At 39.0% G+C, this 72,089-nt stretch overlaps 2 protein-coding genes and 1 pseudogene across 3 annotated transcripts in view; all 3 read right to left on the bottom strand.

The window, feature by feature from the left end:
• The window catches only part of LOC114026050 (kinesin-like protein KIF27), a 107,548-nt gene extending 104,769 nt beyond the window's left edge, over positions 1–2,779 (bottom strand). For both annotated transcript variants that reach the window (XM_027839659.1, XM_027839660.1), the window contains exon 1: positions 2,679–2,779. The gene's annotated coding sequence lies outside the window, so the exon portion shown is untranslated. The remainder of the gene's footprint in view (positions 1–2,678) is intronic.
• A 10,176-nt stretch (positions 2,780–12,955) lies between these two features.
• LOC114025806 (queuosine salvage protein-like) lies at positions 12,956–50,450 on the bottom strand. Its single transcript, XM_027839335.1, has 4 exons — positions 49,952–50,450; positions 47,330–47,589; positions 25,861–26,056; positions 12,956–13,843 (listed from the first exon to the last, which is right to left on the bottom strand). Exons 1-4 carry the CDS (start codon positions 50,286–50,288, stop codon positions 13,611–13,613), a joined length of 1,026 nt encoding a protein of 341 aa, XP_027695136.1. The 5' UTR covers positions 50,289–50,450; the 3' UTR covers positions 12,956–13,610.
• Positions 33,969–34,858, bottom strand: LOC114025668 (annotated as a pseudogene).
• Positions 50,451–72,089: the final 21,639 nt, after the last annotated feature.

The following is a 72,089-nucleotide window of genomic DNA, read 5'->3' as shown; positions in this document are numbered from 1 at the left end:
CCTTGCAGTTAGGAGGACCCCAGTTCAAATTTGGCCTCAGACACTTGACGGTTATCAGCTATGTGACCATGGTCAAGTCACTTCCCTGACTGCCTCACCAAAAAAAATAAAAGTGCACTGTGCTCAAAAGAGGTAAACAGGGTAACTAGGAAGATTCATTATTTATTTTTTTAAATCTATGAATACCCATAATACCTGAGGTAATAACTATACATATTCATTTAAAAAATTATACAATTCATTAAAAATTCACTACCATAAATACTAGTACATTAGTATACTATGTACATTATACTAGTACATTATGTATTATAAATACATGACAGATAAGTGGTGCAGTGAATAGAGTGCCGGACCTGGAATCAGGAAGATTCACCTTCCTGAGTTCAAATCTGGCCTCTGACACGGATGGCTATGTGACCCCTGGGCAAGTCACTTAACCCTGTTTGCCTCAGTTTCCTCATCTGTAAAATAAGCTGGAGAAGGGAATGGCAAACCACTCCAGTACTTTTGCCAAGAATACCCCAAATAGGGTTACGAAGAGTCAGAGTGGACTAAAACAACTGAGCAACAACTTCAAATACACAAAGGCAAGGGTTGTGACCTATGTTAGTTGAATTAAACCCTTCTTCATTGTACTTCAGCTGGTGAAACTGCTATAATAAAATGTAATAGTAAAATATTGTTTGAATGATGCTTTTGTTTAAAAAAAAAAAAGTAGGGATGATTATCTCAGCAAGAATTTGACCATAAAAGTTCACCTAACCTAGCCATATAAAATTAACAAGGCCACACAAAAGAAGGGGTATAAATGAAATCAGTATAAAAGAATTTGAATAAAATAATACTGATCCACAGCTTACTCAAACACTGTAGTTAGATGCTTTTTTGTGGTATGGAAATGACTCTGGATTCTGGAAAGCTGTATCAGAATGGTCATTCAAGGACCAATCCAGTTCAGAGTGGCTCACTACCAGGGTGGAGTCTGTAATCTCAGATGTCCTGTGAACTAACCAGGTTTGCGTGATAATCTCTAAATCTTCTCTACTTTCTGTGTCCTTGGGTTTTCAAAATGTAATCATTTTGTCTAAAAATTGCAGCTTACAAAAAACTGCTTTCTGAAAATGTTTTCTTATAGGAGTGATAAAATTTAAAGTATTAAATGCATATAATTGTAAAAGATTTTAGGTCTAGAAAGGACCTTAGCAGTTATTATTCTCAGCCCTTTCATTTTACAAGATAAGGAAAGAAAGGTTCCGAGAGAATTGACTCAGTCACGTTCTTATGAATGAACTGTGTATTTTAACTCCCAAGTCCAGTCAGTGCTCTTTCCTCTGCACCTCCTTGTCCATGTAACTTAATCACAGAAGTATATCTGCCTCCCATGTCTGAACGAAGTTGGTTATTTAGAAGAGAATAACCAATTTTTTTTTTTTTTTTACCAGGAGGGAATGATATGAACATGGAGTTCTCTTTTCTCTTCCCCTTTTGCACTAATCACTAAGGCCAGAAGCCCTATTATTTTACTGAGGAGAAAATGCAACCTGCAGAAGTTTACACATACCCCTTAAGTGAGAGAATCAGAATATAAACACCAAGTCTTCTGATTCTGCTGCTAGTGACCTGTTCACTGCACCACACTGTTCACTTTCTGGATTGGGCATGGTTCCCAATGAGTCTATCTTAAACAGTAATTAGAAAAGACTGTTCACGCTATACTACAGATCCGTAACTACATAAGCACCTAAAACACACGACTGAAAACTCAAGGACTGTGTCAAAGTCATTAATCTCCTGGACTTACAGGAACAAAGACAAACTTGCAGTGACCACTTTAAACATGAACTGGTCACCATGCCACTAATATCCCCGTAGTCAGCCAACATCCCTCCCTGTCCCTTAACTGGGAATAGCACAATTTATTTCCATTTGGATAAAGTGCTCTGCCCCTAAAGAGGCGAAATTGAGAGGTGTTTCTATGTCCAAAGTCTTTTTAGCTTTCTAGGTATCATGGACCCTTTTAGCAGTCTAATGAAGTCTAGGGACCCTTCTCAGGATGTTGTTTTTAAATGTACAAAACGAAATACACAGGATTACAAAGGAAGCCAATTATATTGAAAAATAAAGTTGAGGGGGGATAAATTCACGAGCCCCACGAACTCCTGCTCTACATCAAAGGAGGGTGGTAGAAGGACACCTTGTCACAAGGAGCCCCATGGATGCCCTCAGAACCCCCAAAACACTAGGAGACCCCACCCCAATCTTCCTCTCAAAAAGGCACACTCTCCCTCCCCCAACTGCCAAACAGGCTCCCAGGCCGGCAAAGACCAGATTTCCAGGGGGATGGTTGGGGTGAGGTGGGTGGGGTTGGTAGTAGGCGGGATGGGAGGGTGGACTACATTAACCTTGGTTTCCCAACCCCAGGGCGGACTTTCGGACACCCCGCCCGTCGGAGAAAAGCCTCCCTCGCTTTCACTAACGGCGCGGGCCAGACCGGGCTGAGGTGGGCCGGAGGGAAGCGCTGGGCCTCGCAAGGCCTGGCCTCCACAGCCGGGAGAGGGCAGGGAGGCCAAGCGGCGATCACAGGGAACCAGGAGGAAGGAGGAGGAGGAGGGAGAAGGGAGGGGGAAGTGATGGGGAAGGTCCAGTCGCCGCCGCCACAGCCGCCGGACACTGACCGGGCTCGGGAGAAAGCCACCCTGCAGCCGAGGGGAGCAGCAGCAGGAACACGAGCGCAGGCTCGCTCAGGCTTCCGAGCCTCTTCCTCTTCCTCCTCCTGCTCCCCTTTTGTTGCCAGTCGTTGCCCCGGCAACGGCGGGCCGCCCCGCGCCCTCTCCCGGGCAACGGCGCCAGCCAGCCAGAGAGTGAACTGGGCCCAGGTACACCCCGGGCAGAGCGTCGCTGTCCGGTCTTCAGGTCTCTCACCCTCCGCGGACAGCGACCCCTGCTGCAACTTCGGAGGGAAGCCACCTAGAACCACTAACAATCCTCGCCAAGCCACAAAAGGTGAGCAGCTCACAGGGAGGCAAGGGTGTGCTGGTCAAATATTTGACAACTGGCTCTCCAGGAAAACAAACAAACACATAAAAACAGTATGCAGGACACACTTTTAAGTTTAATCAGCATTATTAACACTTTATTAAGTCTAGACAATCAACAAAACAATAAATCATGCTCTTTTTTATAGTGTTTGCCTATTTCTGTTGAAAATTTAACAATTGGCTCTTCAGTTAGAGCTGGCTCCAGTACACCTCTATACGGAGGCTTTTGTTCAGGAAGCCTATATTTTCCCTCATCGGGCCTACCAATAAAACTAAGGAAAAAGGAAGAAACTCATTTATATTCATCCCTACCCCTGTAAAGGGGTCTATGCGTCCAGGCCAATGTCTACAAGGAAGCATTGGGCTAGGAGAGCACTAAGCACATAAAGAGTTACCTTTCAAGAGAAATTAAAAAACAAAAAAGATCAATCACTTAAACTTTCCCCTCGTGCTGTCCTCAATAAGAACAATAACACATTAAGATTGAGAATAGGATCTGATGAGGAGAAAGCCCAACAAAGGACCACTCCTAGGGAGAAGCAGAAAAAGTCTCCTTGGCCTGTTGGTAAATCCCAGCTTTTTCCTATCTCATAGTATGCACAACCAACTGTTGTTTCCAATAAATCTTTTTCCAATCCAATTCAACAAACATTTAAGTGCTTAGGGTGTGCAAGAAAAACATTTAATGCTTACTAGTCATAACAGCCTTAAAAATAAAGGTAATTGTGAATACCACACAATAAGCTTTGGCTGCTATTAAAATCATAAATGCCTTCCCTTTTGGGATTGGGATTCTCTTTGCTATAATCTTTGAAGTAAATATCCTTAAAGAAAAGGTAAAGAAAAGCGTAACTTAGGTAAACTTCCTACCAATTTTCTTTTAGCTGGTTCCCATACTTAGTCAGGGCATCTTGTTATGGAGGCTAAGTTTATGGATTCTATCTCACTATAGTCGGGTAGCCAAAAATTGTCTAGCCTAAGTCCCATAAAGGAAAACTTGTCAGAGAATGTGAATAGGCTAGCAACTTAAAAATTACAACTTAAAAAAGCAACTCTTAAGAAAGAAGGTGAATTCTACTGAAATTAAAGTGTCAGTCTCAACTATGAAAGATAGGGATAACATCATTTCCTTAATAGATATTATATATATATCCTACATACTTAGTATATTTTGCATATAAAATGTATGTAATGGGGTCCAGTGCATGCCCAGATCATTTGAGAGGGCATCTCTCTATGTGGATGATGATGCTAGGTTGCTACTTCAGGGAGAATTATGATGACATGTAAGGGAAGTGTTGTGCAGAGACCATTGCACGTATGACCATTGAGTAACTGGCTGGTGAAGAGAAGGCTTTCTGATTAGCTTTGGAGGTATTCAAAAAGGTACATCAGCTGCAACTTCCTCTTCTGATTGATGTAGTTCAATCATTCAACTAGAATTATCAATTTTTTGTTCAGGCAGCTAGATAGTAACACGAATAGAGAACTTGGCCTGAGGTGAGGAAGACCTGAGTTCAGATTTGACTTCAGACACTTACTAGCTTGTATGACCCGGGGCAAGATACTTAGTCTCTTTTTGTCTCAGTTTCCTTATCTGTAAAATGGGGAAAATAATAGCACCTACCTCACAGAGTTGTAAGGATCAAATGAGATAATAATTGTAAAGCATTTAACATAGGGCCTGGCACATAGTAGGTACTATGTAAATATTAGCTATTATTATTATTGTTCTTTGGATAAAGATTTCTATTAGTTTATTAGTAATGTTTATAGACAGTCTACAAACTGTTACAATTCCTCCCCTTCCCTTCCCCTTTTCTGCCACTCCATCACTATCACTGTGAATGCAGAAAGGAGATATCTGATAGATTTTGGAGGCATTTAAAAAGGCATGTCTGCTTTGGCTTCTTCCTCTTTGACACATTTGACCTCATCGTCTTCATCAGTGGTGTGATGGTGTCTGGTAGGAGACTGCTATAACGGAAAAGGTAGTGAGGCCCTCTTCCCCCCTATTTTTGTTTTGTTTTGTTTTTTAGTTCTTCCCCCCATTAAGACCATATGTTGCCTCTACCCCCACCCCCCTGCCAACAGGACTCCTTGGCTTTTTCATTTGTTCTTTCCCGTTCTAGGTAAAAGGAGTAGAGTCTCCAAACTCAATCAGGAGCAAAAGTCACAGGAATCTGGGAGTCAGAATCCAAGCTGAGTTCAGCAGCCAGAGCATCATTAATGCCCCAAGAAGCAAGGCATCATTTCTGATCTTAGGGAATTGCCTTCAGGATTCCAGTCCAATGGAAGGTTTCACCTGGCATTTGTGCCACGTCTGGACATTGCTTTTCTTTGTATCCTCAGTGCTTAGCACAGTGTCTCAAACATAGTAGGCACTTAATAAATGCTTATCAACTGACTGATTGACCCATGGTTTGAACCCATGTTTGTATCAAGCTGCTGACCAAAGAGGAGGGCAACCCAAGTCCCAGTTATTATTCAGTCATTTCAGTTGTGCCCAGACTCTTCATGACCTCATTTGGGGTTTTCGTGGCAAAGATACTGGAGTGGTTTGCCATTTTCTTCTTCAGCTCAACTGAGGCAAACAGGGCTAAGTGACTTGCTCCGGGGTCACACATCTAGTAAGTATCTGAGGCCAGATTTGAACTCAGGTCTTCCTGACTCTGGGCTTGGAGCTCTATCCACTGCACCACCTAGCTGCCCAGTAGTCCCATCAAATACCCAGTAGTCCCATCAAATATTCCATTGTCTATCCATCCTTCTCTATGAGGAACACCATCTTGTTTAGTAAATCTTTTCCAAGAAGAGAGGATTTAGTAGCTAGTCTCCAAACAACTCTGTCTCTGGAGATCTCTTTAGTGAACTAGGAAAATTCTGTAATTTCAATAGGCTTACACAAGGCTGCCTTCCCTCTTTCTGAACACCTTCCTCAGTATTTTATATCTGTCTCAAATGGTCCGTGGCCATCGACAAAGTCTCTTCATTCATACCCTCATTGCTATTCATAAACACCTCCAAAATCAACTGTCCTTTGTAAGTTTACATACCCATCTCCAAGGGTAGCTAGGTAGCACGCTGCACCTAGAGTCAGGATGACTCATCTTTTTGAGTTCAAATCTGCCTTACTTACTAGCTATGTGATCCTGGGCCAGTCACTTAAACCTGTTTGCCTCAGTTTTATCATCTATAAAATGGTAAACCACTCCAATATCTTTGCAAGGAAACAATTGAATACCCATCTCTGTGCACCAGCCCTCTAATAATTGACTTATTCTCCCCTCCAGTCTCTTCTCCCAACCCAAGAAAAAACACACAATAAAGTGAGATTGTACAATGTTTCCTAGGCTAGCAATGACCATGCTGCTTGCAAGGATGCTAAAATAACCCGTTAGTGTCCAAAGCCTAAGTTAAAAAAAAAAAAAAAAGAAATACTAGCTCACTGTTATCTGACTCACTGACAGATATAAAGGGCCTAAGTCACTTTAGGGATCTGTCACTTTTCTGGCTCATTTACTAGATGGTATCTAAGAATGTCAATATAAAAGACAATCCTTCCAAGTTCAGCCATTCACGTCCCTTATAAGCACAAGTACTTGGCAGTTTACTCTTTCTGACCTTGCATGCTAGGTCTATCCTATAAACAAAGGGCCTATTCAGGCACTCTGCTCTTCTCTAATCCTTCTAGCTGGAAATCCCCAAGTCCTACTCCTTTTTAAGTTTGGATCAGTGTATTCTATTTATCTCTTCTCATCCCCAATACCTGGGGGATGGTCATGCCTCCTACTGAGCCCTTTTGGGGCTTCTCTGAACCTCAAGAAAACAATGGCAATAAGGTGGTAAAAGCGTAGAGCTGGCTATTCCACAACAACAGTTAGCTGAGACACACAAGGAAGAGAGGTAACCCTGAAGCAGTAGTAGAAATTTTATTTCTGCTAAATAGTCAAAGAAGTTTAGAGATAATTTGTTCAGCAGCAAGAATCCATTACAATTCCTTAAGTAGGGGTAGAAAAAAGGGAGTTAGTAAAAATTAATTTGACAGCAGCACAATTATTCAATTCAACAAGCATTTATTAAGCACTTACTACTAGGCATGTCTCATGTAAGAAACAGCATGACATAATGGATAGAAAACTAAGCCTAGAAGCTTAGGGAGATGGAATCGAATGAACACTTATTTAGTACCTACTATATGTGAGGCTTTTTTTTTTTAAACAAATATTATCTCATTTGATCCTTATAACAACTCTGTAAAGTGCTATTATCTCTGTTTTTACAGCTGAGGAAAACTGAAGCAAATGGAAGGTTGTGACCCAGGGTCACACAGCTCAGTATCTGAGACTAGATTTAAACTCAGGTCTTCCTGACTCCAGTCCCAGTGCTCTATCTATCCAATGTGCAGCCTCATACCTGGGTTCAAGTGTTATCTCTGATGTATTCTGGCTATGTGACACTGAGGCAAGTCATTTAACTGCCTTCTTGCCTCAGTTTCTCCATCTGTAAAATGGGAATTATAAAAGAATCTACTTCTTGGGCTTACTGAAAGGATCAAATGGGATTATAAGTAAAGGATTTTGTAAGCCATAAGGTGCTATGTAAATATTGTCATATGTACAGAGAAGGTACTTATATGCCTTTCCAAACAACATTCCTCACCTGGGAGATTCTTTCACTGAAGCAATCACAGGTCTAGTAAAAATAAATGTGCAAGCTACTATGGTAGATACTAAAGAGATGGTGGAAAGATGGTACCTGCCCTCAAGGAGCATATATTCCATCATAAATTACTATAAAGATACAATATTGAATAAATAAATACAACATATTTGGGGGCAGGAAAAAGCATTAATAACTAGGAAATCAGGAAAACTTTCCCATAGGAGGAGGCATATGAGTTGAGGAAGTTAAGGATTCTAAGAATACAGGTGAAGAGGGAGTGCATTCTAGGAATTCAAAACAGCACACGCAAAGGCAAAATGGCAGGAGATGAAATACTGACTTTAGGCAGCAGCAAATTGCCCTCTTCAGTTGACATGGAAAGTGTGTGAATATATAGAATAGATTGTAGTAAGGAAAATCAGCAAGGCTAAAACTGCGGTAATCCAGATGCAAGGTGATGAGGGGTCTAGATTAAAGGGGATAATAGGAGGAATGAAAAGGAAGGGTCAAATATGAGATATGGTATAGGAAGAATCATGAGTCTTGGTGACTGGATGAAAGGAGGAAAAAGAAAGAGGAATTTTAAAAGGCTACATGATTTAAGACAAGTATTGTGAGAGATGATCTCTGAGAATCTCTCGGCGAATGAAGCCTCCTCAGGGATTTAATAGCTTCTTGTTCTGTTGAAACACTTGTAGCCGGTTGACCTTGTAAAGAAACAGGCTTTTCAACACATCTTGTACTTTATCAGACCTCCTCCTCCCTTTCCAAAACTATTTGCTCTAAAAAGAAAAAAAAACCTCCCACCTTTCCCTGTCTCCAGGCAAGTTGTAAAAGTGTCTTTTGTTCTTTGTTGCTGGGGTAGATTGCCACGAATAGATTGTACCCTCAGAGTTTGCATTAATGAGCCCTGAGGAGGGGGCTGGGGAGGGCATTGAGGCCAGGACCTTTATAACCTGTTGAACTGAACACACCTCCACTCTCTTCTGGTCAGTGCCATTTTTTTTTTTTTGGTGCCCTGAGGGAGCCCTTTCTTGAGAAAGCCAATAAATGAATTATTCTTTTTGCTAATATCTCTGATTCTCCGATTCATTGATAAGGCTTTCTGTACCCCACACAGGTACAACTGTACTATTGTTTAGTCATTATTCAGTCATGTCCAAATCTTCATAACCCCATTATGGGATTTTCTTTGCAAAGATATTGGAGTGGTTTGCCATTTCCTTCTCCAGCTAGTAAATGTCTGAGGTCACATTTGAACTCAGGACTTCCTTACTCCAGGCCCAACATTCTACACTGGGGCCACCTAGCTGCTTTGATAACACAACTGTGTTAACAAGAAAATGTTCATAACAAGACATCTGCGAGGAGGGGAAAGGGTGAATTCAGTTTCAGACATTTCTGATTTTGAGATGCCAGTGAGACTTACTTCAATATTTCAAGGACCCATCTATACCCCTTGGCTCATGAATGAGATATATAACCTCTGTGAAGACTTCTCAGGGTGGTGATGAAAAGACTGTCTCAAAACTAGAGATAGGTTCTGAGAGAACGGAACAGACCATAAATTTAAATTACCTAAACCTATAGGAATTCAGCCCTAAACCCCCTCCTGATTGCCACACCACTGTCACGTCAGCATTAGGTTTACTAAATAAGGACATGTATGTTTGGACTGGCTATACCCTGTTTCCTTGTTCTTTGTCCCAGCGAATGGGAATGGGAAAGATTTTCGGGCCTAGAATGTAAACCCGCCCCCCAGCCAATGGGAGTGAGGGATAGTGGTGGGTGGAGGTTTGCGTTAGGGTATATAATCTCATTTTGCTGTCTGTGCCTCGCCTCTCTCCTCCTGGTAGTGGAGGAGTAGAAGCCCCTTCTCCAGATTGTTATAAAGAGTAATTTTTGCTTCCTTGAAAAGTCTCTGAGTTTAATTGTGTTAGAGTCGCTGTACCACACACTCAGAACTGCACACCCACACAGGAAGAACTTAGGCAAATCAGACATCAAACATTGTACAGGTTTTATTTAAACTGACAGAGAATGCAGAGGTCTTAAACCTTAGCCCATACATATTCAAGACAACTCTTCTCTCCAGTGTGCCTCAACTCCCCAGGGACCTGCACAATTGTTCTCACTTAATAGTGCCTCTCTGAAGTTGATCTTCCCTAGCGTAGGTCTCTCTCATCAGTGGGGTACCCTTCTTTCAATGTTTGTCTGGCAGTAGCTCCTCTCCTGTGGGCTGCACATGTGTAGGCCATTCTTCAGGTGTCTGTCCATCTTCCTGTCCTTGGTTCCTTATCAGTCTATGTCTCTATCTGGTGCTATTTCCCTAATGTATATAGTTCTCTAAAGGGACTTGATAGATGTGAAGGCCTCAGTTTGTGGAACTGAATCCAAACAATCCTCTCTGACACTCTGTATGAGTTGCTTTTAAAGGCTAAGCCCAAGGATGATAATGTCAGTTAAAAAAAAGAGCTGCAAAGTCTGAAGAATGGATTTAAAGGCAGCAGTCTGTAAGTGACTAAAGCATAAAGGCACTAATGAAGAGAAAGATAGGCAGACAGCATTTATTAAGCACCTATTCAGACAGGCATTATGCTAAGTGCTCAGGCTATGAAAACAAGCAAACAAGATAGTTTCTACCCTTAGGGAGCTTACATTTTAATAGGGGAAGACCACACATAAAAGGGAATGGGAAGAGGAATGTGGTAGTGATGTAGGAAAAGGACAAAGTGGAGAAGTCAAGGGTGAGAAGCCAGAAGTGAAGTGAGGATGGCCTGGGCTAAGTATTCACCAATCAGGAGAGTGGGCCTTAGGGAAGAGGCTTAAAGAGAGATGCAGGAAAAATACAGATCTGGGAGGGGAAGGCCCTCAGCCAAAACAGCAACAGTTGTTATTTACATTCATTCTGAGCCCAAACTCAGAGCCCAAACAATGACCAAGTAGGGCATGGCCAGGGACCTACTGTTGGGCAATCAATGAGAGCCAGAGTGATTTGGGGTTAAGGTTGGTCTTTAAGAAAAAACAAAAACAAAAAAGTTTCAGATTACGATTTACATTCCCTTTGGGCAGAGTACCCATACGGAATGGGGTAAGAGAGACAAAGAGAGAAAGAAAGGAAGGAACTAAAGAAGCTCTGGAAGTCTGGTCCCCAGCAGGCAGCTCCTTCCCTATTTACGGAAATTGCTGTTTGTCCTTCCTTCTAGAAGAGGATCATGAGCCCTTCTTTGTCTCATTTCTTATTAAGCCTTAATCACTGAATGGGCAGTTCCTCAGTCAAATTGAGACTTGTTAAAGACAGCTTGAAAAGGTGAAGGTCCACCACCTTATCCTGAGCTATCTCCAGATCCTGGATCCTGATCCATATCTGGTCACTGGATCCAGACCCTGTGGAGGAGAAAGTGAGGCTGGTGATTGCACAACCCTCCCTCACTTAAATCCAATTCACTTGCAAGTCATGGCATCACCTCCTTGATGTCATGGTCCTCTTCTGGAAGGACAAACAGAAAGGGAAAAAATAGTTTAGGAGACAGAAAGTGATGAGATTAAGAGCACAAATGGAAAAGTTGATTTAGAAAGGGGGTAAACACATGTTTCTCGAGGCTGGAAGGGAGCAAGAAAGGATACACAGATATTAATGAGGTGAAAAAGAGGGAATATGGGGAGGTAATGTTAGATGGCCCCCTTTTCTCAGTCAAATAAAAGATCAAGTTAAAAACTAAAAGGGTGAAGATCTAAATAATCCATTAGTATTCAAGCTCTTTCAACCACTGGAAAAAGAGGTTACTCCTACATAATTTATTCTCTCCAGTTGCTCTATTTGTAATGCTCATCAACTTGATTTTTGTAGTCTCCTCTAATCGTTTGCAAAGCACTGCATAAATGTGTTATCCTAACAACAATCTTGCACCGGTAGGTGCCATGATTATTCTCATTTTACAGTTGAGGAAATGAAGCAGAGTTTAAAGGCCTAACCAGAGGCCAGATTGGAACTCCAGTCTTCCCAACTCCAAGTCTAATGCTCTATCCACTCTGCCACCTACCTACCACCTTGAGAAGCCGCTAGCTTCTATCATTTCTTCTTTAAAACAAGTTTTATTGCTGCCTTTTTGCTTTTGTACAACAGCAATTACCCGAAATATCCTGCCCTCCCCAACCCTGGCAGAGACGCCTTCCCTGGAAACAGAAGGTGCTAACATTTCTCCTCTTCCTTTTCCTCCCTCCTTAATAGCATTTAATGTAAATTATTATTTTCTCAGGCCCTTCCAGAAGAAAAAAAAAATCAGCAGAGAAGCCGCTCCTGCCCAAAACACAACTCTCAAACACAACACTGCTGCACACGACCTCGGCTAGATAAAAGACACCAGTGTAGACTCGGCATCTGGAGGAAGGGCAGGAACGCGGGGCCTTCAGGCCCATCACTGAGGCGAGCGCTAGAGCCCGCTGCGTATGTGAGGCCCTCAAAGGAAACAGTCCACCCACAAAAATCCCTCTCAAAGAGGCACTGAGTGCTCGTCTTCCCTCAGCGGCGGGGAGAAGGGCGCCCTAGCGTTTCCCCTCTCAACCACGCCTCACAATAAAACCTCGGCGCCTGTCAAATACATCCCAGCCCCAAGGCAGCGGGAACTGGGTCACCATGGAAACGTCCTCGGGTCAACGCACGGGAAGTAGACAAAACAATCCGCGGCTAGTGATTTGCCTAAAAGGCTACTGCCCCGGAAACGCTTTGGAACCTTGACCTTGAGCGAGGATCTCGCTGCCCCTTTCACTGCCCGGGTGCGTCTGCTTGGCGGCAGCCGCTATAGCGTGTGTGTAGCTCCCGGCCCGTGACAAGAGTACCGGAAGGGTCCGAGTGGCCGAGCAGCGCATCCATTACCAGCCCAGTGGGCCTCTTCCCTCCTTACCCGCTCCACCAAGGCCTAGGGGCGAGACCATATCCCATTTTGAACGAATCTGGAGCAGCAGGGGCCCTTTAAGAACCTCTAGTCTGATGCCCTCATTTCAGAGGTGCAGTGGTATGTGATTTGCCGAGGGTCACACTGGCATTCAGGGACGGATTCCCACCCGTGTCTTCTTGTTCTAAATCGGGTGCTCCATTCCACCGTCCTTTTTCCTCTTGGAGGCAAATTATGTGACAAAATCAGGGTATGGTGACTGGAGACGAATATATACTTTTTAAAATTTCCATGCCAAACTCATAATCATTGTATTTTAAAGATGCACATAAAGCTATTTTGTTAAATGTCTCATGCTTTATTAGGCTTTCAAAATTACACGACTTTTAAAAATAGTTTAACATTTGTATAAAAAAGTTTATTCAATTCCAAATCAGTCATTTATAGGTTAGACAACTACATCAAAAAGAATCTTTAATCTTGTAGTGACTGTTACATACCAAACATAATTACAACTGCATCCCTTGATTTTTGCAACAGCATCATTATTGGTAGAACAGTGTTATTAAAATAGATGCTTTTATGTGAATATACACAATTCCCCTTTTTCCACTTAAATGCAACCTATGATCACATATACATATATGAGAATTTTAAACAGATGAATGTAGTAAATAGAAAATGGATATAAAATAAGGATTGTCAACTCAAGGAATGGTTGAAAAATCCCACTGAAAACTGGTATTTAAAAGGTAGATTAACTTTTTAAAAGAAATTTTGCAATAATTGGAATACTGAAATTAGAGCACTAAAGAGGTAAAGAATGAAACATGATCAAACAAAAAATCAAATCTGGAATGCACAGTAGCAGATAAGAAAAAGTGAAATAATCCTTGTTCTTCCCCATAGTTTGTGCTACACTTTTTCCTGGTTAACCATAATAAAAGACAAGGTGCACAGCTGATTATATGTTATAAGACTCTGGGGTCTGATTGACTAGAACTTATAATCAATAATATATGCATCGTATGCGATGAAATGGAATTCCTTTCATATCTTCCCTGTGATCCCGGGCATAGTCCCATAAATAATAATCAAGAAGAACTGAATTTATTTCTACACAGATTTTTACTCCCTTTTCTTCAGAAAGTTCTAGAAGTCGATCTCGAATCAGTTCAACACACCAAACAGAACAGCCTCTGATTTCCACCTCTTGTTTATCCCCAGATAGAAACATTTCTCCTACAGGAAAAACATTAGAAAAAATATTAAAAACAAGTGACACAACCATACAATAATAAAAATATAGGCTTTGTAACTAAATTTATACTTCCAAATAGTGTAAATATTTATCTTTGTGATATAATCTGTTTTTAAAAAAACAAAGTGATAAGCATTCTGCATAATATGAAATTAGCAACAATGCCAATATTTTAAACTATTATTTGAGGTAGGGTGTAAATTTGGGTTCAAATTAAAAATGTTTTCTATGGAGTGGCAGTCACCTGATCACAGAAAAAACTGCCAAGAAGAGAAATAAGGAAGAAATTAATTTTTATAACAATGCACAAGGGTAGTTCATGACCAAAGAATAAAAAGATTATAGCAGATAAAATGGACAATCTTTATTACATAAAACCAATAGTTATAATTATAAGGGAAACAGTCAACTGAGAAAAAAAATCTGAAGTTTCCTAAAGTTTCATGTCCAAGATATAAGGAAGTGACTTAAAATTTAAGGATTGGGGCAGCGGTGGCACAGTGCGATAGAGCTCCAGCCTTGAAGTCAGGAGGAGGTGAGTCCAAATCCAGCCTCAGACACATGACACTTACTAGCTGTGTGACCTTGGGCAAGTCACTTAACACTGATTTACCTCACCAAAATTTAAGAATTACAGTCATTAACCAATAGATAAATGGTCAAAGTATATGAATAGGCAGTCCTCAAAGGAAGAAACCCAAGCTAATCAATAACCCTATGGAAAAAATCGCTCTAAATCAACAATAATCAGAGAAACGCAAATGGAAGCAACTCTGAGGTTCCATCTTACACCCATCTTTAGCAAAGATAGCAAAAAAGGGAATTACATTCTGGAAAGCAATTGGGAACTATGCCTCAAAAATCATTAAACTATATTCTTTATCACATGTCCAAACTTCAAGATCAAATAAAGAGGAAAAGGACCCCATATGTACAAAAATATTTATAGCAGCTCTTTTTATTATAGCAATTAAATGAAAATTAAGGGAGTACCCATCAATTGGGGAATGGCTGAACAAATTATGGTATATGAATGTAATGAAGTGTGTGAGTGTAAGTGTGTGTGTGTGTGTGTGTGTGTGTGTGTGTTCAACCATATTAGTCATGTTGTGAAAGATGCAGACCCAAAGGAAAAAACCTCAGGAAAAAAAAATGAAGTGAAAATCAGTATGCTTCAATCTGCATTCAGATTCCATCAGTTCTTTCTCTGGAGGTGGACAGCATTTTTTATCATGAGTCCTTTGGAATTGTCTTGAATCACTATTGCTGAAAACAGCTAAGTCATTCACAGTTGTTCACTGTACAGTATTATTACTGTGTATGATGTTCTCCTGGTTCTGCTCACTCAGTATCAGTTCATATAAGTCTTCCCAGGTTTTCCTGAAATCAGCCTCTTCATCATTTCTTATAGCACAGTAGGATTCCATTACAATTATCTACCACAACTTGTTCAGCCATTCTCCAATTGCGGGACATCTCAACTTCCAATTCTTTGCCACTACAAAAAGCTACTATAAATATTTTTGTACAAATAGGTCCTTCCCCCTTCCATCCTTTTAAAAAAATCTCCAAATTGCTCTCCAGAATGGTTAGATCCATTCACAACTCCACCAACAGTGCATCAGTATCCCAATTTTCCCACATCCCCCACTTATTATTCTTCTTTTCTGTCATATTAGCCAATCTGATAAGTATGAGGTGGTACCTCAGAGTTGTTTTAATTTGCATTTCTCTAATCAATAGTGATTTAGAGCATTTTTTTCATGACTATTGATAGCTTTGATATGAAATATAAGATTATGAAAAGTTAGTTTCAGGAAAACCAATGATTATCCTCTAGACCACCTCCTGATAGAAAGCTGATGGACTCAAGGTACAGAATGAAACATCTGTTTTACTTGTCTATGCATACTTGTTTTGATTTTCCTTTTCTTTTTTTTCAATGGGGGGGGAAGGTCAGGGATAAATTAAATGGCCAAAAAAAAGGAAGAAGAAAAAAATCATTGGATCATTTTTCAAAATGCACAAAACTCTGAAAGGAAACAGACAAGCAGAACATCTTTGGAAATTACATCTTCAATTTCGTATATACATAAAAGAAAAAGCAAAATGTACACACTTTGTGTGTGGAGTTGCTCATTTAATTGGTTAAATTAAAAATAAAAATAACATTATAAAAAACTATTATAACATAAAACTATAGGCTTGAAAAAGAAAGGGGAGAGAAGGAAAGAGAAAAATCTGAATAGGTTATAATTGATGATAAAAGAGTGGATGAGATCACTGAGAAAGAACAGAGAATGATAAGAGGAAAGGATCAAGGGCAAAAAGAAATAGCCATATTACTGGGTTAGGAAAAGGATGAAGGAGAACCATGAATGTACAATGCCAGGAAAGCCAAAGAAGAGAGAGTCTAGTTAGAAAGAGAGGATGGTGAACAGTGCCAGTTTCAAACATTGCAGTGAAACTGAGGGTAGGGTCAGAAAAAAGGGAAAGGTCACATTTAGTTTAAGGTGATAGTGTTACATTGTTTGCAGTTGAAAATATGGGACTATGGCTCTTCTCAGCAATGCAAGGACCTAAGACAACTCCAACAGACTCTCGATGGAAAATGCTATCCACATCCAGAGAAAGAACTATGGAGTCTGAATGCAGATCAAAGCATGCTATTTGCTCTCCTTTTCTTTTGTTGTTTTGTTTTATTGCTTCATTCTTGTAGTTCCTCCCATCAGTTCTAATTCTTCTTCACATCATGACAAATGGGAAAATATGCTTAATATGAATATATAAGTAGAGCCTGTATCAGATTGCACACTGTCTTGGGGAGGAGGGAGGAGAGAGTAGATGAGAAAATTTAAAACTCAATCTTATGGAAGTGAATGTTGAAAACTAAAAATAAATAAATTATTTTTTAAAAAAAGAAAAAGTTACATCAGCCCTCTAGATGCTTATTCTTTACCTCTTTTTCTCTTTTAAAATTAATTTTTTTTTCCAATTAAAAAAACAGGGGACTAGAATTTAAATGAGAGATAACTAGTAATAATGAACAGACTAACAATTGAAATCATGAGAATGGATGAGAAGATTCTCAACAGAGAAAGTTTAAGGATTAACCTCTAGTGAGTTATACATGCCTCCTAAAAACTGAGAAAACAGGCACAAGAAGCTTAAATATGTTGACTAAAGTTACACAGAAGGAAAGGACTATGGTCTCTCTAAGGTTACCCTGAGCTCTATTACCTATGTCCCTAAGAGAGGTGGCATCTATGTTAGATTTTAAAGTCTGGGTAGAATTTCAAAAGGTGGGAGAAGGAAGAGAGGAGCCAGTTCAGGGTTAAAAGAAGAAGAGAAGTCAAAAAGTATGATGTCACTACATTTGACAATAAAGTAATTAGTAAGTGGTTTACCTTCCAAACAGCAATTTCAGAAGAGTTGTAGGGATGGCCACCAGATTGCAGGAGGTTAAGGAAAAAGTGGGTAATGGAAAAATGGAGACAGTAAATTTAGACCAATGTTTTAAAAGTTTAACAGCAAAAGGAAAGAGACCAAAATAAGACAGTAGCTAAAGGGAAAAAACTGAATCAACTAACTTTTAATGAGAAAAACTATATGTTTGAGAACAGATATGAAAAGAAGATGGAGCTATTTATTTACTACAGAAGCAGTATCTTTCAGGAATAAGATAAGGACGGTATCTACAGCACAAGCAGAGTAGTTAGCCTCAGAGAAAGATCTCTTACCCCTTCATTTGACAGCAGACAGGATAAGAAAATAAATGTGGAGGCTGTAGATTATCTATGATGTACCTCTCATTAAAAAATTATTCTGGCCAAAGAAGGTAATTAACATATTTTCAAAGTATGGAGCTTTGTAACAAGAGTTATTTTTTATTATTTTCCTTTAAGAGCTAAAAAATAAAAAATTCTTTCCAGGATTTGAAAGGAGCAAACACTATGACATTGTTTTAGCCCATAAGATTCTAAAATACTCAAGAGAAATTACAACAGAAAGATGTTTTATGAATTGCTAAATGCTGTGTTCATCTAAGGACAATATAATATACACACCCACCATAAAACAAAGTTGTCAAATAACAAAATATGCTATTCAGTATATTGAGAAGCATTTGTATTTTAATCAATTTCTTTTTTAATTCAATTTAAGAAATGTTAAACTGGCAAATTTTATACTTCAATGAATTAGTACCCAAATGAGAAGATATCAAATTAGCTGAATATAATCACCTTTTAAATAACCCTTTGGTTAATGAATCAGAATATGAATATTACTACATAAGGCAGCATGAGTTGTTTTTATTTATTTATTTATAGTTTTCAACATTTGCTTTCATAAGATTTTGAGTTCTAAATTTTCTGCCCTCCTTCCACTACCCCCTCCCCAAGACAGCATGAAATCTGATAGAGGCTATACATGTATGATCATATTAAACATATTTCCAATTAGTCATGCTGTAAAGAAGAATCAGAACCAAAGGGAAAAACCATGAGAAAGAAAACACACCAAAAAAAAAAAAGAGAGAGAGAGAGAGAGAGAAAATAGTATGCTTCCATCTGCATTCAGACTCCAGATTTCTTTCTCTGGATGTGGATAGTATCATTTTCTATCATAGCATGACATTTTTCAAACAGGTTAATACAGAGGCAGAGTAATTTGCCCAAACTCATATAAAACCTCATAAAAATATTCAATGATTTTAACCTGTAAGACATTAAATCTATTTTATAATCTAATCATAAAAGGAATTTATTCTGAAAAATAGGGAAAAAACATAATACTAACACAACTGAAAAAATTAAAATGAAAAATACAAAGTATTATATAACCAATATACCAGTCATATAAACTGTTGAAATACTCGGGTCATAGAAACTGTCACTAACCCCACTGATTCTGTCCACCAACATTTGCTTGTTAGTCTTCTCTGGAGGGAAATCAGACCTGTAATTTCACCAGTCTAAAGAAACTCCCAGTGAGGAAATGCCCTTCACCCAATGCCAGTCATCCTTACTACTAAGCAAAAAATAAGGGGAGCAGGGGAGAGAAGGAGCGAATAATTTCTGAGGGTTTTTTTGTCTTCATATAAATAGGTGATGCTAATGTATTGACCTACCATTTGGAAATGAGCTTCTGGGCAATTCAATCAACAAATATTTATTAAGCAACTACTGTGGACTAGGCACTACATTGGGTGTTGAAAATACAAAGACAAAAGTGGAAAATTGTCCCAGCCCTCAAGAAGTTTACAATCCTAGTCAGGAGAAACAACATTTATACACACGAGTATAAGCAAAAAAAAAAATATATATATATATATATACTTATATATATAAGGTGATGGGGAAGGGTCTCACATAGAAGGTGGTACCTGAGCTAAGCCTTCAGAGAAAATAGGGATTCTTTGAGGGAGGAGTACTTTCCAGGCATGGGAAGAGCCAATGCAAAGGCAAGGAGGAAGGAGTTGGAGTGCTCTTTTTTTTTTGGTTTGGTTTTATTTTTCTTTTATATTCAGTTTCAAATTCTAGCCTTCCTTTCACCACTCCCCCTCCCACTGAGAACTACAATACCTATTTTACATACAAGTCATGCAAAACATATTTCTGCATTAGCCATGTTCCACCCCCCAAAAAACAAGAAAAATAAAGGAAGGGAAAAAATATGCTTCAGTCTGCACTCTGAGTCCATTAGTTCTCAATCTGGAGGTTTTTTTTATCATGAGTCCTTTGGAGTTGTGATGGATCATTGTCTTTCATAGTTGACTAACTTTACAATATTGCTATTACTAGAATGTTCTCCTGGTTCTGCTCATTTCACTTTATATCAGTTCCTATAAATCTTTGAAGGTTTTTCTGAAACTATCTCCCTCATTTTTTCTTATAGCACAATAGTATTCCAGCATATTCATATATCATAATTTGTTCAGCCATTCCCAAATTAATGGGCATCCCCTCAGTTTCCAATTCTTTGCCACCACAAAAGGAGCTCCTACAATATTTCTGTACATACACGTCCATTTCCTTTTTCTCTGATCTCTTTGGGATACAAACCTGATAGTAGTATTGCTGGGTCAAAGGACATACATAAAACTGTCCAGAATGGTTGGATTAGTTCATAGCTTCACCAACAGTGCATAAGTAGACCTATTCTTCCACATCCCTTCCATCATTTGTGCCATTTATTTTAACTGGTTATGGATTTTTGAATTTATTTCCTGAGAATTAGTGTGATGGTGGAAAGATCACAAGCATGAACTAAGCATCTGAAAATTGAGGTCCGGCAAATTCTAGTACTAGTTGCCTCCAACCAACTCTATGACACTGGGGAAACCACAGCATCTCTGGGCATGTTTTCTCATCTATATATTGAGCAAACTAGACTACCTGTTTTCTAAAGTCCTTTTCAACTTTAAAATTCCATGATTATGACTTTATAACAGTTATATTCTGGGCAACTGAGTTTATTAAATAGTTGAGTTTTGCCTCAATGTTTGACATCTTTGTGTGTGTGTATGTATGTGTGTGTCACAATATTTTCCCCTTGACTTGAGAGCTCTAGATTTTGGCTATAGGTTCTTTCAGGTGGTTATCATGGATTTTTTTTTTTCTATTTTTCCCTTGTCCTCTGGTTATCAAGGCAATTATCTTTTATGATTTCTGAAATAACAACATCCAAGTTTTTTCTTAGTTGTATTTTTCCAAGAGTTTAATTATTCTCAAAATATTCTTTGGCCAATCATTCAGGGTTTTTATGGTAGATAGCTCTACTTTCAGTTTATTTATTCTTCTTCCAATTTTTTCTTCTAGCACTTATTTCACTTATAAATTTCATTTTTAATCCTGATTTATTTCTTCTTGCTTCTCTTGGAGTCATGGTCAAGTTATTTCTCCTCCTCCTCCCTTCAGATTCTGCTTTTGTGTTTAATTCTTAGTATATAATATACTATCTCTTTAAGGCCATTTTCATATGTAGTCCAGAAGGAAGCACTCCATCCAGCAGCTGGAGCATCAGATGTTCCAGAAAGTTGAGGCACAGTTGAGAGAGCAGAAATTCTCTCCAGACAGACACAGAGCGTAAATCACTTGAGGAAGAAAGCAGCTTCCAGAAGCAAAACTACCATATCTGTTCTGTGTGGATTCCCACAGCTATAGCTCAGCTACAGTCTTTGTCTTAGCATTGAGGTGTCAATCTTGCCCTGGTAGAAAATGTTCCTCACCCGGAATTCTAACTCTGGCCTGCGCGGCCTAGATGCCCTTGATTTCATTCAGGAACAGTCTGACTCTGCATCATCTGCTTAAAGGGGCTGCTCCTCTTCTTCATCTTTCTGTAATTCTTCTTCCTGACTGTCCCTTCTCTGTCTCTTTTCCTGGATCCTCTGCAGTGCTCTTTATGAGGATAACAAGAAGACCAATATGGCTGGACTGTAGTATATAGGGTGAGTAATGTATAATGAAGGTGGAAAGGTAGGTTGGGACAGGGTAGAGAAGAGCTCCAAATACCAAACAAAGAAATTTGTTTGGAGAAAATGGGGAGGCATTGGAACTTATTTAGGACAATATTATGGTCAGATTTGCACTTCAGGAAAATCAATTTGTTAGTTATGTGAGGGAAGGACTAGAGACAGAGCAGGAAGATCAAGTAGGTGGCTTACTGCAGTACCCCAGGAGAAAGGGGATAAAGACCTGAGCTACAGTGAAAGCTGTAAGAGAGATAGAAGGGGATGGACACAAGAGATCAGAAGTAAAAGAGGGAAACTAGGTGGCGCAAGGGATAGAGCACCGGTCTTGAAGTCAGGAGTACCTGAGTTCAAATCCGGCCTCAGACCAAACACTTGACACTTACTAGCTGTGTGACCCTGGGCAAGTTACTTAACCCTAACTGCCTCAAAACAAAACAAAACAAAAAAAATAGAAGTAGAAAAGATATGGTGTTGAATGGTTATGCTGGAAGAGAGACAATGAGGAGCTGAGCATGACTTCAAGGTTCCAAATCTGGATGAATGGAAGGATGGTAGTATCTTGACAGATATAGGGAAGTTCAGAATAGGGATGAGTCTGAGGAGAAAGATAATGAACTCAGTTTGACGTATGCCGAATTAGAGATGTCTACAGGACACATAGTCCAAATTATCTGGTAGGCAACTGGTTATGCAGGAGTGGAGCTCAAGAGACTAGATTTGGATACATAGATTTTCAAGCTAGCTATCTTCATAAAGATGGTAACTAACTAAAGCCACAGAGGTCACCAAGTGAATAAAGAGAGAAATCAAGAAAAGGGCCCAGAACAGAGTTGTGTGGTATTCACACAGTCAATGAGTGTATCTTAAAGAATGATTCCACAAAGGAGAATGAGGAGAAGTGGTTATACAACGTAGGAGGATAACCTAGAATATTAGGAAACCCACAGGTGAGAGGGTGTCCAGGACAATGGTCAACAGTGCCAAATCCCACAGAGAATCCACGAAGGATAAGGACTGAGAAAAAGTTATGATATTTGATAATTAGAGGTCATTGGTAGTTTTGGAAAGGGGCAGTTGAGTAATTACATTGGAAGCCAGATTGTAAGAGGCTTAAAAGAAAGAGGAGAAGAAGGCAGTAAGTGTAGACAGCTTTTTCAAGGAGTTTGGCTGGGAAAGAGAGGTGATATACAAGACTTTAGCTTGTAGGGAGATAGGATCTAGTGAATTTTTTTTTCAGAATACAGTACATGGGCATTTTTGTAGGCAGAAGCGAAGGAATCAGTGGATAGGAAAAGATTAAAGATTAGAGAAAGAGAGGTAAAAGTGGAGGCCATTTGCTAAAGAAGATGAGAAAAAGCCACGCAATCAAAGGTACAGGTAGATAGATTGGCCTTGGAAAGAAAGGTTAACTCTCCATCAGAAATGGGAGTAAAGGAAAGAATGAAGTGACAAGGTCAGACCTGCACTTTAAGAAGATCAATTTGACAGCTAAGTGAAGAATGGCTTGGAGAGGGGAAAGAGACTTGATACAAGGAGAGCAACCAGTAGGTTACTGCAAGAGTCCAGATGTGAGATGATGAGAGTCTGCACTGGGGTGATAATGGTGTCAAGGAGAGAGGGGGCATATATACAAGATGTTATGAAGGTAGAAATGACAGGACTTAACCAACTGAGTGGATATGGGGCATTAGCAAGTGAGGAGGTGAGAATGACACCTATATCATGAGCCTGGTGAATGGGAGGATGATTGTATTCTCAACAGCAACAGGGAAGTTAGGAGTGATGCGGAATACTGGAAACCAGATACTGAGAGATTATAGCCACTTGGACCTGAACTGGGTGATAAATTTGCATAAATTGAACCTCTAAGGAGAAGTTGCTGAAGAAACTGTCTTTTTCCAAGGTCACCAATGATCTCTAAATTGCCAAATTTGATAATCTTTAATCAATCTTCATCCCTCTATCATTTGTCACTGATGACCACCCTTTCTCCTCTTGGATATTCTTAAATGGAGAATCTGGAAATGGCCATGGGGAGTATTCCAACTCCCTTTCCAGGTCTAATGTTGCATCAAAGAAGGGGCAACCATTACTGAAAAGAATGCCTAGGGATAAAGTGTCATCCAAGGGGATCCAGATCTGAGAGCCCCTAAGATGGAATGACCATGAGAGAAAGAGGTCTAAAATGAAGCTTCCGCTTGTTAATTATGAAGAGGAAAAAATTTCAAGATGTCACAGTAGAAGGGATGGAAAGAGCTGGAGTGGAGGAGTTTTATCTAGGTGGATATGGATAGACATGAGCCATCTACATTCTTTCAGCCAGTCAATCAATAAACCTTAACTGCTTACTAAGTGCCAGGCAGTGTTAAGCAGTAGGGATGCAAAAGAAAAAAAGTCCCTGCCCAAATCTACTGGGAGATCAACACCAAAAAAAGAAGCTGAAGAGGGAGGGAAGGGGAGAAAGTACTTTTCAGGGAGCATGTTGTTGTTTGTTCCTGTGTTTGAAGAGGACCAAAACGACATCACGACCAAGGTGGGTCAAGGTACATTGTGTCCTACTGAGTGATATGAGATGAAGAGAGTAGGGGAGTTCTTAGTGAATGGTCTCATTCTTCTTGACACTTTTTTTTGATAAAGTATGAGGTGAGCTCCTTGGTAAACAGAGAGTGAGGAGGTATTACAGGCAGCTTGAGGAGAGACAAGAAAATCTGGAATAGCCAAATTCTCTACCCTGCTGAACTTCAATATCACTGTTGAGCCACCATCATCCTCCTAATCACCAAGGTTCCCAACTCAGAGAGTGAGATGGTGAGTCAATGAAAGGAATAGAATGTTTACTTTGCTGCAATGAGAGCCCAGTCAGTATGGTTTGGCGATTTCCTGTAGCTCTATTTAACGGCATGTGAATAGTAGTAAAGGAGACAAATGGTGAGAATAATCTAGGGTTGGGGTTTGGCAAACTGTGATTGGCAATAAGACTGGTGGTGGGGGAGGGGAGTGAAATGAGACTGTAATGCAGTGTAGAGCTGAGTTCTTTGAGTTCTGAGAACTTGACAAAGATATAGGGAAAAGAGAAAAGAATAGCCAGTGCAGGGATGATAGCCTGGAAAAAAATCCAAAAAAGAGACAGAATAGAGGTCAGGATAAGGATGAAGAACAGGATTAAGGGTTATAAAGCACAAGGAAAGATGGAATGATAACAGATTATGATCAAAGGAATTTGAGAGGTCATCAACATAGAATGGAACACTTATGGGTGACACAAGGTCAAGATATGTATAGCTGGGGTGGAGTGGAGAAACAGATCATGAGAACTGGGTAGAATGACGAATTGGGATGTTAGGGCACTTGAAAGGGTATCTATGTACATGCTGAAGTTCCCTACTATGAGGGAAAGAGATGGAAGGAGAGAGATTATGAGCTGGGCATTGAACTCACTGAGGAAGAAAGGAGAATGTCCTGGGGGGCTCATAAAGAACAGCCACCAGATTTAGGATTGTGTGATAAAGTTAGATAGCATGAACCTCAAAGGAACAGAGGATGCTAGTGAAGGTGGTCAAATGGCAACTGAGGGTAAGAAATATTCCTATTCCCCAACCATGACCAGTGAGTTGGGGTACAAAAGAAAGTATAGCCAGTACTGGAAAGGGTGACAAGGGAATTTCAGTTAGGAAGGATCTAGCTCAGTGAGGACCAGAATATGAACAGAGCAAAAAAGGTTTAAAATGAAAGCAAGTTTGTTAATGATGGGGCAGGTATTCAGAGGGCACAATGAAAGGGGTAGGTACATCTGGAGTGACAGGGTGAATACAAGGGAATGAGTGCTCTGACCATGGAGTTGTAAGTCCACGAAGAATACAGAGAGAAGACTACTGAGGTAAGCAGCAACTTAGACAATTGTAGATCTACCCTTGAGGTTCAGCTTCCCGGCAGAGGGATATGCTGTATCCTGTGAGACCCAAGGAGGCCCACCTCACAGCAAACACAAGCAGGCAGAGGTATAGGAGGCCACAGTGCCTTGCCTGTGCTGGAGAAGGGGGAAGGGTCTTGTTTTCAGAGCAGCTTAGCAATGAAGAAGGTCCTAAGGCAGGTCCCCACTGGGGTAGGAATCAGGCAGTGACATCCCTGCTCCTTAGTTTTGGTGCAAGAGAAAGTCCAAGAAGAAGCCAACCAGTGGAGGTGAGTGCAGGAGTCTTGTCCCCTAGGCTCAGGACTGCTTCAAACAGCACTGGCTCAGGGACCAATGGGAAGAATGATATAATAAGTTTGCAAAGTCTTTTATAATAATTATATCATTTGATCCCCATAATAACCCTGTGAGATAGTTGTTACAGTTAGTCCCATTTTATAGATGAGAAAGCTGAGGTTGAGAGAGAGATTATATGACTTGCTAAGGGTCACACAGTTAGTGTTTAAGGAAAGATTCAAAGTCAGGTCTTCCTATTAAGTAAACCAGCTCATGAAATGCAGAATAACAACCCACAGAGTATAAGCAAAGAGTTATATTATAAACAATTTACAAACCTTTAAGAAGTTTCTTCAGTAGTTCATCAGAATATCTTATTGCTCCCAGGTGAGCAAGAACTTGAGGTAGTCTGTAGTCAGCAAACATAGTGATACTGGAAATGTCATTGAAGCAACCATCTCCTTTTCCTTCTAATACACACCAAGTATCTGCCACAAGTATCTGAGCCCGTTTGTAAAATGAAATCCTTTTACCCTAATAAATGAGAAAAAGAAAACTGTTACCTGAGTATTTTAAGGTTCCTATCTATAAAAATGACACACCTTAAAGAATGTTTTATTGTTCTTAGTTGTGATTTGTTGCTTTTTAATAGTTAGAAAAACTTCCTTTGTAAACTCATTGAGAAAGCCCCTTTTGGCTCAATTCAACATTGATTAAACTCCTAATGTGTTTGAGATACAGTGCGAGGTTCTGAGAATACAAAGACAAAAACCAAAATGGTCCCTCCCCCTTAAAGTGCTTACATTTTTATTGGGGTGATACAATACAAACAACATGAACGATAAGTAAACAGAAGATAAACTAAATCAGGAGACAACAATAACAACTAGCGGGATCAGGAAATATTCGCAGAGAAAGCGGCACCTTTTAAGAGGTAGCACTCGGCTTCAGTGCCACTCTCTACATGAAACCTCTCCTGATGTCCCCAGCTGTGTGTGCTCCCTAAATTATCTTTTATTTATTTTGTATATGAAAATGTTATCTCCTCTGTTAGAGTGTAAGCTTCTTGAGGGTAGGACTGCCTTATTTTGGTCTACACTGTCCCTGCGTCTAGCACAGTGTGTGGCAGTTGCAGGTACTTAACAAATACCAGTTAACTGACTAGATAGTTTCTATAACATCCTTGACAAGTGGTCATGTAGCCCCTGCAAAGTTTTCAAGCCTAGGTGACTATCAGGAAAGCTGCACCATCAACAGAAATAGGCAAGACATTGTAAAGGGCAGGTTTTGGTGGACACTGAAAGGGATATTTTGAGTAGGTAGATAGAAATATGGAACTGAAGCTCAGGGAGAGGCTTGGGGTTGAATAGGTTGATTTGGGAGTCACTGAAATAGAAGCTGCAACTGAAGCCAGAAGAGTGGGTGAGATAAAATGAGAGAACACAGAAAAAGATAAGTTCAGGACAAAGGCCTGGAGCACCCCTACACTTAGGAATGGGAAGAAGAAGATCAACCAAGGTAGGTAGGAAGAGACCTAAATAAGACAATTCCACAGAAGCCAAGGAAAGAGAGCATCCAGAATGAAAAATGGTTTACAGTGTCAACTATTACAGAAAAGTCAAGAAAGGTGAGACATGAGAAAAAGCCTTGAGATTTGGTCGGGGTAACTGATGAGCTTGGAAAAGACCCTGGTATTCCCCTAACATCCTCTGTGATCCAATACTATTCCTCACCCAAGATGCTCCATATGTGGCATTTTCACTGGCCGTCTCCCATGGCTAGAACTCTCTTCCCTCATCTCTTCATGGTTTCCCTGGCTTCCTTAAAAATTCTGCTAAAATCTCACCTTCTATAGGAAGCCTTTCTTGATCCCACTTGATTGTACTGCTTTTCCTCTCTTGATTATTACCCATTTATTCTATGTCCTGTTTGCACATAGTTGTTTTCGTGTTGTCTCCCCCATTAGGCTGAGAGCTCTTACAGAACAGGGTCAATATTTTGCTTTTTTAGTATCCCTAGAGCTTAACATCTTGGCTGACATATATTAGATATTTAAATGTTTACTGACTGACAGAGAAAGCAGGTTTAGCTACTTGATAATGGAAGCCAGATTGCAGGAAACTGAGGAATGAGTGGCTGGGAAGGTCATGGAAGCACTTCATAGATTACTTTTTTTGTAGAAGTACAACACTGAAGAGATTTTTAAAAATTCAAGGCATCTTCTTTTCTAAGCCAAACACTTATTTTTCAATACCCGTTTTGCATTAATCCTTCAGGAGCAAAAGTCTGCCAGGGACTGCAACCCAGAAGTACCAGCACTTCAAAGCACTGAAGTGCCAGTGCTGGGCTAGAGAACTGAGAAACCCAGGGCAGCTGGGGCAGCACTCCACAAGCTTGAGGTAAAGCGCACAGCATCCAGCTGGGGCCACTTTTTTTTTTTTTCTTTTTTTTGCTATTAAGATTTTCCTTTTAATATGCCATGAGTTACCTTGATTGTTTGTCTATTTTCCAAAGTTTCATATCTTACCAGCTTCCATTTCCCAACCCTCCCAATAGGTTTTGCCCTTTTTGTTCTAACAGAAGAAAAGTTGCTGGAGACAGTTCTATGCACTTTTTTTTTTTTAATAAAGAAAGCAATACAATGCCAGTGGCTTGAGTTGGCCATATACTCCTGCATGAGAAAGGGGAAAGCGTACAAGCATCAGAAAACTAGTTTTGAAATATTTCCTTCAATTTTATACTGTATCAGCTTTTTAATCAGGAAAAAAGGTAGCAGTTGGAACTCAAAACATTTCAGCTGAGGGGAGGGGAGAGAGAAGGGAGAGTGAATGCTACATTTCTCCATTGGCCCCAAAAGTGCTCAGTTCACAACGGGATACATCAAAAGCAAATATGCAATGGTTATTTTAAAACTTTTACTGCAATATAACATTGAAGTAAACAGTAATTAGATTTCTACCATTTTTTCACCGAAAGAAAAAAAATCATCAACAGGAAAATAACTTTGCTTGTATGTGTACAGCTTCTTAAATCATGTTAGAAGGGGTCTCACATTCAACGATCAAAGAATTTTAAAATAGCAGTAATGATTTTCGTCAGAAAGGATTTCTCCCTGCCCCCCCCCCCACCAGCTGGGGCCAATTCTAACCACCCAACAATCAGTTAGGACAGAGACCTAGGTGGGTGAGCCATGAATTTCTTAACATGGGAGAAGGCTGAGATGCTTTGAGATCCAACCCCCAGGGAAACCACAGAAGAGGGGAGAGTGAGGTAAGTGAGTTACAAGGAAAATATGGTGGGGGGTGGGGGGGAAGAGACTGAAAATACCAAAGATTTCAGGAAGGTGAAATCTGTAAGATCTTGAACATAAACAGATAAGTCATCAAGAAAAACAGTAACAACAGCAGAAATGTGGCCCCCAGTTCAGGCATCTGTGAATAAATACTGCAAAATAAATACTACAAAATGATCCAACATTTGATGAAACAAAAGACCCTATGAAATTTGAGAACATAGAACCACAACATGCTATTTGTTCCTGAGTGATTCAAAAAAGAAATGAGAATTATGAGAGCAGAATTCATGTCCTAAACAGCAAAAGTAACAACCAGAATAGAAAAACCTGGATCTGCAATGGCAAAGAAACAAAAGAAACAATACATTGGGAATGCAAACACACAGAAATGAATGACAACCTAGGAGAAGAGAAGCCGAAAACAAAAAGAAAAGAAAATATGTTCACTATGCAAGCAAAACCCACTGATCTCAAACATAGGCTGCACAGGTTTCCCAGAACATGACAGGACAAAAAAAAAAAAAAAAAACCTTAACACCATAATGAAGGAAATAATAGAAGTACCCAGAACTTAGAAAATGAAATTTTAATTGAGAGAATTTACAAATCGCTTCCCAAAAAAAGCCCCAAGGCTGCAAATTCCAAAACACATAGTGGCTAAATTTATCAATTCAATTTAGAAACAAGTTCTACAAACCACTCGGAAAAAGATCTTCAAAGACAAGGGAAAGGACATTTGAATGACACAAGACTTCTATACCCCCTAGAAAAAGGACGAAGGAATGGAACAATGTGTTCAGGATACAGACTAGGAATATCTATCCTGCAAATCTGAGCTTAACCATACGGGACCAAAAGATGGACATTTAATAGTAAAGAAGAGTTTGAAACATTTTAAGAAAGAAAACCAGAACTGAAGAGATTATTTGCCCCCCCCAGAACACCCCAAACAACAGAAATGCAAGAGGAATGAATAAATGCAGCAGGTAATGACAACAGCAAGGAGACTAGTAAGAGACATCTTTCTAAATGTACATGAGGAGACAGAGGTGAAGGTGGGAATCTGACAAAGGAAACAGTGAAGATGCAGGCAGGGAGTAGTTTGGCCAGAACCTGGTAACACCGTGTACTACAGGTAAAACAAATTTTTTGTGTGTGTGTGGGATACTACAACTTGGAAGGGCACATAGGTGGTAGGGTGGGAGGTGGGGAGGGGGGATAGAGAGGAGTGATGTACCCAGGTCAAATTAAGGAATAGCAATGAGGGGAAAATTGATCACTGTAGTCTCAGAAAGAGAAGAACCTACAGGGATGTAGGTGAGAAGGGAGGGAAGCACTGAAAAGGAGGGGTTGGAGGTGGAATGCTTCTATGAATGAATGCTTCTGTGGGTGGAAAGAGATGGGTTGGTCATTCTGGAGAGCAATTTGAAACTATGCACAAAGGGCTATAAAACTGTGCATACCCTTTGATCCAGCAATACCACTTCTAGGTCTGTATCCCAAAGAGATCATAAAAATGGGAAAAGGACCCACATATACAAAAATATTTATAGCAGCTCTTTTTGTGGCGGCAAAGAATTGGAAATTGAGGGGTTGCCCATCAGCTGGGAAATGGCTGAACAAGTTGTGGCATATGACTACGATAGAATACTTTTGGGCTGTAAGAAATGATGAGCAGGGGCAGCTAGATGGCACAGTGGATAGAGCACCAGCCCTGGATTCAGGAAGACCTAAGTTCAAATCTGGCCTCAGACACTCTACACTTACTAGCTGTGTGACCCTGGGCAAGTCACTTCACCCTATTGCCTTGCCAAAAATAAATAAATAAATAAATAAAGGTTTAAAAAAAAAAAGGAAAAGAAAGAAATGATGAGCAGGCAGACTTCAAAAAAAACCTACAGACTTACACGAACTGATGCAGAGTGAAATGAGCAGAACCAGGAGAACACTGTACACAGTAACCGCCACACTGTGTGATAGCTAACTTTGATAGACTTATCTCTTCTTAGCAATGCAAAGATCTAAGACAACTCCAAAAGACTCATGATGGAAACTGCTGTCCACATCCAGAAAAAAAACCTATGGACTCTGAATACAGATCGAAGCATATTATTTTCTTTCTCCCTCTCTCTCTTTTTTCTCTTCCTTCTCATGGTTTCTCCTATTGGTGCTAATTCTTCTTTACAACATGACTAATGTGAAAATAGGTTTAATATGAATATATATGTTGAGCTTATATCAATTTACACGCTGTCTTGGGGAAGGGGGAGGGGAGAGACGGAGAAAATTTGGAGCTCAAAATCTTATGGAAGTGATTGCTGAAAACTAAAAATAAATAAATAAATGTATTAATTAAAAAAAAGAAAGAAAAAAAAGAAGACATGGTTGGTGAAAGGAGATGAGGACCTTACAATGGATGAGGCCTAGGGGATCTGGAGCTTTAAAAGTCTACTTGTTTTGGGAGAGGGGAGAGTAGGAATCCCTGGAGGTAACTGGCACCTGGAGGAGTAGAGGAGCATGGACCCAGGAAAGAGATTTCCAGGCAAATACAGAAAAAAGATCAACAAGAGAAGGTACAGTGGTTCTGGGGGTGACTGGGGGTCCTCCAATGGCACAGTGTCCTCTCTGACACCTGCAATAATTGGCATTGTTCTGTGAGCCAAATACAATGGAATATGGGAACACATGGAGTAAGTACTACAAGGCAGGAGCAGAAACCACCTAGAGGGGAGACCCTAAAACGGACACCAAAGAAGTTTTGATTGAATGAAGAAAAGAGATAGGATAGACATTAGAGAATGAGGGTCTAGAGTAAACCAAAAGAGAAGATGAATAATGAAGAGTGAGAAATCCTTTTCGGAAAGGCACACAAAAAATGAAATTTAAAAACTAATAAACCGGACTAGCTGAAAGGGAGGAGAGGAAGGGAGAATCTACCTGACTAAGACAGAGGAAGTAAGAGGGGGAAGAATTATATATCCAGATAAAAGCAGGAGAGAAAAAAAGAACAACAAAATCCTACAGGGAAAGGGGTATCAAATGAAAAGAGGTGATGGGGTGAGAGGAAGAGAGCCAGGCAGAACAAGGCTACCTTAAAAAAGATTAAAAGTAACTGAAAGAATATAATTGTGTTTACAGCACAAGAACTTGAAACTAAAAAGCTGCAGCACACACAACATTAATGTATCTAGGATAAGAAGAGAAGTGGTCAAATGAGAAAAAAATCTTTGTATCAAAATTCTCTGAAAAAAAAAAAGCTCCAAATTACTAAAAATAAGAGAAATGCAAATCAAAATAAGCCTGAGGTTTTATCTCACACCCAGCAAACTGGTAAAAATGACAAAAAATGGCAACAGCTAATGTTGGAGGGGTTGTGAAAACACCAGCATACTAATATAAATTGTTGGTGGAGCTGTAAAATGGGACAACCATTTTGGAAAGCAATTTGGAATTGTGAAAATAAAATGTCACATACCCTTTAAACCAGAGATTATTACTGGGTTTATTCCCCAAGGAAGCCATCGTTAAGAAAAAAGTCCTCGTATAAGTCAAAATATTTATAGCAACACTTTTTGTGAGAGCTAAGAATTTGAAACAAAGGCCATCAAGTGGGGAATGCCTAAAAAATTGTGCTATGTGAATGTAATGGAATATTACTCTGCTATAAGAGATGATGTATGGGGCAGCTAGAGGTGCAGTGGATAGAGCTCCGGCCTTGGAGTCAGGAGGACTTGAGTTCAAATCTGTCCTCAGACAATTGACACTTACTAGCTGTGTGACCCTGGGCAAGTCACTTAAGCCCATTGCCTCACCCAAAAAAAAAACCCCAGAAATGATGCATGTGATGAATACATAGAAGCACAGTAGATCTATATGCACTAATGCAAAGTGAAGTAAACAGAACAAGAAACCAATATGCAGTGACTACAACAACGTAAATGGAAAGAACAATGACACACCAAAAAATCGAAAGTAAATGTAACAAAATTACAAAGACCAAGAGAGTCTCAAATATAGAGAGATGAGAAGATACTCCCAACCTGCTACTTCTTGAAGGTGGAAGGTCCACATTACAGCATGTTTGCACGTATTTTTGGACTTTTCCAGTCAGTTGTGCTGACTTTTTTTTCCCCTCTCCAAAACATTCTGTTTGTTATAAAGGATAGCTCTCTAGGATGAAAGGGGGGGAGAGACACATCATACTATGGTGATATAAGAAACAGGAAATATCAAAACAAACATTTTTTTAAACAAAAAAAATATTACCTCAGGCACTAGCTCTATGATCAAATGTATGGGCATATATATTCATGTATATGTATATCAGCTGTATGGGCAAATCACTTACCCTCTGTTTTCTCATCAGTAAAATGAGGAAAATAGCAGCACCTACCTGCCAGGGTTGTTGTGAGGATCAAGTGAGGTAATATCTGTAAAGTACTCTGCAAATCTTAAAGCTCCATGTAAATGCTATCATTATTATTATTGTTTATCATTGTTAAAAGTTTATATCCATCTCCACCGTTTCAGATAGGGTCACATATGCCCCATGAGTAGTGCATAGGTCCCAGATAAATCTGGTTCCCTACTCAAGAGAGAAAAATATTTATCTTAACTTTTGAAATTCTAAGCCTCCTTTCAAAGCCCAGTTCATCCTGCCTTAGAACACAAAGAACCTTTCTCACACTTTATTTATGTACTTATACTTCATCTTACATTATAGTGACTTGTGTAGTATTATCTCCCCTGCTAGATCTACTGCTTATCTTTGCATGCTTAGAATACCCTCCCTGCTCACTTCCATCTCTTTGACTCCTCTAAAGATTCCTTCAAAACTTAGTTCTAATGCCACATGATGAGTGGCACCTCATACACAAGGCCTTTCTTTTCTTTCTTTTTTTTTTAGCTGTAAGCTTTTTTTAATTGCCACTCCAAAAAGTCTCATACAAGAATAGAAAATAGTGTTTCATCTCTTTTCCAAATTAATCTCAAATCAAAACAACCAATGTGTAGAACTGAGTCTTCGGTTTTGTTTTGTAACTGTTCAATGTAGTAACTGTTGTGGTTTGCTTGATATATTGTAGAATCCTGAATAATTGTGAAACATGTAACACTTCATTCAATCAGTCAACCAAACATGGAAGACAGCATTTATGCATCCATCATTTTCCAGATTGTTGGTAACTTGTGTGTATTTTCCCTAGATAACTTTGCCTCCTTGTGTCAGAAGGCCCAGCTCACTCACATTTACTTCAGTGATAGTCCCTTTGGTGATAACATCCAAAGTTGTATATAGTGAGAAGGCATTCTTCTTCACACCAAGTATGGGTAGGCAAAAAGTGACTTTAAGTTCAGGATGAGTTACATGAGCCTTCTTAAAACAAAAACCCATTGGCCTAATAAATCTTTCATATTTCAGTGTTTTTTGAGTAAAGCCATCTCCAACAAAGCAGACTTTAGTAACCATTCTCTTCCAAGCCTCCTTCTTTCTCTTTCCTGTACGAATAACCTTTAACACTTCCGTTTCTCCTTGGGCATGAACTTTTGGCAAGGGCACTTCCCATTTACCAGTATTCTCTTTTTGTTTCTGTTTAATCATGTTGGAAAGGACTTTGGCTCGGGATTGTCTCTCTCTATGCAGCAGATATGCAGGTACTGCTCCTTGGGGAGTTTTTTCATTATTCTTTTTTTTTTGGCTAGGCAATGAGGTTAAGTGACTTGCCCAGGGTCACACAGCTAATTAAGTGTCAAGTGTCTGAGGCCACATTTGAACTCAGGTCCTCCTGACTCCAGAGCTGGTGCTCTATCTAGTGCACCACCTAGCTGCCCCTATTATTCTTTTGCTTGGTACTTCTCTTTTCATCTGAATCTTCTCAGCACGACACTGTTTATGGTAGATTTTGGCCTTTACACCAATCACTTTTTTTGAACGTTCTCAAGCCTCTTGACTTTCCTTCTTTCTCTTTTTCTCATGGTAATCCAAGTGGTAGCCATACCGTTTTAGCTGTAACTCTATTGGTTCTGTATTCATTCTGTGGCATGTTGACGGCTAGGGGCCCAAACAGCTACAGGAAAAGCTTCCAAACTTCAGACCCTCAGCCATTAGCAGCAGACTCTCCAGGAGCTGGAAAAGAAAAGGCCACAAAGCCTTTTTTGATCCCCCCTGATTCTAGTTCGTTTCCCTCTAAGGTTAACTTCCATCTACTCTGTAGCTATGCCCTACATACTTACGTATGTACATGTTGTTTCTCCCATTAAAATGGAAGCTCCTTGAGGGCAAGGGCTATTTTTTTCTTTTTTCTTTGTATTCTCAGTGTTTAGTACAATATCTTGTGCATAGTAAGTGTTTGATGCTTGGCTGCTTGATAAATTATAGACTACATAGGCAAAATGTTTTGAACGGAGTCGGTGCTTACTAAGATCTATTAAACAGACTGAGTTAGCTGAGTCAGTGATTCCTGGAGGAAGCAGTGGCAGTGTGGGTGCTGAGAGGCAGAGGCTTCACGGTGGAGCTCACAGGTAAAAATCATTGTGCCATAGGGGGCAGCCAGGTGGCGCCCCTGATAGAGCACTGGCCCTGGGGTCAGGAGGACCTGAGTTCAAATCCTGTCTCAGACCACATACTTGACACTTACTAGCTGTGTGACGCTACGCAAGTCACTTAACCCCATTGCCTAGCTGCCCCCCCCAAAATCATTGTGTCATTATGTATTGCAAAAGTAAAACCATTAAATACACATGATGGAGAATGGATAGAGAACAACACAAAAGTCAACTAGGAAAAATCTTGAAATCAATAACTTTCTAACACTCATGTCTTACTGGCATTCTGATTATTATCTCATGAAATGCTTTTAGGAATGTTTACAGAATCACAAAACGTTAGAGCTGGAAATGGAAATGACCTTGAGGATCATCTAGTTCAAAATTCTCATTTTTTTTTCCCACATCCAAAAAGAAATCACTTTATTTGAAATGTTAGCTACAACTTAAGATGCTATTTTTACTAAGACTTAACATCTCAACCACTCATTTTGATGAGACCACATAGCCTAGTCCCAATAATTTATACAATCCCACAAATCTCCAATGGGAACACCTTCCATCTCAGATCTGAAACAAGAGGTATTGGTCACAACCAAAGATACAAAGTTACTGGTGGTCTTGGCCTACTTTACTATTTCACTGTCAATTATGGTTTTATGCTTAATTAGTTTAATCTTCAGGAATGATTTTCTATTTCTTCATTCTTTTTTTTTAAAGATTTTTTTTTATTTTTAGGCAATGGGGTTAAGTGACTTGCCTAGGATCAGACACCTAGTAAGTGTCAAGTGTTTGGTCTGAGGCCGGATTTGAACTCAGGTCCTCCTGACTTCAGGGCCAGTGCTCTTATCTACTGCACCACCTAGCTGCCCCCCTATTTTTTCATTCTTAATCTACTTGCAAACCTGTACTGCATTTCCCCCTCCCACACTCTGCAATTCAACCAAACTGGTCTTCTCTCTGCTCTTCACACACAATATACTCGTCTCCATACCTTTGCTCTGGGCATCTTATACCCCTGAATACACTCCTCCCTCCTTACCTCTGCCTAACAGTCTTTCTCTTCCTTTAAGACATAGTTTGAACATCATCTTCAACATGAAGCTTTTCCTGATCTCTCTAGTTGCTAGTGTCTTCCCTCTCAAATGACACTGCATTTAACTACTTTGCATATATTTCTATTTATTCACTTATATTAATGTTGCATATATTTACCTATGTATTTGTCTCCCTCATTAGAACGTAAGCCCCTTGCATGTATGGATTATTTCATTCTTTGTACTTGTATCCCCAATAAATAATTGCTGACTGATTCTTTTCCTCCTTGAATCCCTCACCCAGCTTGAAGTCATCCTAGTTCTGGATACACTCTGAGAAATGTTTCATCTTGAAGTGGCAGGGGCTGAAATGCTACACCAGCTTGTGCCCTGGTTAGTTCTCTGAGGCACCTGAGAAATGAGGGAACAGCAAGTTCAAAAGTCTGCCTAATCACTTCAGTGCAGCAGCTAGTGGGGCAGATGATGGAGTTGCAGTGGCCAAGGTACTGCTCTCATTTCTGTGTCTGGTTGGCTTAGGGGAGGGGAAGGGAAAAGGAGAGGCACCTGGGAAATTTGGTCTAAATTTCTCATCTTACAGATGAGGAAAACTAACATCCAGAGAGTTTTTGCTCCATAATTATAACTGATGTCACTGAAAACACTATTAAGTCCCAAATAACATTTCTTTGTATTTTCTATAATTTTGCTACTGTAAATATTTTTACTTCAAGTAGCCGTATTTCATTGGTATGACTGTGCCCCCTCCAATACTGAAAGTGACTTCTCTAATCCTAAGTAGTCTTCATGAGATGTTATTCCACCTGTCTCCCCTCCTCCCCACCCCAAAAAGCATTAGCTAGTGAGCTAACCTTGTGATGAAACCTTCTAAATTTAGTTAAGAAGCCAGGGTCACCTCCAGGCCAAGATTAGGTATCAAATTAGGACTGTAGTGGGGGACGGTAAATATAGCTTATTCAAAATAGCTCCCCTCTAACATTTTTAACTGTTAATAGAAAAACCTTATGACTACGAGCTAATATAATTTAGTAAGTTGCCAGAACCACTAGCAAATATGAGAGTCACGAATCCAATGTTTAGAGATAAATTCACTGATGATTCAGCTCAGATACCATCTTCTGCAAACAGCCTCAGTCACTTCCCACTGCTAGTGCCTTCCCTCTGAGATTACTTCCCATTTACAATGTATACATCTTGTATATACACAATTGTTTACATGCTGTCTCCTCTATCAGAATATAGAGCCTGTTCAGAGCAGGGATCATATTTTTTTGCTTTCTTTGTTATCTCCGGCACTTGCACAGTGCTGGGAACATAGTAAGCATTTAATAAATGCTTGTTGATGATGATGGTTAAAAATCAAATTACTAAAGAACTCAAACTTAAATGTTTATTGATATGCCCGGCCACAAACTACAGAAGCAAATCCATTAATTAGGAAACTGCCACATCTGTCAAATTAATCATTTTCTTATCTGAATTAAATTTTTCTTCATTAGTGCTAATTGCTGAATAATCTCTCTGAATTTCTCCAAGTACACATTAAGATTGAACATTTCTCATATTGAGAAGCAGGGATTAGATCAATACTTTTTATAAACACTAATACCAGAATTGAGGGTTTTACTTATACTAATAAAAAGTTATCTTTTACAAAAGAAATAAGTAGGAATTTAATTTATGAATGTACTCATTCATTTGACAAACATTTGGTGCCTACTATGAAAAATTCACCTTTCTGGCAATGGGAGAACATAGTACAAAATCATGATCTTTGTTCTCAAGAAGTTTTTCAATCTACTAGGGGAAAATAAGACATGCAGACAGGTAAACATGATATAGAGCAGATATGACAAACACACAAATGGAACACAAAATGCTATCATATCTGATGAGACTAAAGTCACTTCCATTTGAGATGATGAAATAAGCCTTTCCCTCCTCCCTCTCATCTAACTAGTTGCCAAATTTTATCAATTTAATCTCCAAAATATATCATATATGACTGCTTTTGTCCATTCACACCACAACCATGCTTGTTCAGACCTTCTTCACCTCTAGCCTAGTCTATAATAGCCTCTTCAAAAAAAATTTTTTTAAGGCAATTGGGGTTAAGTGACTTGCCCAGGGTCACACAGCTAGTAAGTGTTAAATGTTTGGTCTGAGGCCATATTTGAACTCAGGTCCTCCTGACTTCAGGGCGGGTGCTCTATTCACTGTGACACCTAGCTGGCCCTATAATAGTCTCTTAATTGATCTACCTGCAGCTCTCCCTGCTCCAATGACTGCACCACAAAGCAGCCAAATTGATCATCCTAAAGGCACAGAGCTCTCCCCTACCTAGGTAGCTCCAGCGGTTCTTTCTGGCCTTCAGGATAAAATACAAACCCCTCTATTTGGCTTTTAAAGCCTCTTACAATCTGGCTGTAATTTACCTTTCTTTTTTTCGGGGGGGGGGGGGAATTAAAGGATTTACCCAGGGCAGCTATTAAGTGTCTGAGGTCACATTTGAACTCAGGTCCTCCTGACTCCAGGTGCTCTATCCACTGCACCATGTAGCTGCTCCTCTAATTTATCTAAGTTAAGTACAGATTAATCTGCTTTACATACTCTATATATCTGTCAAACTGTCCCATTTGTTGCTCATATATGTGACATCTCACTTTTCACCTCTTGCCTTTGTACCTCATGCCTGGTGCCACGCCTATTGTGAGTCTTCTCAGTAATTCCTCCCCCTGGAAGTTATTTGTGCATATATTTTGTACTAATTTTCTATGTATGTTTCCCCCATGGAATGTAATCTCCTTGAGGGCAGGGACCTGGGGGAGGAGAGCGTGTATCCCCAATGTTTAGCACATAGTATTTAATAAATGCTTATTTAGTCACAAAGAGTTGGACATAACTGAAAACACTCACCATTAACATAGCATGTATTTCTATATAAAAAAGTCTATTTTAGATTCATATCTGTTATCACAGGATTTCCCTCTCTGTCAAAAATTCCTATATACACAAGGTATCCCAAAAGTCTTAGGGCAGTTCAAGATTCAATTACCTTGAATTATACTCAGAATTTTAGGACCCCCTATATGGTCCAAGTGCACCTATGACAAAAATTTGATTTCCAATTAACAGTGTAATCCAACTGTCATTGACAGGTTTTCTCTTCTTTCTCAACAGTCAATAAATAGGGTTTAGAAGAAATGTGGGTATTACAGATGGTCAAAGCTTAGGAAGCCCATGGCCTAAGCCCTATTACCTTCAAGTAGAAATCATAACAGTAGACTATGCCATACAGGGTGGGGACAAATGCAGCCATACAGATTAAGTTTTAAGACCAAGGAGGAAAAAAATCGAGTCAATTTATGATCATAAGATCATAGATTCAACAGTGGAAGGGTTGTGTGACCCTGGGCAAGTCACTTAATTTCTGTTTGCCTCCCTTTCATCAACTGTGAAAGGTTTTTGGGAAAAGATAATAAGATACTAGCACCCTACTTTGCAGAGCTATAATGAGGATCAAATGACATGATAAACGCCCAGTGCATGGTGCCCAGCACACAATAGATGTTACGCTAGATAAATGCTTATTTCCTTTCCTTCTCCTTTTACTTTATAATGACCACCATAGGCTTTTTTGACCAAAAACTAAAGGAGCTTCTCTTTATTTTTAAATGATTGATTCAATGTACATACTTATTTTTCTTATATTCATTACATTTCTATCACTGAACCATGAAAACAAAACAAAAATTCAGAGAAGCTGTACAGCTATTCTAAGCTGAAGGGCAGATTTTTAAAAAGACCTTAGTATGGTCAATTATTGTTTACTTAAGAAAGTATTTAATGACTTTCACTTTCATCTATGGATATGTCTTCTCCTCCTTCCCCACCCTTTATCTTACCTCCTACCCGTCTGTCAGCTTCAGCCTCCTCCACTAGACCAGACCATGATCCAAGTCACACCCACCCAGAAACTGGGAGGATTCCCCCAAGGCTCTCTCCTGAGCTCTCCTTCTGTCTATATTCTCTCACTCCAGCTCTACTTTCTCTCCTGAGTCATCTTTTCTCTCTAGTCCCATCCTACCAACTACCTATTAGACATTTTGACCTAAATGTTCTTTAATCATCACAAACATGACAAAAATGGAACTCATTATCTTTTCCCTAAAACCTACTCCTTTTCTGAACTTTTCTGCTACTGTCAAGGGTAATACCATCCTTCCAGTCACCCAGGTTCAAAACCTAGGCATCACTCTTGATTTGCCATTCTAATTTATACATCTTTAATCATTTTCCAACTCTTATCAATTCTATATCCACACTGTCTCGATTAAGTCCCCTTTTCTCCACTCACACTACCACCACCCAAGTTCAGGTCTTTATTACTTCTCCTCTGGACCAATGCAATAACCCTTTCACGGTCCTCCCTCTGTATCTCCAATCCATTCTTCAAAGAGCTGCCAAAGTGATTTTCCTGAAGCATGGGTCTGATCATGTCACTCTCAGTCCTCCTTCCCTAATGTTAGATGGCCTCTAGTTCTAAATGTATGCTCCTAGGCAGCTAGGTAGTGCAGTGGATAGAGCACCAGCCCTAAAGTCAGGAGGACCTGAGTTCAAATCTGACCTCAGACCAAACATTTGACACTTACTAGCTATATGACCCTGGGCAAGTCACTTAACCCCAATTGCCTAAAAATAAAATTAAATAAATAAATAAATGTATGCTTCTATGTCCCAGCACTGTTACAGTACCACTGAACACCCAAAATAATTTCTTCCCAGGTTTGGTGCTATGTGGTTATCTTACTTAGAAGTATAATGAAAAAAGGAGTTGAAAAATCACATTATGATAGAGCAGCAGAAAAACTAATGGTTTCAAAGTCTAGAGATGTAAATTATATTGTGATTTGAGGTAAGGATGTCACTTAGCCACACCTTCATTTCTAGTTTATAAAATAGAAAGATTCTTTGCTTTGTCCACTTATTCCTCCACTTTCCCCACTGCACTCTATTTTAACTCAGACTTGGCATACTTTTATTTAATATACCATATTCCATATCGCACCTCCACTTAAGCTGTTAACCTATACCTGGAATTCTCTCCCTTGTCATCTCCATCTCTTGAAATCCTGGGTTCCTTTTAAGAATCAACAACCTTCTTTTCCTCAGGTATGAATGGAAATCCCCTTTTCTGTTAAAGGTCACCTTTTTTTTTCCCATGCAGGATTATACTTACTCTTGCCAGTTAGGTTATCATTCGTTAGAAGCCCTTGTATTTGGAATATCATATTCTAAACTCTATTTTTCTTTATATTTGGCAGCTCCTAAGACTTGTGTAAACTTTATTGTGATTCATTGTTTATTTGAACTGTGGAGGGGTCCCCTGAACTTGTTTTCTTGAATTGCCATATTTTCCAAAAACTCTAGACTCAGAGTACGCAGGAGGCCTAAAACAAGTCAAGGATCCCCACTGCCCAGCGGACATAATTTGCTACTTTGAACACTAACAGGACTCTCAGTGTGCCCTTGAAGCTGAGTCAGCCACAAATTTAGCTCCAGTCAGTCTGACCCAGACTGATAAATTGTGCAGCTGGGATAAGCAGGGATAGATACTTTCAGATAAGCAAGACATTCTCCCTGCATGATCTGGCAGTTCCAAAGGAGGTAAGAGAGAAGGGGCTGATGCTGCTCCTGCCATTCTACTCACTCTTTCCCCCCCTCCTTTTCTCCACCCTTTTTCCTCCCCTTGGGGAGGAGACTGGACCTATTCCCCTCCTCTATGACTCCCCTTTTTGATGTAACCCTTAAATACCCAAGGCTCTGCCAGTATTGCAGGCTCCTTTGTATACAGTTTAAAGAGTTCTGACATGCAAGTGCTTTAGCTTTCTCTTGTAATAAAATAAGTTACTAATCATTTCTTTTGGTGTCATGACTGTTGACTGACAGAACTTTTTGTCTACTTTGTATTTTTTCTGTGACCTTAAAGTGCTGGATTTTGGTTATAATCCCGGGAATTTTTGTTTCGAGGTTTCTTTTAGGAGATGACTGGTTGATTCTATTTTCACTTTGCCCTCTTGTTTCAAGAGCTCAGGGCAGTTCTAGGGGAGTCTCTCAGTACAGTGGTTTATCTCTAAGCCCTGATTGACGGAGTGCTTACACTGGATCTAGAATCCATCCCATGCAGATTATTGTTGTTCTTCAGTCATCTTTCAGTCATATCTGACTTGTTGTGACCCCATTTGGAATTTTCTTGGTAAAGATACTGGAGTGGTTTGCCATTTTTCTCTCCAGCTCATTTTACAGATGAGAAAACTGAAGGAAACAGGGTTAAGTGACTTGCCCTGGGTCACACATCTACTAACTGTCTGAGGCCAGATTTGAGCTGAGGAAGATGAGTTTTCCCGAGTTCAGGCCCTGGCACTCTATCTACTGTACCACCTGGCTGCTCTTTCCTACACAGGTCTTCCCCCTTAAATGCTGTCTTCTTCAAGAGGTCTTTGCTGATTACCCTACCGCTGCTCTAGTCCTTCCTTAAATCACTTTGTATTTATGCAAATATGTGTGTGTGTGTGTGTATATATATATATATATATGTATATATTTGAACATGTTGTACCCTCCTAGTAGAATGTAAAGAATATGAGATCTTTTGAGGACAGAGATTGTTCCATATATGGGTATATGACTTATGTGTGTGTGTATGCATGCTTCTGTATATTGCATATAATCTCGAGCACCTAGCATAGTATCTGTCACATAGAGGAGCTTAATAAATGTTTATTGGTTGATTGACTTTCCTCTTTTGATTTCTTTGATAATTTGAGATGTATTACTCCATAGAGGACAAATTTACTACTTTGAAGTGTGGCGGGAAAGAAAGTTGAAAGCCACACTTCAAAGAATTTCAAGTGTCAAATAGGAATTTGTAATGCAGGATGTAAGGAGCCCCTGAAGCCCCTTGAGCAGGGGAATGACATGTTCAAATTTGTAATTTAAGAATCTCAATTTAACAACTGTGTAGGATGTCAGAAAAAGGAGAAAATGGAAGGAGAGAAACCAATTAACAAGCTATTATAGTAGTACAAATGACAGTTAATGAGATCCTAAATTAGGGTGGTTGTGGTATAAGAGGAGAACAGGAGAGATACTGAAGAAAGTAAATTGACAAAACATGGCAAATGACTGGGTGGCTAAGGAATGACTCTGAGGTTGCAAACCTTAGAATGGAAATATGGTAGCACCCTCAACAGGAACAGGAAATGAGGAATATGAGGGGATTTAGGATGAATGATTCAATATACCAATGTTCCCTTTACAGTGCGGTTCACTTGAAGGAAATTCAATGTGCTTACATCTAAAACATTATTTATTTAAAAAATCATTTACATGCAATTTCTTAGGGATGTATCTAATACATAAAGCAAGAGAAAAGCACAATTCTGGGGATATAGTAGATTTTCATTGATTTCATAGATTTCATTAAATATTTGATGAACTGAACTCTAAAACAGAGTGATTCATCTATAAAACTTAATTGCTTTCTTCTTTCCTTTCTTCCATGATACTGGGAATCCATGATTCCATGACAACAGAATCTATGACAACTAAAAGCAAACAGAACTTCAATATGTCTTAAATTTACCACATCCTGAGGTCTCTGAAAATTTAGCTCAAGTCATTGCAAGGCCACAACCATTGTGGCCCCAGGATACATGAAGGGCTAAGAGGGAAGGCCCTTTGTAAAATATCTAATACTTTTAACAACAGCATATATGTTGGACCAAGGGCTATAGCTGATAATTTCGTAGGCACCACCAAGCCAATAAGAGCTGTTGCTACTTCATAAGTTGAAAAAAAAAACAAAAACAAAAACAAAAAAACAACCCATCACTAAATTTGGAATGACCTTGAAAAAGCAATGAAATGATCAAGTCAGAAAGAGGACAATATTCAATATCAATAAATACAATGGAGAAAATATAGTTATCTCTCAATTTGTAGATCAGATCTAGTCCAACTTATGAGACTGGATTTAAAGTATTTATTATGTATTAGATTAATTTAAGACATTTTTTCTGAGGTCCTTTCTGGTGCTATGGCACTAGAATTATAGTGGTGGAAAAGAACTGAAAATTGAGAGGCTGTCCATCAATCAGGAAACAGCTGAACAAGTTATGGTATATGATTGTAATGGAATATTATTGTGCTATAAGAAATGATGAGCAGGATGATCAATTAAAAAAAAAAACAACCTGAAAAGACTTACATGAACTGATGCAAAGTGAAGTTAGCAGAACCAGGAAAACATTGTACACAGTAACAGCAATGTTATATGATGATCAGCTGAATGACTTAGCTATTCTCAGCAATAAAATGATCCAAGACAATTCCAAAGGACTCTTGATGAAAAATGCTATCCACCACCAGGGAAAGAACTAATGGAGTCTGAATGCAAATTGAAGCATTCTATTTTTTCACTTTATTTTTTTCATGGTGATTTTTTTTTTTTTATTCTCTGTCTTATTTCACAGCATGACTAGTATGGAAATATGTTTTGTATGGTTGCACATGCATAGCCTATATCAAATTGCTTACTGCCTCACAGAGGGGAGAAAGGAAAGAAGGAGGGACAGAATTTGGAATTCAAAATTTTAAAAACTAAATGTTAAAAATTGTTTTTACATGTAATTGGAAAAATAATAAAACATTATTTTTTCAAAAAACCCAACAATTTTATAAGTAACATAACTCGAGCGAACATCTTGTTTTCTCCATAAAATTAAATATTGTTAAAGTACTTTGAAGTATTAAACAAAATGCACCGCGTAGAAAAACATTTGAATCTTATTATAATACTATATGTTATAGAGCAATTTGGTATTAAGCAGATTTATCTTAGATTCCATTCAATATGGTACTAGAGAAAACAAGCAGGGGTAAAAACCAGTAAAGAACCAAGAGATACAAATTAAGGCAAGGATGAGAAAGTCAGTCAATATTGATAGGAAACAGAATAGAACTTTTAATTATTTTAGTACTAAATTTGTTACTGCCTTTTGTTCACACAGAATTACTCATGAATAGAAATTGGATTATTATTTCAAGATTAAGAAAATGCTGACTAAGCTTCAGACATTTGTAGAGGTAAATCTTTAACTAAGTTTAATTTAGATTCTTATTCCAGTTAGATGCTATCTAAATTAAGACAAAATTTTTAATTAAGTTAACTTAAAACGTAATTCAACAAGTAAGCATCAGACATCTATCTGGCAAGGTATGGTGGAGGATATGAAGATTAAGATAATATGGTCCCTATTTTTAAGTAGTTTATATCTAGGAGAGGATAAATATAACAAAAGGCATAATGAGTTAATTGTCACAAATGAGCTATGGCCAGATAGAAAAAGCAGGGTTTACTTTCAGCTGATGGCAAGGGTAAGACTTTCATGACAGAAGCAGAATCTGAGTCTTAAGCCTTGAACGATTTTGACAGGCTGGAAAGAGGGCTCCCAAACAAAGGGAGCAGAATTAGCCAAAGTAGTGCAGCATACCATCATGGCAGGGCATGGTGAATTGCTTGATTTGTCAGAAAGCATAAGATAAATATATACAAAAGTTGAAAAACAAGACTGCAATCAGGTGACAGGGGACTTGGAGGCTGTGCTAAAGAGTATGGACCTTATTCTACAAGCAATGAGGAACCACAGAAGGTTTTTGGGAATAGAGGGATAAGAGTTGAGATTTAGGGAAATAATTCAAGACAGTAACGTATAGGATGGATAGAAAGAGTGAGACTCTGGACAGTTAGAGGTCTACTGCAATAGCTGTGATGAGTGGTCATCAGGAGCTGAACGGGGTGTGTAACTTCACAAGTGGTACAGTGGGAATATAAAAGAAGAGATCAATGCAACAGACACTGTTGAGACAAAAGTCAAATGCTTACTAATTGGATTGGAGAGGGGGTTTGGGAAGAAGGTAAAAGAAAGTATCAGAGATGACTGACATGATAGTTTTTAAGTCCAGGAAGAAAATGACACTATTAACTGAAAGGGGGAAATCAGAAGGAAGAAAATATTTGGGGGCAGAAGGCAATGATTTCCATTTCAGACATATTGAGTTTGATGGTGAAATTGCCAAGAGGAGCTATCCAGTAGGAAACTAGAAATGCTGGACTAAAACTTGAGATTGCAGTCACATATTACAGTGGAAAAAACAATGACTTTGGTGCTGGAGAACCTGGGTGCAAAGAGCATGGCTCTGCCACTTGCCACCTGCGTGAGCTGGGGTAAGTCACTTAAATCTCTTTAGACCTCAGTTCCTCATCTGTAAAACGAAAGAGCTAAGACTCTGTGACTTCTAGGGCCCCTTCTCAAATGACAGTGAAGTTCATACATATAAGGTCATAACAGAAGCCATGGTAGTGAATGATGAGATTACCAAGTTACAGAGAAAGCATAGAAGGACTGAGGACAGTATTTTGGTAATTAAGGACTAAAATTAAAAATTAATTATAAAATCTTTGATTATTATTACAACAGTAGCAACCACATAATGCTTTAAGGGTTGCAAAGTATTTCACCTATATTAACTCATTTGATTCTCACAACAACCATGAGGGATATGTGCTATTATTACCTCCATTTTACAGATGAGAAAACTAAGGCTGAGAGAGTTTATGTGACTTGACTAGGTCCACAGTTAGTAAATGTATGAAGCAGGATTTGAACTTAGGTATTCCTGATCCAGGACCAGCACTCTATCTACTGCACAAGGTAGCTGCTTACAAATGCATTTTTGTCCTTTAAAAGTTAAATTTTCACTGTAAATTTGAGAAGTGTTCCATAATACAACAGTAATAGTGTGGATAATTTTTAGATGGGCATTTAATTTCTCAAAAAAAAACCAACTCACCTGATATACAGCCACATCTCTATAAGAAGGAAAACTTTCAACTACCAGGGACAGGAGTTTTTGTGCACTTTTGTCACTCTTTCGAACACAATTAAGAAAAGACCCTCCAAACTTCTCAAGTAAAATTTTTCCAGTTTCATTGAGAATCTGATGCCTCTCTTCTATCAAAGGCATAGGCACATCTGTGTCAGAATGCAAAATATGCTGAAGCTGATCAAGAGTAACTGTGGCATAGAATGACGCCCTAGTGAGGGGTATTCCTTGAGGGGATGAGGGGAGAAGAAAAGCAAAAACAAAAAAAGATAATTCAAAGAACAACTTAAGACCTTTACATAAATATGAAAACAAAAAAAATCCTAAGTTCTATTTTCAGTATTTTGTTAAGATCCTAATCAAACCTAAATTCCAATCTTAAATTATAAATGCAATGCAAAATAAATTCTACCAAGAAATTATTCATATGCAGAGGGAGCCCAAATTTCCTGGGTACCTATTCTGAAAACAGCTAATGTGACTTTTAGTTTGAATGGAATCTTTGTAAGACAAGTGGTACTGAAGGCTAAGAGAAGTTTTTCATTTATTTTAACCGTGCAAAATGTAATACTGTCTATCGAATCATAAAGCCAGAGATGAAAAGGACTTCAGAAGGTACCTAGAAGTTGACCTCTCATTTTAGAGATGAAGAAACTGACCCATGGGGCAGTTAGGTGGCACAGTAGATAGAGCACCGGCCTTGGAGTCAGGAGGACCTGAGTTCAAATTCAGCCTCAGGCACATAACACTTACTAGCTCTATGACCCTGGGCAAGTCTTTTAACCCCAATTGCCTCACCAGAAAATAAAAATCTTACTAAACAGTCTTTGCACATTTGGAGGCCTGCATGTCCATAATTTTATATTTCCTCCTCAATACATTTTCCTTGCTTTAGTAGCTGTTGCATTGAAATTATTACTGAGAAGAATATGTTGCATTTGAAAGTATTTATTTTTATCTTTCACTAGTCAAAAATATAAATGATTAGAAAAGAGTCATGATTCAACTTCATATAATTTCTTTGTCTCCTTGTGGAACTATTGTTGAAAGTGGAACTCTAAGGTCCAGAAAGTTTTGAGGTATGAATTTAGCCTTAGTGCCTTCAACATGCGAAACCTGGTAAATCACTACTTTCAAATATATAGTATATATATTTTCTTAAATTAAAACATACATGTCTCATAGTTGTAAGGAATACAAATTATAGTTATATCTGAACAATAACAATGTACTTTTTCTAAAATTGTTGATTAAATCTAGTCATCTTGCTGTAGTGAAGGTACTTTGAATCAAAACAAGGATTATCAAAATTCCCACGCATTCTTCAGACACAAGTAGTACTTTGGGAATGCAGTGAACTTGGGAGCTCAGACCTCTATCACTTATGTGACCTTGGCTGAGACACTTAACCAAATCTCTGGGTGTCAGTTTCTTTCTTTTTTGGGGGGGGGGCCACCTAGCTGTCCCATAGTAAGATTTTACAAATGCAAAAACAGCTTTAGTGTTTTATTGCGTTTTATGCTATATTAAATACTGATGCTTGATAGAAAAGTTTAAAAAATTATGAATATGGAGCAATTGTGGGATAGTAGTGGAAGAGTACTGACTGGATTGACAATCAGTGGACCTGGGTTAAAATTCTAGCTCTGCTACTTATTACGTATTGTGACCTTGAGCATTTCTTACCTGTGGGCCTGTATCCTCATCTGTAAAAAGAGAAGGCAGGCCTAGAGGTTTTCTGATGTCTCCTCTATAACAATTACACTGTACTACTCAAATCTTTTAAGTGCCTATGACTTCATGAGCTTAGAACTCCCTCTACCCAGCAGAAGTCCTAGAAGTTAAGTGACTTGTCCAGAGTTACACAGCCAACAAGTATCTGAATTGGGGTATGAACTCAAGGTTTCTTGACTCCATACCTAATTATCCACGAAGCTACCACTGACTCTTGGAACTTGCTACTCACAATAAAAATGCCAAAGTACCTCCTTCAATAGCAAATGAAACATTGTATACTTCCACGCTCTATTAGAAACATTTATGTGAAACCAAATAAATTTTACAGAAAACTCACACCAAAAGCACACCAATAACAACAACAACAAAATCACTGGCAAAATGCCAATTGTGGGTCTCTGCTCTACACTTTTATTATCCTTAGGCCTTACAATAGGACATCATTTATGATACTTCTATTATTTTAAAAGCATTTCTATTGATTTTATCATATCGGATGTAACTTCAGGTAACAGAAAACTTGTAATGTTTTCCTACTTGTGCCCTTTATTGCACTTCGGCTTAGCACAGTGCCTAGCATATAGGAGGTGCTTAAAAAACAAATACTCGTTGATCGATCTTATTTTAAGTACGAGGTTTTTGGGAAGTGTCAAAATTAGGGCAAGGTAGCGACAGCAGCCCCTTCCACTTGCAGAGCCGCCCTTCGCTCAGCCTAACTTAGGGTCTCCCTCTGCTCACCCCCCTAACTTTCTCCCAAGCCGCACCTTATATAGTTTTATCTTATACAGCTATATCTGAACTACTTATAACTTCATTCCTCGGCCTCGATGCGGACCGAGGCCCGGGGCTAACCTTCATCCAGGGCTCGGTTGACCGCAGCGCAAAGGGCCCAGTACCCGCTGTACGTTTTACTCCTGTACTTCACCGCACACTTGCGATCTTCCTGTTCGGACCAAAAGGAGAAATTGAGAGTGTCCACCACAAACACCCAGTTGACCGCATCTTCGTCGGTCGCCTGAGGGTTCAGCTCGTGCAAGGACTTCCAGCCCCCCAAGCCGAACTCTCGGCCCGGGACCTTCTCCAGCAGCATCTCGGCCACTCGATCGACTCCGCCTTTTTCAACAAACACATCTTGGCTACGGACCGCCACGAATTCCGCAGACTCCCGAGGGGGTAAGGGGGCTTCCATCGCGCCTGTCCTCCGGGACTGTAAAATGGAAAGGAAAAACGACCAAAGCAACGCCCCGAGCCCCGCTAGCGCGCCCTGCACAAAGCTTACTGCACCGGCTCACGTGCAGTTTTCCAGCCCTGACCGGATCCTCCTCCTTTCCCCGCCACGGCGTCTCGAGCTCCCAGGACCCTCCCTCTTTCCCTCTCCTCCCCCGAGTGGAAGCTGGCCTCTAACGGGCAGGGCGCGCGACCACTGTCCCTCCTCCAACGGCCCGCTCTCCCGCCCCTTCAGGGGAAGTCGGTGGGGAGGAGCACGGACCGGAGGGGCGGAGGGAGCCGGGCAGGGCGAAGGAGATCACGTGGGAGGAGCGGCTTGGCGCGGCCCCGTGGACCACGTGCATTGCACGCATTCCGTGAGGGGGAGGGGCGGGACTGCAGGAGGGTGGGGCGGCGGGGAGGGAGAGGACGAGCCATTTCCGGTTCAAGCGCTCCTTCGGCCAATCGCCCGCAGCCGCCGGGAACTTGGCCAGCCTTAGTTTGGAGCGCCCTGGCCCGTTTCCATGGTGATCAGGGGCCACTGGGATGGGGCAGGAAACTCGGGCTCCAAGGCTGCCAAAGTGTGCTGGAGGATTGAGGGCAAGTGCAGCGTGGAGGAAGCAGAGCAGAGTGCGTCTGCCCGCCATCTTGTTCCGCGCCTGGCGTCGGCTACCCCGGAGCGATGCAGAAATTCCTCAGAAATACTCTGGTCCCATGCTTAGCCTTGACCGGGGGGAGGGTGATGGGAAACGGGGCGGAGAGGTGCGGGAAGGAAAGTGACTGCTCTAACGTCAGAGCGAGTTAGGGGTGGAGGTGGGGGCCGGGGCTAGGTTGGAGACTCTGCAGGGACTCCGCCCGCCGCCTTTGCTCCTCCCTCCCGCCTTAGTTTACTGGGGATGGGTAGTGCCTTTTGGACCCGGATGTTGTGTCCTGGGTCGCTGTGCTACCGGGGTGCGGAGGGTACGGGATCCGGCATATAGCAGTAGTCCTGGCGAGCAAGCATCCCAGAGAAGCCCGGATACTTGGGACTGCTACCTACTTATGCTTTTGATTGTTTTCCTTTTTTTTTCTTTCTTCCCGTTGGGCCCTAGCCAGAGCTCTGCAGCTGAAGGCAAATTGCAATATTTGGTTTCTACCTGGGAGATTCCTGTGTCGTTTGATTTGCTGGCACTTATGAGGAATTTACCACTACTGATTTTACCTATATATTTGGAGAGAGCGCAGTAGAGAAATAAATGGGTCCTTTCCCCCCACCATACACCTCCTGTTTTTTAAGAAAGTGGAAATGGGGTAGGAAGGATGTCATATTGGTGACCAATCTAGGTAATCTAAACTTGGTATCAGAAAGGCCTCCGTTCGAATTCTGCCCTGATAATTACTAGCAGCAAGCCTCTTAACCTGGGTCTAAGTTACCTTAACTGTGAAATGAGAGTACAGGGTTGTTAGAAGTATTATGTGAGATAGTGAATATGAAAGCAACACAGCATGGTCATTCGACAAGAATATATTAAGCTCTAAATTCTGGGTGAAAATAAAGGCCAAAGCAGCCTTGGCCCTCAATAGTTTGCATTCCAATGAGGAGGATGTTGTGTAAATAAATATATATGAGGTACATGCAGACTAAATGGAAGGTGATTCTTAGAGAGGAGTGTCAGCTGCTATTATTGTGCCTAGACCACTTAGTAGCTCCTTTACTGCAGTGATTGAAAGAAACTTGAGGATCAAGGGGTTAAAATGATTATTTGGATGACTTGATAAATGGGCATCTGAAAATTCCATGTAATGTCAAACATGCCCCAAGACTAAAGAATAGAATGATCTGCTCTTTACAAAAAAAAAAACAAACCACTTAGGAAAAAATAGGAACAAAGCAAGTAGACTGCCAAAGGGCTCCATGATAAAAGTTGCAAATGCAGATACTTTGCCTTTGCCCCTGTTAATCATTGTCTTCTACCTATGTCAACAAATGTTTCCAACTGTCTCATTGGCACCTTGCCAATGCAAAGAAGTATAAGATTTGGTTCCTGCCACTAAAGAGCTTACTGTCTAGTTGGGGAGATAAGATATATGCACCTATAAGAACAACCGTTTAGTAAACAGTAAGAGCCCCACTCTGCAGAATATTGTTCTGACATCCAGCCCCTTCATGCTTATTGCCTCTCCCTGATGTGCGGCATCCCAGATTGAATACATTGTTCCAAATGTGATTGATCAAAGTAGAGTACTTGACTGAAAGTAGAGTTATACTTCTGGATACTATCCTTAGTGTAGCCTAAGATTGCAAGAGCTTTTGATTCATATGAGACGATATTGCTGGCTAGCCTCGTTCTCTGATTGTGAATTTGTTTTTTGGAACCTAAATGTAAGACTTTACATTTTTCCCAATTACGTTTCATCTTATTAGATTCTAATTTGTTATGGTCTTTTTGGATCCCTGTTATCTTAGACATTAGCTATTCTTCCCAACTTTGTCTTCTTCATATTTGATAAGTATACTTTTATGTAAGTCATAAAAATGTTAAACTGGGATACTTTATTGAAAACTTCCTTCCCAAGTAGACACCAAACTGCTAATGACTACTTTTTTAGTTTATTGTTGTTGAGTTGTTTCAGTTGTGTCCTATTCTATGACCCCTTGGCAAAGAGATGGGACTGATTTGCCATTTCCTTCTCCAGCTCAGTTTACAGATGAGGAAACAGAGGCAAATAGGGCTAGGTGACTTGCCTAGTGTCACACAGCTAGTAAGTGTCTGAGGCCAGATTTGAACTTGGCTATGAGTCTTCCTGACGTTGGGCCCTGGAACTTTATTCACTGTACTACCTAGCTATGATTAGCAATTCACCAAATTTAAATTGTATTAACTACTGTCATTTAGCCTATGTCTCTCCATGTCCATGTCTACGCATAGGTGATGTGGAACTGAAAGAAAGTTGAAAGACTAAAGTTGGGTGTACAGATCTGGTAGTCAATTTCATATAATTCATATAATTAAACTTACAGAGAAGCTAATAAGTAAGAGAATGTAAAGAGTATAGAGGGAAAAGGTCCCAGGACAAAGCCTTTAGATATACACATTAATTGGCAAGCAGGACATGAATGATGACTCAGCAAAAGAGCATGAGGTGTGTGGTCACATGGGAAGGAGGAAAGCTTAGATAGAGGGGTATCCAGGGAGAAACCAGTTCTGGAAAGTACTAGACCCTGAAGTGATTAGATCATATTAGGGTCCCTTTGATCATTTCAGTTAATGGAAATCTCTCTTGAGTTCATCTTTGATGAGCTGGAAAGGCAAATCCTTGAAAGGAGCAGTCAAAGAAGGATTGAATGGTTTTCCAAAGATGTGCTGAAAGTTGTGACTTGTTCTATTTGAGGAAGCAAAATGTTAACAGAAATTTACCAAAGCATTATTAACTGTTTTATCTCATTGTGAATTTTTTTCTATTGTCCAGAAATGCTATACTGTAACTTCAAAATTGCTTGATTGAAGAGAGATTTTCAGTCATTGGGTGGCTGTGTCAGTTTTTGATCTTCTAAGCAGAAATACTTAGATTGGAATAAAAATTGGTTCTGGTAGGATTGTGCCTGTAATGTAGAGTATGAAATTGTTTTCCATAGCATCATTTTCAACCCAGCAACCACATCTTCCTTGTTGGTGAGGATCATGAACGCTTACCCCTTCTTGGATCCTCCAGTTTTTAAAGGATAAATAGTAATGATGATAATAATCTGACATTTATACAGTACTTTAAAGTTTGCAAAGTATTTTACATCTTTTTGTCCTTAACGTCATTTTTCACACATTTTCTATCTGTTCCATAATAGCTTTTATATACCACTTTAAGATTTGCAAAGCACTTTATAAATATTATCTCATTTTATTCTCACAACCTTAGGAGGTAGGTTCTATTGTTATTATCCCCATTTTATACATGAGTAAAATAAGGATAAGTGGCTTGCATAGGTTTACAGCTAATGAGTGTTTGAGGCAGAGAAAACACTCCTGCTCCTCTGCAAGTAGCTAGACAGAGTTGAGGTCTGCTACTTTTGGACACTGAATGGTGGGTTGAGGGTAGAAGCTGGTGTGCTGATGGAGACTTTAGCACCATCAGGGAAATTGTTGAGTGGGATCCAGAGCCCAAACATACAGTACGCCCTGCTGAGGCAGAGAGGTTGGTGGGGAGAGAGGATGCAGAGTGAGCTTGTTAGATATTATTACCATTCTCCACTGTTAGTTCCTAAGTCTATTGTCTGGTTAGGCTTCTTGGTTTTTTGACTCGTGAGGACAGGTGTAATTGCTCTACCAAGGGAACATAATTCCTCTTTTATTTTGGGAGGTGAGTTTTTTAAGTTAGTGGGGACTGAAGGAAATGTCTAGTTTTGGTTGATTACCTGACCTGGAAGTTTCTACGTGATCTTTCAGTGGCTTAGCAATTAGTTCTTTAGTTCTTCACTACTCCAGGATGTATTTTTATCCTGGCCTGGTGATTGAACTCATCAAGGGCAATTAGAATATCATCAGTATTAATTCCTTATTAGCCATTTTTTGTCTTTCTTTTTCTAGTGCAAAGATCATTCTCGCCATCAAAGAAAACAGAAGCAAAACAGGAATCGATGTGTTCTACCTTCTCTTTGTCATTTTTAATCACTGTCTCATCTCTCCTAAGAAGGGTCCAATCCTTCTTTGTTCCTTCTCTTTCCCCTAATATAGCTTTTAAAAAGTTTTTGTTTTTCTTAGCTTTTCTTGACATGGTTAGCTTATTAACCACCTACTGACCTACTAAATGAATGAATGACTGTGCATTTGTTAAATGCCTACTATGTGCCAAGGACTATGCATAGTCCTTGTTCTCAAGGAGCTTCCATTCTATCAGGAGTAGAACATGTGTAAGGGAATGGTGGCAAGGGGAGTTTTAGTCTGAGGAGTGACAGTATTGATGAGTGGGCATCAAGAGGGTAATTGATTGTCATGTCCTTTTCAGAAGTCAGGGTAATATTGATTTGATTACTGTGTTTTGGGCAAGAGGTGGAGGAAGAGGGAACAGGCAGGAGGGAGGGAGCGGTATCTTTATGTTGGAAATAACATCTGGTGCCCAAATAGTCACAGTAAGTTAGACTCAGGATGAGTGAAGCAGTGAAATCTTTAATACACTTTCCTCAGGATGCGGGTGTGGAACTCACACACTACAGAAGCCAGAGCAATCCTTATATCTGTATTCCTGGCCACAAGTCCCTCCTAGCTGACTTTCATAGGTAGAAGTCAGCACAGGTCACAGACTTCCTGAAACGCCCACTATGTGTTCCCCTAGGTAAGTTTCAAGCATGCACCCTGTAAGTAAAGTTTAACCTTTGTCCTCCTTCCAGCCTCTTTAATCAAACAACCAGTTTCACCCATTTTAGCTGGTTCTTGAATCTCCTGACCCAGACCTACTTTCCTCTCAATTTCCTTATATGGAAATATAATAGTTTCTTACTTTTCACATTTATTTGGGGTGGATAGATGTGAAGCATGGTCTGAAGTCAACTAGGTGATAATGATAGGAAAACTAGGAAAATGATAAATGTTAGAAGGAATGTGGAAAAATTGGAACATGAATACACTTGGTGGAACTGTGAATTGATCCAACCATTTTGGAGAACAGTCTGGAATTAGAGTTATAAAACTATGTATATACCCTATTACCTAGCAATACCACTATTGGGTGTTTCCCAGATTGATCAGGGAAAAAGGAAAAGAACTTATGTGTTCTAAACTATTTATAGCAGCTCTCTTTATGATGGCAAAGAACTAGAAATTAAGAAGGGGATACCCATCAGTTGGGTGGGGAATGACTAAATGCGTTGTGGTGTATGATTGCAATGGAATTCTCCTGTGCTATAAGAAATGATGAGCTGGTTGATTTTAGAAAAACATGGAAAGACATATTTGAAATAATGAAGAGTGAAATGAGCAGAAACAAGAGAACATTGTATACAGTAATAGCAATATTGTTCAAAGACCAACTGCAAACAACTAAGCTATTCGGAGTATATAAATATTCAAACCAACTACAAAGGACCTATAAAAGAAGATGCTATCTACCTCCAGCGAAAGAACTGATAAATAGAAGTGTGCCTAGTATGGTTTTGCATAATATATCTGTGTCAAATGGTGGCCTTCTTTAGTGTGCGGTGGGAAGGAACAGAGGGAGACAATTTAGAACTTAAAACGTAGCAAAACAACAAAAAAAGAAATTAGCAAAGCAGAGGCGCTAAAAAGGAAAAGTAGAGTTTGTTGAGAGAAAAGACAGCTTGTTACAAGAAAGGCTTATGCCGGCCGCACTGTGCACTCTCCTCCTATAAGGAGCAGGCTGCCAGGGTCATACTACTTACCAGTCTTCGGAGCCCACCGGGATAAACACACAGAGACGAGCCGATCAGGAGGGGCCAACACACCAAGGGAGAGGAAGTGACGCAGGAGGGTAGGACCGGATACAGGAAGGAGGGGTCTGGGGGTTAGTGCATGGACAAAGGGAAAGTACGTGACCCAGGAAGTCAGGAAGGACACAGGAAGGAGGCGTCTGGGGTTAACGTTGCACTTAGGGAGGGGACTAAACAAAGGGAACTCGTTCTCTGCCGTCCCACTCTCACGTGGCACAGCCCCCTGCCTCAGGAGCACGTGCTCCGGCTACTTCCTTGTATCCTGTTCCTTCTCCAGCTTATCACAGCTCCACATAGCACTGGCCACTGCCTCAGGAGCGTGAGCTCCGGTTACTTCTCCGTATCCAGTTCCCATCCCAGTTCACCACAACTCCGCCTAGCACAGCCCCTGCCTCGGGAGCCTGAGCTCCGGTTACTTCCTAATATCTTGTTCCTACCCCATCTTGCCACAACCCCCACTTGGCAGTAGCCAACACCAGACAATCCCTCACAAGGCTAGGTACCGTAGGTTTTTCAGACTACCACCATTTTGGAAAACAAAAAATTGTCGTTTAAAAATCAAGGTGATCTTGAACAAATCCTAGAGAGAGTGCCTAGCTTCTGAACAACTTGGACTTGGAAACACAGCATGACTAGTAGGAGGTACTTGGAAAATCCAAAATGCTATATGAGATCTGAGGAGCAAAAGTCCTTACTGACTAGAGAAATAAGGGAAAGCTTTTTTCCTTTGATTAAAATTATAATCTTTAAGAAAATAGAACTTATAAAATAGCCTACATGAAAAGAAGCATCATATAATTGATATATCAAAATTAATATTGGTATACTGAAAATGAGAAGAACCATATTGAGGAAATTCTTTGTGGTTAGTATATCTGATAAAATGATGCATCCAGAATCCATGGACAATTGATAAAATTTCCCACCAGAAAAATACTTGGTCTAAAAATATGAAAAGGCAATTCTAGAAGGAAAAAACACAAATTGTTAATAACTGAAAAACTTTGATTTCTCTATTTGTCAAAGAAATTAAAATTAAAACAATTGTGAGAGAGTTCCAGCAATATATCAGAGTGAATTGTTGTGACTAAGTCCAAGTCCCTTAAACAGTGTAAAAGTATAAAGTATGTGTGGGTGGTAGCTCGGATGGCTGGCATGTGGCATAGATGGATATTTGATCTGGAATCTGGCCCACCTCCTCTCCAGAGAAGACTGCAGTTTCCACTCTTTTGAGGAGAAGGAGAGCCTTACCACAAGGAGTCTAGTGAAGGAGGGGCAAGCAGAATCTAGGACTCATATGATGAGCTCCCCTTCACTCTCCTATCTCTAAATGAGGTAGTAGGCTAAAATCATATATATTTACCACACCTAAAATATTCATTGTGTTGGGTACAACAGTGATTCAAAATAAAAGCCACTTCTAGAAGAGATAATGGATATACCAATAGAACCTTCAAAATGGTTTAAATGTATTTAATAAGAGATATGAAGGAAGACATTAAGAACATTTATAGAATTGAAAATAAAGTCGCTGAAGGAAGGATTCAATAAGCAAACTATAAGAATTGACAATATAGACAAGATAGTGGAAAATTTTAATGAAATGTACTCTGAGGTGCAAAGTGGTTAAGTAAAACAAAAAGGCAGCAATAGAAGGACAAACAACAGAGCAAACTGGTAGGTGTTAGACCTCTACAAAACAACAATTAGAGGACAAAGTTTAGGGAGACAATTGGAGAATTGTTCGTCTTCTAAAAATACCTAAAGAAACAGTGCCTAAAATTCCATATTCCAGGAAATGATACAAAAAAATTCCCGGAAAGTATTAGAGACCCAAATCAGGGTGCAAATTAATGGTATCCAGAAGACACTGATAGGAACCTTGTTTACCTCAATGAAAATTACAGTAACTAAGTTCTAGAGCTTTAACTGTAGAAAGATAATCTTGCATTCAGCTAGTAAGCAGCAATTTACATATTAAAAACTACCAATTCAAATTGTTTGACTTCATATGATCAGAGATGAAAGACTAGCATTACATATGCCAAAAAACAAGGAAAATTGTCCCAAAACACGAAATACTCTATTATGCACAATTGAATATCTCCATTCTAATGAAAAAAACAAAAACAAACTTGTTCAATGAGGGTAAGAAAATTTTAATTATTTTCTTTTGAGAAATCCAAAAATTTAAGGGCTTTTGATATAGAAATTGACTACCCAGTTAAAATTTAACAAAATAATCTAGAATTGAATGGAAATGTGTAACAAATATGACTCAGTATTTGCATGTTATAAAGAGGTGCAGCTTCTAAGTCATACCTAGTATAAAGGTCATTGAAAACATTAAAGCTAAGAATTTGAGGAAATTATCCCTTAAAAATGAAACAGTCCAGGTTTTATAGGAATACAACAATAGGTCAGCACAATGGCTCTGTAGACTTTTAGTGTGGTTGGCAGCCTAATGCTTCTTATCTCCCACACTTACCTTGGGAGCCTTAAACATTGAGCTAGCTCTGGCAATTCTTGCATCAATCTCATCACCAATGTGTACATTCCTGAAAAGTGTACTGCCCAAGTCAGTGAACTTATCCACAGCATTTAAAATATCTACATTTGCTTTAATTGATGGTTCCATGTATGGATGGTGAGATGCTGGCTGGTGGAGAACCTCTGTTGGTGTTAACAGTCAGGCTAAAATTAGCACAAACAGCATAGAATTGATCCATACTCCTTGCGTCTCAGCTTCAGAGGCTACGTTGAGTGAATAATCATCTGCAAACAAAAAAAAAGTGCACTTAAAAAAAAAGAAACAGGAAGGAACATCTGAAAGGCTGAATCATGAGATCATCTGAATAGCAAGGAACAATCCTCTCATTTTACAGATGAAAAATCTGAGCCTTAGGGAGGTTCAGGGACTTGACCTAAATCCTACAGATAGGAAGCATCAGAGGTTGCATGTAAACCTGTCACTTTTGCCTTCAGAGCCAGGTCTCTTTCCATGGGATCATCCTGCCTCCTCAGGGAAGGGATGAAGAAGAAGTGAAATAATGATGTTTATAATTCGGCCCCACAAGTGACAGATAACCAAAGAAAGAGGTTGGTGACAGGGAAAATAGAAGGTGATAAAGAGTAGTTCATATGCTATATGCTCTTACTTAGGCTACTTAGGGAAAAATTTAAAAACATTTTATGAGCAAAAGTATAATCCTGGTATAATACTAGCTTCAATAGTCCCTCCCATAGGGACTGTGGATACTGTTACTGTATACCTGAGAGGGAATAGACTCTTAAGAGTCTGGCAGTTAAGCTGTCTGTTTCAAGTACTACCTGTGAAAGCTGGAAAGAGAATGGAGGGATAGCAAGGTCTAAGAAAACTTCTTTTCTGAGAGAACTGTTTTAACTTTTATCTTGTGAAGAAACATTATGGAGAGAATTCTTGAGAAGAGACTTTAACAGGCATGCTGAGAGAACTGAAGTGTGTCAGTTTTCAGAATTGAGAAGTCAACAGGAGCAGTGATGATCTCAGATCTACATATCTTGCCCCAAACTCTCTACTGACCTCCAGTTTCACCTATCCCACTGCCTTTCAGACAATTCAAACTGGATGGCAAGTTGACATCTTAAACTCAGCATGTCCAAAGTGGAACTCATTATAATGTTTTCCCCTCATTCCTATCCACTCCTACCTCATCTATTACTGTAAAGGACAACATTATCCTCCCTGTCCCTCAGATTCACAACCTAGGAGTCATCCTGGTCTCCTCACTACCTCTTATACCGAGTATCTAATCTGTTGCCAAGGCCTGTTGCTTTCACCTTTGCAACATCTCTTAGAATACCACTTCTCTCTTCTGACACTTCCACCACTCTAGTGTGGGCCCTCATCACTTCATGCCTGGATCATTGCACTTAGCCTGCTGATAGATTTGCCTGCCTCAATTCTCTCTCCACTCCAATTCATTTTCCATTCAGCCAATTTTCCTGAAGCAAAGATCTGATTGTGTCACTTCCCTATTCTAAAAGTAAAATGGCTCCTTGTCGCCTTCAGGAGCAAATACAAAATGTTCCCTTAGGCATTCAAAGCCCTTTTTTAACCTAGCCCCTCCTACCTTTCCAGTCTTCTTAAACCTTACTCCCCAATATGTATTTTTCAATCCAGTGATACTGGCCTCCTGGTGATTTCATGAACAAGACACTCCATCACTTGGCTTTGTCTGACTGTCACTTATGTCTGGGAACACTTTCCATCCTCCGCTCTGCCCACTGACCTCCCTGGCTTCCTTTAAGTACCAACTAAAATCTCATCTTTTACTGGAGGCTTTCCTCAATCCTTAATTCTAGTGCCTTACCTCTGTAAATTATTTCTTACTTATCCTGTATAGAGCTTGCTTTGTATATATTTGTTTGCATATTGTCTCCCTCATTTAATTGTAAGCTCCTTGAAGGCAGAGACTGTCCCCAGTACCTGGCACATAGTAGGTGCTTAATAAATGTTTATTGATTAATTGAGGTGCCTAGTGTGATGTTTCTTATAACTGATATATTGTAAATAATTCTTCATTTTATTATTTGTTAAATTTCTAATAAATTGTATAGCCAGTAACGTTAATGTTTATTTAAGCCTAAGAGATTAGGGGGTTTGCTGTAGAGATGAGTGACAACATATGGAAAAGGAAGTTTCTCCAGTTTATTTAATAAAGAATTTTTTTATAAACTGGTGTGGAAGCTTAAAGCTAATTAATGAGAATGTTGCCATTTTTAGTAATCAATTAAATGTTAGAACATATACCTTAAAAACCTTAGAACCCAGGATGAGCGAATAAAGAGTGGGGAAGGAGAAAAGTAAGGGAATAAGTTTTTATTAAATACCCTAAATATGCATACATTGCCAGAGCTAGCTCAGTGTTTGGGAGACTCTGAAGGAAAGTATGGGAGAGAAGAGTTATTAGACTGACTACCAAACTGAAGGTCTACAGAGCCATTGTGCTGACCTCATTGTTGATGCCTGTGAAACCTGGACAGTATAACAGTGCCATTCCAGGAAACTGAATCGTTTCCATTTGAATTGTTTTAGGAAGATTCTGATGATCATCTGGCACTATAAGATACAGACACTGAGTCCTTTCTTGAACTAAACTGCCAAGCATTCAGCCTCTGCTTCAGAGAGCGCAACTCCAATGAGCTGGCCACTTTGTTCAAATGCAAAACGCAGGCTTGCCAAAGAGACTATTTTATGGAGAACTCACACAGGGCAAGTATTCACATGGTGGTAAGATGAAGCGATACAAGGACGCTCTCAAGGTCTCAAGAACTTTGGAATTGATTGTGTGACATGGGAGACACTGGCACAGGACCACTCAGCATGACGTGCCCACATCAGAAAAGGTGCTGTGCTCTGTGAGCCAATCAGAATTGAAATAGCTCAAGATGCAAAAACTTAGAGAATCTACCCCAAAAGTTCACACGGACTATCTGTGCCCAACCTGTGGTAGAACATTCTGAGCTTGTGTTGCGCAGATCAGCCACGGTCAGAAACACTAAAACTTGACTCTAGCATAGTGATATTGTTTTGGTACGCTTCTGAAAACAAGGACAACAATTTGGTGCTAAGCACTTTAAAAGTGTTATCTTCTTTGATCCTCACAACAGCTCTGTGAGGTAAGTACTATTATTACCTCCAATTTACAGTTGAAACTAAGGCAGACAGAGGTCAAATCACTTGCCTGGGGTAACATAATATCTATAAATAAAGAAAATGGGTCAGTATATATAAAGAAAAGGGTGGCTATTGCACCTAGACTTCATATAGTATAGTCAACCCTATATATTCATTGTTACATGAGATATAGCTCTGGTGTAAGTAGGAAGTAGAAGAGTAAAGGATGGTTAAGACTGGATTGTTATAAAATAAGAAAAGCTTTAGCTGTGATTGGCAGGGAGGAATTGTATGTTAGTTTGGGAAGAAAGATTGGGTTATTAAAAATAAGACAAGATGACACTTTGTGGGCCCCCCCCAAAAAAAAGTAATATGAAAAGATCTAATGTAAGGAAAAACCCAAGTACCATTTATAACCTTGAATATTAATGGGCTTAGTTCATCAATAAAAGGGAAAGTAATTGTAGAGTAAATTCAAAAACAAAAACCTAAGAATTTTCTGCTTATAAAAATGTAGCTAAAGCATAGGGATTCGTGTGGATTCTAAGTGCAGAGATGAAATAAAGTGTTTGAGCTAAATCCAAAAAAGCAGGACTTAACAATCATGATTTTTGATAAGTCTACAGCAAATATAGATACCATGAAGATTACATTATCATAATTTTAATGAGATAATATCAAAATTATAATAAATAGCATAATAACTAAGCTCTTAAAGGAAAAATGAACTGAAATGTCAAAGGAGCTAGATAGTAAAACACTAATTCTATAGGACTTTTACATTCTTCTGTAAAAACTTGACAAATCCAATAGATAAACAAAAAGGAAATTATAGACTTGAATAAAATATTGGGAAAATTGGATTTGAAAGACATAAATTTAAGATTAGAATATAGAGAATATATATACTTTACAGCATCCCAGAGAATTTACACATAAAAAACTAATCCGTTGCTAGGACACGGAGAACTCACATGCAGATATAGAAAGGCAGACATCTTAAATGCCTTATTTAAAGACATTTCATATTCTACTTCTGGTTTCCATGGGAGAAGTCTGTGTAAAAGTATAAAGCAAAGGAGAAAGGGAAGGACCTGAGGTGAAAAAGGAATAGCAAAAGGACTTTAAGGTAAAGGAGGAGAAGATGTGCTTGAAGAAGTAGGAGAAGATTTCAAGGAGAAGATAGTTGGTAAAACAAGGTAGGTAAGACAAGTTGCCAATTCAAGAAGAGAAGAGAAGAGAAGAAAATGACTGAAGGAAGAAGAATTTGGATGTAGTTGTTAGAGTGCTAATAAGTGAGAAGCAGAATGACCACTCTGGTGTTAAAATGCTCATGAGCAATTTGACATGTCAGTTTCTCCTTTGTGATGTCTGTTTGTCCTAAAGTATTTCTTTAGGCTTCTAACATATTTATCATGTATACTGGCCGCCTTACTGTTCCTTACACGAGATACTCCATGTCCCAATCTCTCTACATTTTTATTGACTATCCCTCATGCCTGCCTGGAATGCTCTCCCTTCACGTCTTCAGCTTTTGCCTTCCCTGGCTTCCTTCAGGTGCCAGCTAAACATTCCACCTACAAGAAACTTTTCCTGATCCCTCTTAATGCTAGTGCCTGCTCTCTAAGATCATCTCTAATTTATCCTCTATCTTGGTTGTACATAGTAGTTTGTATGTAGTTGTGTTCCCCATGAGACTGTGAACTCTTTGAGAGAAGGGATTATTATTTTTTTTTTTTGCCTTTCTTTGTATCCCCACAGTTAGCGTAATGCCTGGCATGTAGAAGGCTCTTAATAAATGCTTGTTGACTGACTGAAAGATGTGTTATAGGAATATCTATCAATACTCTTCATTCTTTTTTGACAATGGAGTGTTCATCTTTCTACAGGTGCCTCACAGTTATTGTATTTTGTTAATATTCTATGTATGAGTTTTTGTTAGGATATTTTCCAGATCTGTTATGGGTCTTTCTTAGCCTAAAATATATATATTAAGACTAATATAGCATGGGTGTTAATTGCTTTCTTAATTCCTAATTCAACTTTGTTTCAGGATGCCAACATCTTGACCTGTTTCAGTCAGACCTATTTATTCTCTGTTACCTTTATGCTCAATGTGCCTTGCTTGGAGCAGACAGTGACCTCCACATTCAAGTGTGAAGCCTTCAAGTTTTATCTCTCCTTGGTGTATGTTAAGAACTCTACCCTTATCTAGCCCAAATAATATTTTGATATCATTGGAGAAATATTCTATGAGGTGACGGATCTGTTTAATGTGTTTTATAGGGGATCTGTATACTTTATGTTGTCCATGCATGTCAAGTGATTAGTAAGGTCTTTTGGTTAGATTCCCTCTTTAATTTGGAAGCCATACCTAGTCCTATGTAGGGTTAAGGCTAAATGGAATCATAATGAGGTTAAACTGTCTCCCTGAAAAACGCCATATTTTCTATTAGTGATTCTTTCTATTATTTTTTTGGGGGAATGCTTTAAATAGAGAACAGGTTTTTATGTGAACACCCAATATTTTAGATTCTCACAATTAGATCTACTTTATGTGTTTGCAGTACATGAAAGAGCCATGATTTCTTCTCCAATTTCTTTTAATGGCTTACTTTGATAGATTTACTAACTACTGGGGAAGTTTTTTGGGTAACTAATATTTGATGGAAAGGAGTTAACTTTCAATAGTAAGCTAAGTATTGCTGTCCAATAAAAGAAACCAAAGAAGCAGCTTTTACTCTGAACCCGTCATAACCCTAGACTATAAATATTAGAGTTATGGTAGATAGATATAATTCTAGTTATGCTCCTTTTAGAAATAGGCAAGGGAAGAACCAAGCACACAGCCATGGTCTTCTTATTGCTCCCCATTAGGGTAGAAATCTCAATCTGTCCTTGGAGATGGAGTAAGCCAGCACGTGGATCAGATCCGTGACACACATAAGCTGAGTGGTGTATTTATATTACACAGCTACCAACCACATATATCCAATACTTGTATTTGTAACCCCAATATTCATCACAAAGCCTAGCCTATAGTGCTTAAATAAATGTTTTACTTGCTGTTCTATAGTTCTGACAGCTGCTACTGCAGATCTAATTGAATTGCTTCTGGATCGTCTGTTACCTCGGCATTTGGAGCAGGGCAAGGTGAAGCATGAGTGTCTTGACTCACATGACAGAGCGTGCCCATCATGCCAGGTTTAGTTTCTTTTGCCATAACCAGATAGGCAGGGCAGTTGAGTTAAAGATCTGGGGCTCTTACCTGTACAAGAGGACCAGAACCTGGGTCCCCAAGACCACATGTAGCCCTCTAGGTCCTCAAGTGTGGCCCTTTGACTGAATTCAGACTTCACTGAACAAATCCTTTTATTAAGGGGATTTGATAAAACTATTGTCATTATGCAGAGCTGAGGTCAAAAGAGCTAATGATTAACCAATATCCTGAGGGAGGATAGAAGCTCTTCCTTATGTGTAGCAAAGATTCCAAAGACCAGGATGCAATAACTTGAGAGAAAGGCTTATGTTAAATCAAGGTTCTATGAAAAGAAATAAGTATTTAGTATGGAGATAAACATATTATAGGTTCATAGGGTGTTCTAGGCATGCCTTCTTACCCTGTTGGAGAAGATAGATACAAATGCTATTTCAAGCAGCGATAGACAGGTACCATCATTTTTCCAGTTACCCAGTCTAAAAATTTAGACTCTAAAAGTCTACTTAGACTCTAAAAATTTAGTCACCTTTGATTCTTCCTTTTCATTCATCCTCCAGAGCTAATCAGTCACCAAGTCCTATTGATTCTTTTATAATTTCTCTTTTATTTCCCTTTTTGTAACCACTCATTTGGTACTTTTGATTTAATAATAATTTATTAAGTGCTTATTATAGGCAAAGCACTATAATATAATGTAGTTCTATAACCTTTGTACCAAGGCACCAAGGCCATAAAGGGCCTATCCAAGGTGCCTTTCAGGGAAATAGTTAGTTTTTTGTTCAATCCCCCACCCCAAATCCTGGGAACCTACTACCAATCCTAATATCTAAATCCTAATACCTGAGAAATCCCAATAACAACCTCCCATTTGTAAGCTATTTGGCCACAATGCAGCAAGACTATTTTTTTATTGAAATAAATCAGAAATGGGAATAATTATCGTAGGGGTTATGGAAAGACAGGAATGCTGATGGTTGAGCTGTAAATTGTAGAACCATTCTAGAAAGCAATTATGAGTTATGTGAAAAAAATGACTAAAATGTCCTTATGGTCTGATCCAGAGCCATATATCCCAATGAGGTCAATGTCAAAAAGAAAGGCCCTATATAATATCACAATATTTATTGCAGCTCTTTTTGTGGTAGCAAAGAATTAGAAACAAAGTATATTCCCATTGATGGGGAAATGGTTAGATAAATAGTGATACATGAATGCAATAGAACATGAGAAATTATGAATATAATGAATACAAAGAAATATGGAAAGACTTTTGTAAATTGATGAAAAGTGAAGTAGGCAGTAGCAGGAAAACAATGTGTACAAAATAACTACAATAAAGTAAATGGAAAGCAACAACAAAACAATTGAAACTGAATTATGTCAAAGTATAATGACTAAATTTTGGCCACAGTGAAGAGGCATGGGAAGACACCTTCCTCCATTCCTTTCCCATGGAAGTCCATAGGCCATAGCTGTGCAATACTGCATTTACCATCTGGCTTTTTTGATATATTGGTTAGTTTCATTGAACTTTTTTTTCCATTTTTTTTTCTTATAAGGAATGGCTCTCTGGGAGGAAGCATTCTTCCCAGTAAGAAATATAAAATATAAGAAATGTAAAAATGAAAATGATCAATAAAATTAATTTTAAAATTATTTAATCAGAAAGGAAGAGAGAAAAGGGAAAACAACTGTAAGTGACCACAACTTTGAGTGCTCCTGATCATGCCTCTGATAGCTCTGCTCACAGTTTGAGGACCAATTTTAGCTTCTTCCTGACTCTCCTTGATTACAACTTTCTATATGAGGGTGAATGGTACAGGGAAGTGAGTAGTGAACAAGGATCTCATTTGCTACCATTCAATAGCTGCAAGGACTTGGGCAAGTTCCTTCCCTTCCATGTATCTCATTTTCCTAATCTTTAAAATAGGAATGATATCCAAAGAAAGAACTCTCTTTTTTTGTTTGTTTTCGTGTGTGTGTGTGTGTGTGTGTGTGTGTTTTCTTTCTCATGGTTTTTCCCTTTTGTTCTGATTCTTCTTTCACAACATGACTAATTTGGAAATATATTTAATATGATCACACATATATAGCCTGTATCAGATTGCATGCTGTCTTGGGGAATGGGCAGTGAAAGGAGGAGGGGAATTTTAGAACTCAAAGTCTTATAAAAGCAAATGTCGAAAACTAAAAATAAATTAATGAAAAAATAGGGGTGATAATAACATTTGAACTACCTACTTCACAGGGTATCGTGAGAATCAAATAAAATGCCATGACTTTGAAATTATAAAGTACTATTAACAATATTAGCTAGGGATGTGCTGGAGCCAGCTCATACCTTTTCAAGAGAGCAAATTGTTAAATTTTCAGTGTGAGCATTTTACCTGGGAAATCAGAAAATGCTGCAGATCAGGGTTGAATTTATTGTTTTGTTGATTGTCTAGACTTAAGAAAGTGATAGAAAAAATGTTAATATGCAGATTAAACTTAAAAGTGTGTACTGATCAGAGAGGTGATGGTCTCTGACACACATTTTTCGCATGACCAACATGGGAATTCATTTTCCTTAATTTTATATAGTTAATACAGTTAAAAAATTTTTTGTAACTTTCAGTGGGAGTGAGGTAGAAGAGAGAAAAAAATGAATGCTTGATAATTAAAAAAAATAAAATTTAATTAGAAAAATTTAAGTATATCTTGGGTACAATTTTTTTTTTGAGAACTGTTTGTTAAACATTTACCAGTACACCTGTAATGTTAGATCTTATTATTCCCACTTTCTAGGTTGGTATATGTCTATTTCTTGACACTTGTCCCACTTAAGGAGTTATATGTCATTACCTTGTTGACTCCTTATCCCATCTCATTTAAAAGTAAGATTTCTATGTTACTTCCACCAAGTGGCACACTCAAATCTGCCATACTTATTCAAAATGACCACATTTGATCTCTTACAAACTTTTTAATTATGTTACCTTGTGACTTATCTTTTATATGTCTACGTTGTAAGCTCCTTCAGCAGAAGACACTATGTTTTACCTTTCTTTATTACTTGCATAATGTCTTAATATTTGTATATTTATAATTGAAAGTTCATTGTACCTTAAGCCTGGGTGAAAGTATAAGAGTTAGTTTTCTATTCTCCATTATTATATTCATTCTCCTCATTTTATTCATTCACTCAAAAAAATAAGTACCTGCTGCATGAAAGACACTGAATTAGATGTGGTATGGAGTCCAAAGCTATACATACAGCTAGGTCTCCATTACTGTGAATAATAAATCCCCTGAAGTGGTTCCAAGTACTTAACTTTTACTATGCAAAGTTATAATTATGTAAAATATTGCAATTGGTTCCAACCCAATGGAAGTATGTGGTGAGAATTCAAATAGTATGACCATCTCAGGGATTCATTGTTTCTATAAGCATGGTTATTTTTGTCCTCAAATAGCTTACAATCTAGTGAGGGAGACACAATGTAATCAAATAAAGATAACAAAGCATTGTGTGATTTCTCCACAATCACACAATCTATGGATCCTGGGGAATTGTTCTTCAAGGTCTGGGTCTGTTGAATGCCTTAATGAAGCATTTCTTACTTTGAAAGACTTAAAAATTCTGGTCAAAGCAATGAAACAAAAAAATTTTAAAAAATGAAATAATAGCTCTTGAGGAGTGAGTTGGAAAATAGATTAGAAGTGAAAGTAGTAAACCTTACTCAAAATGAAATCCCGAAGACTAGAATAGCCTGAACAGAAATCAATGACTTCATGAAGTAGTAGAAAAAAAAATTAAGTAAAAAGTTTTATTTAATGGAGGAAGATTTTAGATATTCAGTATATTTTCTAAAAGTGTAAAACAGGTCAAGGAAAGATAATTTTAGAATTGTTGGCCTTCCTGAAATACTTGACAAAAATAAAAGCCCGCTCACTATACTAAAAAAAAATTATAAATTAAAACTGGCCAGATCTATTAGAAGAAGAAGGCAAATTAAAGCTAGAATCCACCAATCACCTCCTGAAAGGAGCCTTGAAAGGAAAAATCCCAAAAATGTCACAGCCGAAATCCAGAGCTCCCATGTCAATGAAAAAATGCTACAAGCATTAAGAAAAAGAATGCAATTACAAAAAACTACAGTCAGGACCCCACAAGACCTGGAAGCTTCTACCAAAAACTAGAGAAAATTTTGGAATACAATATTCTAAAAGGCAAAAGAGAGAGGCTTTCAATTAAGAATAACTTTCTCTGCAAAACTGAGTATGGGAAAATGGATTTTTAAGCATTTCTGATGAAAAGACTAGAGTAGGAACTTTGAGATACAAATGTGATTCCAGAGAAACCTAGAAAGGTTCATCCATACTGACTTTCTTCCTTATCTGCCCTCTAGTTCAACCACCCTACTCCTAACCTGGATTCCTATTGAGTTGTTGCTTAGGAGAAAAAGAGTCGTAAGTCAAGTATATGTCTTTTGGTGGAAGAAAAAAAATTTTTTTTCTTGGCGAGCAGAATTAATTCTGGTGATGGAAAAATGTATAGACAACACAATCTCTTTGGTTATACAATGTTTGTCAGTGTCTAAATTATGAAACCTGGAATTTAATTTTGGCTTACCAACTGGTGACTTTAGACAAGTCAAGTCAAGTCAACGTGTATTTGTTAGGTGCCTACTCTGTACCAGCACTATCCTAAGCCGCTGGGAATAAAAAAGAGGACAAAAACCAAAACCTTGATAGGAATCTTTTTTCCATTTGTACTGTGAGTAGTGCATCTTTCATGACTTTGGCATGTGAAACCTGTTTCGTACCTCACTTGATAGTAATAATAAGTATTTTTAAGTAATTATTTCTTTGCATCTACCCAGAGATCTTGGATGGTCATAGCATACATGAGAGATACCTAAAATAAAATGAAAAAACACAACAATCCCTGTTCTCAAGGATCTCACAGTCTAATAGCAAATCATTACCTCTCTATACCATCAACAATATGTCAAGATTATCTGCTTCTGATTTATAGAAGTGTTTGTGGAAAATTAAAAATGTTTTGGTGATTTTGGGCATGAGTCCCTTCAAGCTTTAAATCTATAATCCTATTTGTGCCATCTTGGATAGGTTCTCCACTTTTTCATATGTATAATGAATAGGTTGAGCTGGAAGGCCTATTCCATTTCTACGCCCTATAATTCTATGACCCCATGACTTATTCTTGTCATTAAGGCCTTTGGGCTACACTACAGTATTGTTTCTGGGTTATTGCAATTGAATTCAGCAATTATTTATGGTCTGTGTTAAGACATTATGCCAAGTGCTGAAGATACAAAAGAAAAAAATAGTTGTTGCTCTCCAAGAGCTTGTATTCTACTTAAGTGATACAGTACGTACGGACATAAATAGAAATTTGAAAAGGGAAAGAGCAATAATAATTGAGTGAGGATTGGAACAGGCTTTATGGAGATGGTGGCCTTGGGAGGAGCCTCAAAGAAAAGTAAGATGGCAGAAATACATTGAGAGGCAGGGATGAGGAGGAAGTACTTTTCAGGCACAACAGATGGCTTGTGACAATGCTTGAAGGGAGGAGATAGAATGCTGGATTTGGAAAAAGCTGATAGTTCAGTTTGACTGGAATGTAGATGTCCTGAAGGAAAAGAATGTGAGATAGAGCTGAAAAAGGTAGATTGAAACCAAATCAAAAAGGGCTAAAAATGTTTGGATGATAAATTTGCATTTATCGTTAAGGCAATAAATATGAAAGGTTTTGAACAGAAGTGAAGTGGTCAAACCTCTGCCTCAGGAAGATACTTTTGGCAGTTCTTTGGAGGAGGGATGGGAGCTGAGAAGGACTTCAAACCAAGAAATCAATTAGGAGGCTATTTGCACAGTCTAGGTAGGTGGTCAGAATCTGAACTAAGTTGAGGTTCATGGAGGGTAGAGAGAAGGGGACAAAATTCAATTTTTTTACTCCAATACTATAACAGATTCATGATCTCATTGATATCAGTACACCTTCCATTGTAGTGGATCACAATCCCATGTCCTTCCACAATTTTTCCATAGAAGATCCAGTCAATGCACTGCGGTACTTTTTCTAGTTTTTTTTTTTTTTTTTAAATACTTGAGCAATAAATCTATTACTCTTTAAGTTTCATTTCATAAAATCTATCTCCTTTTCTGGTCATACATGGGATTTGGTCTTGATGATGCTTTTTTAGATTCCTTCAGATCATGTTAGCAATATATTACAATATATTTACAACTATCATACATGTTTCCATTGGTTATCAGCTCATTGGCAATTATGATTTTTCACAGATCATGGTGTTCTCTAATTCATAGTTAGTCATATAACATTGTTATATAACAATATTATATGTTATAGGGCTAATAACATATAACAGTCATATATCATTGGAAAAATATTAGTGTTAAAAAGATGGCCTTTTAGGGGCAGCTAGGTGGCACAGTGGATAGAACTCTGGTCTTGAAG

The sequence above is a fragment of the Vombatus ursinus genome, unplaced genomic scaffold (assembly GCF_900497805.2).
Source record: "Vombatus ursinus unplaced genomic scaffold, bare-nosed wombat genome assembly UNPS02014832.1, whole genome shotgun sequence".
NCBI classification, from domain to species: domain Eukaryota; kingdom Metazoa; phylum Chordata; class Mammalia; order Diprotodontia; family Vombatidae; genus Vombatus; species Vombatus ursinus.
This window is presented reverse-complemented; position numbering and strand designations above follow the sequence as displayed.

Coding starts and splice junctions, on each gene's coding strand:
- LOC114025806 (XM_027839335.1), bottom strand. CDS start 50,288: ATGGAAGCCCCCTTACCCCCTCGGGAGTCTGCGGAATTCGTGGCGGTC. Junction 47,590..49,951: donor CAACCGAGCCCTGGATGAAG/GTTAGCCCCGGG, acceptor CATCCCCTCAAG/GAATACCCCTCACTAGGGCG. Junction 26,057..47,329: donor GAGATGTGGCTGTATATCAG/GTGAGTTGGTTT, acceptor CTCATTTATTAG/GGTAAAAGGATTTCATTTTA.